At 28.1% G+C, this 72,089-nt stretch overlaps 1 protein-coding gene and 2 long non-coding RNA genes across 4 annotated transcripts; 1 reads left to right on the plus strand and 2 right to left on the minus strand.

Annotated features, from left to right (window-relative positions):
* Nucleotides 1–202: 202 nt before the first annotated feature.
* Nucleotides 203–1,881, plus strand: LOC136090797 (uncharacterized). Its single transcript, XR_010643728.1, has 3 exons — nt 203–403; nt 1,004–1,102; nt 1,755–1,881. It is a non-coding gene; the product is annotated as an uncharacterized LOC136090797 (long non-coding RNA).
* A 1,450-nt stretch (nt 1,882–3,331) lies between these two features.
* On the minus strand, nt 3,332–5,459 carry LOC136090673 (uncharacterized). 2 transcript variants are annotated; one of them, XR_010643625.1, is made up of 4 exons: nt 5,100–5,459; nt 4,303–4,447; nt 3,845–3,894; nt 3,336–3,759 (listed from the first exon to the last, which is right to left on the minus strand). It is a non-coding gene; the product is annotated as an uncharacterized LOC136090673 (long non-coding RNA). The 2 variants fall into 2 exon arrangements; XR_010643626.1 differs by lacking the exon at nt 3,845–3,894 and having other exon boundaries at nt 3,332–3,759.
* A 17,395-nt stretch (nt 5,460–22,854) lies between these two features.
* Nucleotides 22,855–51,996, minus strand: LOC105844099 (uncharacterized). Its single transcript, XM_065817302.1, has 3 exons — nt 51,875–51,996; nt 37,960–41,395; nt 22,855–23,145 (listed from the first exon to the last, which is right to left on the minus strand). The coding sequence occupies exons 2-3, from the start codon at nt 41,363–41,365 to the stop codon at nt 23,060–23,062; spliced, it is 3,492 nt and encodes a 1,163-aa protein (XP_065673374.1). The 5' UTR covers nt 41,366–41,395; nt 51,875–51,996; the 3' UTR covers nt 22,855–23,059.
* Between the last annotated feature and the right edge of the window lie 20,093 nt (nt 51,997–72,089).

Genomic DNA, 72,089 nt, shown 5'->3' on the forward strand with positions numbered 1-72,089 from the left:
AGATGATTATGATGCTATTGTATTTGAAACTGCATTATACTTATCTTTCAATGTTGACAACCTTCCAATATGTAAAGCAAGTTTCTCTCAAATATAGCATTGCTTTTTTAAAAAATTGTTTCATGATTTAGATCAAAAAATAGCAACACCAGAAAATCTTGTTGCCAAAACATTTGGCGACTCACCATGTAAGACTTTTGTTAAAAGTATGTGATTTAAGATAATTATTTAATAATCATATTATTATTTAAGTTTTTATTTGTTTCTTTTTAGCTAAATTTGGTGTCGCTAGCTATTATTGGGGAAAATATCGACTTATTCATTAGATAAAGTTTGATGCATGCTCTTACCCGGTTTCCTTCTTCACGTTTCAGTCATGAATATTTTAGGTGACCTCGTCCAGGTTACAATTTTACTTAATTGAAGCATGAAAGTTAAGTTGCCAAAATATTGTGTATTTTGGATCTTTTTTTATTCTCTATAAAAACCTATGATTAGAAACTTGGAAAGATATTCTTTATTTGATTTACTATTTTTTTATAATTGAGTTTCAGGGATTACTTTTTTTTGAGATATTCCCGGAATACCGGATATTTTTCTGAAATTTACCTTTTTCCAAATATCCGAAAAGTTTTCCATACATGCAAGTTAAAGTATATATTATTGTCATCAACTTGGCTGAATGCAAAATTAAGGCAAAAATTAGGTGGAAAATATTCTGAATTTTTTTAGGATATTTTCCGCAAACAATTTTCAAAATTTTTTAAATATAATGATTATATGAAATATGTAGTTTATATATTCATTATTGTAATTACTTTTTATTATACTTTTATAATAATATAATTATTTTGCATTGTAGTTTTATAATAATAAAAAAAGTATCAGGGTATAAGATATCTTATAACATCGCAATGCATTTTTGACAAAAATAAAATGTCACATATATAATATTTTATGTAAACATGTTATATTATTTTATATCTAAGTTTTATCAATTTAGGTTTAATAAATATATTACAAAGCTTAGTTCAAAATCGTGTAACGTTATGGCAGATAATTCTCATATTGCAACATGCAAAAGATCAAACCCTAATACAAGGTATACTTTTTTTTTCTACCCTATTATATAATATTTTAGACTGTCAAATTTGTTGATGTAATTAATTTAATAACAAATAAGTTATTATAACTTATTTAATATAAAATTTATTAAACTACATGACAAATGATAAGTTCTGTATAAAATATTATTGACTAGGAAGATCCAATGGTATTGTTATGTTATTGCCTAGGAATATCATTCTGTAGTAAGACACAATAACCTTTTAACTTTTAAAGTTTGAGAAAATTCACTTTTCCCTCTCTTCGTCTTTTTTTGTGATCGCACCCTGTAGCAAGAATTTAATTTAGTTCATATCTTGTTGGGGAATGCAACTTGATTCTGAGTTGAATTCTCAGCACTCGGTATTTATTGGTGACCTAATTTGACAATACTTTATTATACATACTTTTAGTTTTATACTTAACATATTATATATAATTAGGGGTAGATGAGGCTCCTTAGCCGTGGTGAATGTTTCCACGGCAAAAGGAGCCTCAAGATGAAAATCTCATCATGGGTAGGAAAATCATGATATAAAATCCCCACTATAATGATGTGTGGTTGTGTGGTAACTATTACATTTTTAAAAATTGTTATAATTTTTTCTGTGTGCACTCTAAAATTACATTTAATGTTCAAAAGTTTGTAGATTACTCATTTAAAGCAACTTTGTGGGCTGTCACCTTTGCATCTAGTGAGTTAATGTATATACAAGTTAATACAGAAACAAGTGCAAATATAAGAAGATGGAAAACAAAGAAAACAAATTATTTAATCAGATGTTATCACATAAGGTGAGTACCCAGCGGGCACACAACGTTGCAATAACGTTGAAATAACGTTGATCGACGTTGATCAACGTTATTTCAACGTTATTCCAACGTCGTGTGCCCGCTGGGTACAGGTCTTTTTCTAATCATGCGCATCAGTTATTAACTTTATATATAGATATATATTTATCTATAGACAGACATTAGGTATAGATATATAAAGATAAGCAATATTTTTTTAGACTTGTATTTATTATTTTGTACTTCGTTTTTTTATTTATCTGTCGACTTTTTTGTTATTTATTGTCTTTTTTTATTAAATCCTTATTTATTTTTTAGCAATAAGAGTATAAAATTAGAAGGCAAATGACTTTTTTTTATTTTTCTACATTGTATGTAGTATTGTTTTCTTAAAATTATTTAATGATTTAGATATTCACGTTTTTGTCACGTCGCTGTGCCTACTTGGCTATAAATAGTGGATTTCTTTTTTATTTTTAATCATTCCTATTTAGAAAACTTAACCTACAACAATTCCTTTAACAGATCAACATCACTTACATTTATTACGGTAAGCCCTTATTATATTATTTTGATTTAAAAGTTGAGAACATTTCAAACTCAGTTTTTGCGGGTTTTTTTTTTTTTATGTGGATCAAATTCTTTGGCGAATTAGCTTGCTTTGCGGATTCCTTCAATAAGTGGATTGGTCCGATAAATTTTATATTTTTATACTTCTTCTACTTAAATAGAAATAGAAAAAAAAAATAGAAATAGAGTTAAAAACTAGTTTGAAAAATTGTTACGATCATTTCAACAATTAAGGCAAATAATTAGTTCTTTTGTTGAAAACATTATGCATGCCTCTAAAATATCATTTATTGATAAGACAAATATTAAGGCAAATTTTCAAATAACTTTTAAATAATTAGTTCTTTTATGGAAACTGTTTGAATGCATCACGTTTTATTAAGGCAAATATTAAGGAAATAATATTTGCCTAATATTTTTATTGATACTCCCTTAACATTTCCGAAATATTGAGGCAGATATTTCAATAAAAAGTCCGTAAACCGAAAATGTAATTTGATCCGTGTTTTCGATATTTTAATCCGAAGAGTAATCCGTATTAATATTTAGGGTGCGTATTCACTTTCGTAACTTTTGCGCAGATTAACTAAGTTACGGAAATCGTAAGTTCATATTACAATTTGGTATTCACCAATGTTTCGCAGCATTTCCGTAAAGTTAGAGTTGCCGTAAAGTAACCGTAAACCCAGTAGAAACAGCGACGTGACAAAAACGTGAATTTCACGTTATTTTGGCACGTAAAATTTAGGTGACTTTTTGGTTCACATGAAATGACCAATTCACGTGATTTATGGACGTGTTTTTCACGTTACTTTTGGCACGTGATATTTAGGTGACTTTTTGGTCCCCATAAACTGTCTAAAAGACATGCTTTTTACGTTAATTTTGGCACGTAATATTTAAGCAATAACTATGCTTTATAAAAACGAAGTGTTTGGATTCGTGTAAAGAAAAAAAAACTCATCGTCGAGGAAATATTTAATACGTATTAAATTACATGGTTTTATTAGTCAGTATATTAGTTCTTGACATAAACATTTTGAATTTGTTATAAAAGCTGCACTTGTGTTGAAATATCCTCCTTATATCCAATAAGCAATAAGTACAAAGTCATAGATCTGCAACTTACGAAGAGCACGCTTCGATCCACAAAGAGCGCACTTCAAACTTAATCTAACGAACCAGTCGATATATTCTCCCATAAAAGCACACTTCAAATATAATCTAACGAATCAGTCGATATTTTCTCCTATAAGAGTACGCATCAAACTTTATCTAATGAATCAGATTTAGCTGAAAAGAAACGAATAAAATCTTAAATAATAATATGATTATTTAATAATTATCTCAAATCACAAACTTTTAAAACAAATCTTACTTGGTTGCCAATCATTTTGGCAACAAGATTTTCTAGTTGTTTTCTTTTATCTAAATCATTAAATAATTTTAAGAAAACAATACTACATACAATGTAGAAAAATAAAAAAAAGTCATTTGCCTTCTAATTTTATACTCTTATTGCTAAAAAATAAATAAGGATTTAATAAAAAAAGACAATAAATAACAAAAAAGTCGACAGATAAATAAAAAAACGAAGTACAAAATAATAAATACAAGTCTAAAAAAATATTGCTTATCTTTATATATCTATACCTAATGTCTGTCTATAGATAAATATATATCTATATATAAAGTTAATAACTGATGCGCATGATTAGAAAAAGACCTGTACCCAGCGGGCACACGACGTTGGAATAACGTTGAAATAACGTTGATCAACGTCGATCAACGTTATTTCAACGTTATTGCAACGTTGTGTGCCCGCTGGGTACTCACCTTATGTGATAACATCTGATTAAATAATTTGTTTTCTTTGTTTTCCATCTTCTTATATTTGCACTTGTTTCTGTATTAACTTGTATATACATTAACTCACTAGATGCAAAGGTGACAGCCCACAAAGTTGCTTTAAATGAGTAATCTACAAACTTTTGAACATTAAATGTAATTTTAGAGTGCACACAGAAAAAATTATAACAATTTTTAAAAATGTAATAGTTACCACACAACCACACATCATTATAGTGGGGATTTTATATCATGATTTTCCTACCCATGATGAGATTTTCATCTTGAGGCTCCTTTTGCCGTGGAAACATTCACCACGGCTAAGGAGCCTCATCTACCCCTAATTATATATAATATGTTAAGTATAAAACTAAAAGTATGTATAATAAAGTATTGTCAAATTAGGTCACCAATAAATACCGAGTGCTGAGAATTCAACTCAGAATCAAGTTGCATTCCCCAACAAGATATGAACTAAATTAAATTCTTGCTACAGGGTGCGATCACAAAAAAAGACGAAGAGAGGGAAAAGTGAATTTTCTCAAACTTTAAAAGTTAAAAGGTTATTGTGTCTTACTACAGAATGATATTCCTAGGCAATAACATAACAATACCATTGGATCTTCCTAGTCAATAATATTTTATACAGAACTTATCATTTGTCATGTAGTTTAATAAATTTTATATTAAATAAGTTATAATAACTTATTTGTTATTAAATTAATTACATCAACAAATTTGACAGTCTAAAATATTATATAATAGGGTAGAAAAAAAAAGTATACCTTGTATTAGGGTTTGATCTTTTGCATGTTGCAATATGAGAATTATCTGCCATAACGTTACACGATTTTGAACTAAGCTTTGTAATATATTTATTAAACCTAAATTGATAAAACTTAGATATAAAATAATATAACATGTTTACATAAAATATTATATATGTGACATTTTATTTTTGTCAAAAATGCATTGCGATGTTATAAGATATCTTATACCCTGATACTTTTTTTATTATTATAAAACTACAATGCAAAATAATTATATTATTATAAAAGTATAATAAAAAGTAATTACAATAATGAATATATAAACTACATATTTCATATAATCATTATATTTAAAAAATTTTGAAAATTGTTTGCGGAAAATATCCTAAAAAAATTCAGAATATTTTCCACCTAATTTTTGCCTTAATTTTGCATTCAGCCAAGTTGATGACAATAATATATACTTTAACTTGCATGTATGGAAAACTTTTCGGATATTTGGAAAAAGGTAAATTTCAGAAAAATATCCGGTATTCCGGGAATATCTCAAAAAAAAGTAATCCCTGAAACTCAATTATAAAAAAATAGTAAATCAAATAAAGAATATCTTTCCAAGTTTCTAATCATAGGTTTTTATAGAGAATAAAAAAAGATCCAAAATACACAATATTTTGGCAACTTAACTTTCATGCTTCAATTAAGTAAAATTGTAACCTGGACGAGGTCACCTAAAATATTCATGACTGAAACGTGAAGAAGGAAACCGGGTAAGAGCATGCATCAAACTTTATCTAATGAATAAGTCGATATTTTCCCCAATAATAGCTAGCGACACCAAATTTAGCTAAAAAGAAACAAATAAAAACTTAAATAATAATATGATTATTAAATAATTATCTTAAATCACATACTTTTAACAAAAGTCTTACATGGTGAGTCGCCAAATGTTTTGGCAACAAGATTTTCTGGTGTTGCTATTTTTTGATCTAAATCATGAAACAATTTTTTAAAAAAGCAATGCTATATTTGAGAGAAACTTGCTTTACATATTGGAAGGTTGTCAACATTGAAAGATAAGTATAATGCAGTTTCAAATACAATAGCATCATAATCATCTTTTTGTGGGGAAAACATTGAACAAATCCGCGTTAATAACTTGTTTTATATTGTACATAATTACAATAGCAATAAAAGTCATATAAAATATATACAATGATAATTTCATAAATACAATTCCAATATATATATTATTCATATAATATTTGAATAATATAAAAAAATGAAATAAATAAGTATTAACCTTTTTTAACAAGGAAAGCACAAGATCAAGATGTCATATATTACAAAAAGATAAAGCATATAATAATAATATATACATATATCAATAATAAATAACATAACACATTTGTTTATTGATATTATCTTGGATAAATTCTTTAACCTTGTTGATAAAAACCAAATAATAGAAGAAAATCTATTTTTGGTTTTTATCTAATCGACTCTTGAGCAATAACGATGCAGAAGTTCTACAGACATTATTATTGCTCAAGAATTAAGAATAAGTTCTGCTAGAACTTATAATTTGTCCATGTAGCTTACTTAATTTGATATTAAATTCGTAATAACATAACTTATTTTGTACTAAATTAAGTAAGCAAAATGGACAAATTCGCCAGTCTAAAATATTATATCATAAAGTAGAAAAAAAGCATACCTTGTATTTGAGTTTAATCTTATTTTTGTGGCAAATAGGGACGCTTGGTACTAATTTATTTAACTTAATTTGATGTAATTTGGATATTAGATATTACAACTTAAAATATATTGGACTATTTAGTTTTGTTTTAAATGTATTGCGTTATAAGATATTATATAGACCAATTTTTTTTTTTTAATTTTAATTAAACTACAATAAAAATTAATTATACCATCATAAAAGTAAAATAATTATAACTAATATAATGAATACAAAAACTATACTATAAAAAAATAAATAATATAATTAAAAAAACAATTTTATATCTCTTATCACAGGTTTTTATTAAGAATAAAAAAAGTTCCGTTAGACGCGATATTTCGGCACGTAACTTTCACGTAACTTTCACGTAAAATAGTAACCTGGACGAAGTCACTTAAAATACACGTGATTGAAACGTGAATAAAACGTTGCGTGCCTACTAGGAACTTTAGCATAACAAATCCATCTTTAATTGACATAGACTCTATAATATTCTTAGGCCATTAAAAACCAGTGACTTCTTCAATAATCGTAGAAACTAGAGGTTGATCCAGATCATCTAGTACGGGGAAAGATGGGGTGTGGGAGGCAAGTTTTAATATTTTTTTGATTCGATGGATCCAGAACATCCAGGAATAATGGGACTATTTTTTGATTTGGTCTTTCCAGACTCTAAATAAGTAGGGCGGGAAAGATTGGGGCGGATAGAGGGATAACTTTTTGGTTTAAATCATTAAAAATTTTTAGTTAGTTCGTTTTAAAACATTAGTCTTACACTATTTTAATTTATATAACTATGAAATTACGTAATATTGATAATAATTACGTAATATTGATAATCGATCCCCACCACGTCCCTGGTAATACCGCGCTCAATTTGTTTCTCCGCGCAGCGGGCTTGTTCGTCAAGGTTCGTGTTTCGGAGTTATAGAGTTGAAAGAGGGTTATACCACAATTAAGTAGCCTCCTCGTCTGTAATGGCCTTTTTGGCTTTGGGGAGCTGAATTAAAAAAAAAAAATCCAACTTTGATGAAGTAAAACAAGCTTTTCATCGCTTACTTCTATTCAATAATCTTTTACAAAATTACATTAACATAAATATAGTTTTTTTAAGATTACTATCGCGGAGCACAATCTTACATCTTACCCTTCTTCTTAAATGAAATGTTTTACTATTTAAGTTGGGGAATGTTTTAATATTTCCTCCATAATTCTATATAACGTCTTTCTCTGTTTAGATATATATTTCGGATTCGGTTCTTCATAATGGCTATGTTGCATCGGCATAGTAGTTGTTATTTCCTTTCCTGGTGAAACTGATTCTTTCTGAGAGTATTCCTCTTCTCCCTCTTATTTAATTGGTGTTGGATTAAATTGTATATCAATTGGTATTTTCCTCATGTGTGAAGCATTCCGAGTTTTTAGAAAGTTTTCAACGGGAGATTTGGCAGTAATCATTGAACCGTTCTTCGCCTAATTGTGTAGGGTTTAAACTCAAACGGTGCGGTAGTTTTGTTATATCTTTTTTGTTTTGTTAATACTGTATCTCCGGTATTTGAATTTGGATTTTTTGCGTGGTATTTTGAATTTTGGTATTTCTTTCTGTATAGCTTAGCATTTTCTTTTCTCTTCTTGGCTTGATCATTAATATTTGTATCAACCCTTGTCTGAAATGAGGGAATTGTGAAACCCGTGAGGCAGTTGAACATGAGTGTAGATGATGATATCCGAGTTGCGCAATGGGAAGTGGTACGGTAGGAGAACAGGAAGTTGTATTACTTCTTTTTCCAGTCTCTTCGTTCAATGTGTTCTGCTCGTATTGTTTTTATCAGTGGTTTCATAAATGATTCGGCTTGTGAGTTAGCTTGCGGCTATAGCGGCGTGATTCGTTTATGTTCAATCTACAGTCTGTTAAAAAACATCTTTATTTTGAATGGAGTAAAAGGTGGTCCATTATCGCTGATAATTTTTTTCGGTATTCCATAAACTGCGATCATTTTCTCTAGAAAATCAATAAGAAGGCCAGCGGATGTATTATTTATAATATCGACAATCAGAAATTTTGATTTTTGGTCTATAGAACTGCCAAATAAAATCCGTTAGGAAAAGGACCAAGGTAATCTACGTTAAGAGTGTCCTAAACTTCCGATGGTGTTGGTGTGAATAATAGTTCGGCTGGTGGATTTTTTTTACCAAGTGCTTGACAAATTGCACACTTTTTTATATATTGTTCTACTTTAGTGTCTAGGCCGGGATAGTAAACTTTCTGTCTAAGTAGTGCTTTGGTTTTCTCGAGTCCCATGTGACTATTATGCGCCAGTAGTATAACCGTAATCTCTGGTGATCTTGGAATTATAGTTCGATTTGCTTTTAGGATAATGTCTGATGTTTGATTTACTGTAAGTTCTTGGCTAATCTAACGGTAAGCAAGTAACTCTTTTTGAAACTTTCTTATTTCCGGAGGACAATTCGGATGTGTTAGTTTATACCAGGTATTAGTGGCGACTAGCTCTGTAAGTATTCGTAGAATAGGTTCAACTTTGGTTTCTCTTTGAATATCTAGTAGTGAAAGGGCTTTAGGACATGCGTATTCAGCAGAAAAGTTGACATATTTTTTTAGCTTTTCGTTATCACATGGGTCTACCGGGTGTCAACATGGTAATCAGATATATTATCTTTTCCTCGGACGTAGTGTAAATCAAAAGAATATCCCTGTAATCGTAAAGTCATACGGTCAATGCGAAGTGGTACTTTAGCATTTGGGTAGTTTAAAACCTTCACGATAACTTCATGATCGTTGTACATTTTAAAAGGGTGTCCAAACAGGTATGTCTTGTTGTATTCGCAGGCGTACAATATAGCTAAACATTCTCTTTCCAGCAAAGAGTAGCGATGTTGTACAGGTGCCAGCAATTTTGAATTATAAAATATGAGTTTAAAGTCTTGTTTATTTGGCGTGTTTTGTACAACGATTGCCGATATGCCTACAAGACTTACATTGGTGAAGACTGTTTCTTTCTTGGCATCGAAATACCCAACACACGAGTCTGAAGTCATAGCATTTTTCAGTTTATCAAACGCAACCTGGCACTCAAAGTTCCAGTTTCATGATGAATCTTTATAAAGACGGTTTCGTAAAGGATAAGTAATTGTACCTTAGTGTAGAATGAAACGCTTAAAATAGTTCATAAGCCCGATAAAGCTTTGGAGAGCATTGTTTTTTCTGGTATAGGCATGTTTTTGATATTATCAAGTTTTTCAGGATCTGGTTGCATTCCTTTTTTTGAAAACATAAATCCAAAAAACTTGACTTTTTTTTCTCCAAATAAGCCTTTTTCAAAGTTTAGAGTTAAACCTCTCTGTTTGAATCTTTCTAATACTTAGTGTAATATTGAATCGTGTGGTTTTGCATTTAAAGCGAATATTAAAACATCGATAGCAATATTAGGAGTTCCTTCTAGATAATTTAAAATTGCCAAAGTAACGGTAAAATTGCCTATGTAAACAAATTTTGATAATTGTTGCAAACAACTATCGAAATTATTAACATATATATATATATATATATAAATATATATAAATATAAATATATATATATATATATATATATATATATATATATATGTTAATAATTTCGATATAAATATATATATATATATATATATATATATATATATATATATATATATATATATATATATATATATATATGTATATATATATATATATATATGTATATATATATATATATATATATATATATATATATATATATATATATATATATATATATATATATATATATATATGTTAATAATTTTGATAGTTGTTTGCAACAACTATCAAAATTTGTTTACATAGGCAATTTTACCGTTACTTTGGCAATTTTGAATTATTCAGGGAAAACTCCTTGGCTAACGCAAGACGAAAAGATTTTAAATAGAATATTGTATGAATTTATATAAACATTTCCGTTGATACCGTCGAATCCTGTTGCTTTCTTTGGTTTAATCGTTTTGAAAGCAGCTTCAAATTCTTTATAGGATTATTCAATGCAATTAAGATTTGTTGTTTTTTGAGGTAAAAATTCTAAAGAATTACCAGTATATGGAATAGTTTTTGCTAAGTTAGGCCCTGCTAAAATAAAATGCTTATTTAATTCAACTGCAATATTGCTTGAAGCATATAAAATTATATCATTAACTTTAATACCGTTAGGCAAAGCGCCTGATTTAGTATTAGCCTTACAAGTGATTTCTTTTAAAACTTAGTATTTTTGTTTTGAGTTTTTTTTTTTTTTTCAAGTAAGTCCAGATTTTTTTGAAATTTTTTCTTTGTCTTTCGAACTCTCTGGCATAATTTTTGTAAATGGTTTTATTTTCAACTGATTCGGAGATTTCATGCACTTAATATATAATTTTTGTTTAATTGTGGAAGATTTTCTTAGTACATCGGTTATCCATCGGGATGTTATTTTTTTAAGCTTTTGGTTTATTTCAATTTTAGGAAAATTTGCGTCATAAATATCATAGAATGTTTTAAAAAAATTGCTATAAGCTAAGTTGGCGTCCTGAAAATGATCAATATGGTGTCAATGAAGCATTGATAATTGGTCATTAAATGATGCTAAATTTACTTTGCTACAAATGCGTTTAAATAAGCTATTTTTTTATCTAGTGTTAATTTAGTATCTGTGTTTATGAAGAAAAAAATTGGAAAATGATCTATGATATCGCATTTAATGATTCCTTTTTTAAGAGAAACGCTCCGTTTTTAAATAAGCCATTGTAAAACTCTTTAATGTTGTATTTGACGTGATACTGTAAACAATCAAAATTAAAATCACCAATTCAATAGTTTAATTTCTTTTCGTGGTTACTTTTTTTAAAAATAACTTTTTTTTGGTTTTGCTTACGGTTTCAATTATGGTTCTACTAAACCGAAATTAACTTGCTAATTGTAATAAAAACGTTTTTAAAAACTCTCTGGGAAAAAGCTTTTGAATACTCTTTAAATTACTTAGATATACATTATAAGGCTCTTAAAATAAATTTTTTTTAATAAGGAAAGATGTTAAAATTTTAGTTTGAATTTATTTTAAAATTGTAATTGAACAACATTTTGAAGAATTCCAAGCCCAAGGACCGATATTTGGAATCACTTTAATAAAGAGGTCAGTACTACACCTGATGAAGAGCGACTTGTTACTGCAAAATTCAAGTATTTTTTTTCAATTTGCAAGTTGACGGACAGAAACACATCTGGCATGAGATCACATTTAACAAGGAAGCATCCTGTTCAGTTTGCAGCCCTGGAGAAAAAGCGCCATGTTCCTTTTGATGAGTTAGAACAGGTGCAATAAAGTTCAGAAACGTTTTTACTTTTTTAATTTAAATATTAACTTTTATTTTCATATGTGTTTATTACTATTACAATACCAAGATTTAACAAGATGTAATAATAAATATCAATAACTTTCAATAAGTGCTAATGAATGTTTCAATATTAGATATTTTAACAGGTTTCATATTAATGTTTAGACCTACAATGAAGACGAGGCTTATGAGTAAGTCCGAGATGATAAGACGCCATTAGTGTTGGGCAGTAAAGTTAAACAAGGAAGACTTTCTAGACCATCAGCACAAAAGGTCCAAAATCTAAAGCATTGGGTCAAATACTAGCCACAAGACCGTGAACAGCTTAGAGGAGACATTGAAATTGTCAAGTTTTTGGTCCGTTTAAATTTGCCATTCTCTTTGGTTGAACATTAAGCTTTTAAAGATTTTGTTCACTACTGGAACCCAAAAATGAGTGTGAAGGCTGCAACAAAATACTCCCGGTTCAAGTATACAAAATTTTAATTGTTTTAAATAAATTTTATTTTGGGGTGAAAGTTTATTTAAAACAACTAAAATTTTATTTGGGAGTCAATCGAATGGGAGTTCCAAGAGAACTAAATTTTTTAAAAAGCTACTTTTTTAAGACCAATCCACACCAATTTTTTTTTGGTTTTCTTAGAAGGTAATTAAATTGATATGTAACGAGAAATACCAATAATAACTAATTTTTTATTTTAACTTTAGGTTGCCATTGTTGTACAAAAATGTGAAAATCTGTGTGGATGACATTCTAAAGGAGAAATTGCCAAAGACCACTGGATTCGCAATCTCAACTGACCTCTGGCAAAGCAGAAACAATGATGCATACCAAGCCAGTACATTGCACTATGTGAGTGAAGACTTTCCGTTAAAGATGTTTGAGATTGGAGTTTTTCCGTTTTCCGGACAACATACAGCTAAAGGCATTGCTCTTCGTCTGGATAAGTATGTTTTAGTATTTTATTTTTATTAGGTTAAAATTTCTCTAAATTAAGTTAACCGTTTGAATTATTAGGATAACTTTTTGTTACAAAAAAGCAAAACCCGCCATTCAGTTTAAAATTAATGGCACAATTTAATACTTTTATTTATATCTAAATTAACAACAAAAGTATTAGTTTGTATTTTAAAATATCAAAAAGCAAACAACTAATTTTACTTTGCTTTTCAGGAATGTCTCAGAGTTGGCCGGAAATAATGTAGTTTCGTCCGTTGTGTGTGTCCATGATTCAGCTGCTAATATAAAGGCGGCAATTAACAAATGCAATTTCGTAGATGCATCTTTTTTGTGTGCTGATCATCTTTTGAATTTGGCAGTTGAAGCAACTGTCATCTGTCATCTTTGTCTGTCATCTTTGTCTGAGCTGTCATCTGTCAACTGTCATCTTTGTCTGAGCAAAGAATTAAAAAAGAGGTAACTAGTTTTAAGTTTAACATCTTTTTTAGCTTTTATAGCTATTTAGTTTATAGTTTAATTTAGTCTATTGTATTACAATACAAGCGCAACTTAAACTTCTCAGTACACTTTGTGCGACAAAATTTTTCTAATGATAGCTATCAACTATAACTGATAAAATGTTAACACTAAAAAAGTAAAAACATGTAACATAGTTAATATCAGTTTTTAATATTAGAAAATAGTACTAATCACCTTTTATGTTATGTTTCTTATAATTCTATTTTAATTTTTAGCTAAAGCTGTTGCTTGATGACAGTGATGTTGTTGGCAAGGGTAAGTTGAAATTTGTGAAAATTATCACTCCCGTGAAAACACGCTGGAATTCAACTTTTATGATGTTGGAAAGCAATGTAAAAATGATTCGTATCCTCAGCTTCATAAGTGATATTCCTGGAAAAGATGTCACCAAACTAGCTCCAGTCATCTCCTATTCTGAGGAGAGTTGCTGAGATTTCAGAATGTTTCTCTGCTGACAAAGATGTAAGCATTCACCTCGTTATCTCAAACATTTACACGCTGAAGCACAGATGCCTAGATTTCATCAAGGCTTGTGAAGCATCTCCAACAGCACAAATGTTTCACCTAAAATTGGTGGAAAACTTGGATGTTCGTTTTCCGGACACTGGTTGTCAAAACATTTTTTACTCTGTTGCCAACTTGCTTAACCCTTGTACGAGGGAAGAGCTCTGGAAAAACTGGGTGGTTTTGGCGAAGCCTATGAGGCACTGATTACTCAATCCAATGCTTATCAGGAATGGATTGCTGCAACAAGATTATTTAATGAACGGTTACATGCTGAAATCCAAGGTCATGTTTCAGAAGATGATCCTTTCTATAACTTTGGAATGGAAGAAGCTCCTGCACTTATGACTTTCTATTCTGGTCCGGCCCCACCTGCAAAGTCGGAAATTGTCACTGAATAAGAAATATTTCAAAAACTCCCAGGGGTTGTTGGTGTGGATGTGCTAGAATTTTGGAGAGCAAATATGTACAAATTTACTCTCCTTGCTCAAGCTGCTAAAAATGGCTATGTGTACCTGCTTCCTCAGCATCTTCAGAAAGAACCTTTTTTTTTTTTTGTTATTTTTGACTCAAAATAACAAAAAAATGGTAATAAACCCCTCACAACTTTTCTCTAAATTAAGTGCCCTTTTTTAAATAATGTTAAATTGCAATAATTTTTTATTTCAAAAGTCTAAATAATTTTTTAATAAAACTTTTATTTTGTATTTTATAGTAAATAGAAGTGAAAAAATTTGTTATTATTTTCAAAAAAAATCTGAAAAATGTGAGATTTTAATTTAACTAAAAAAGAGTAGTTTTAATTTAAATAAAAGTTTATATTTATTTTGAAGATAATCTTTTGACTCTATATATTTCAAATTTACTAAAAAGAAATAAAAAGGTCTGATTTTTTTGTTTAAGTTGAAAGACTTTTTGAAAAAAAAGGCAGCAAGTATTTATATTTTTTTGGTTTATATATCAGCTAAAAAAATGTTCCACAGAGTTACAAAAATATATACATTTTTTCTAGTTAAATAACATTTCTACTTTTAAAATATAAAGGGATTACTGCGGTCTCCTACGGTATTGGAAGTTATAAAAGAAGTACAAATGTTGTTAAACACTTAAAAACCTTGTTTTCCGCCATTTTTGAAAGTATTTTGTTATAATCAAAACAAATGAAAATGGCGGAAAACTTAAATTTTAATTTTTTACTTGTATTACTTGCTCTAATATAGTTTTTAAATCATAAATATTAAATATAGTTTTAAAAAACTATATTTAATATTTATGATTATATACTATTTAAAAGTTTGTTAAAATATTTATTGACAATTTTAAAGAACGATTTATTATTCGATAAGTACAACATGTTTGAAAAAGCTTAACTGAACAACTTTATTATTTCCTGTAATATAAAGTTAACTTAGTAATATAGTGTTTTTACGGGATGTAAAAATATTGATGGTTCTTAAAAACAATAGCAATGAAAAGATAAGATCTTATCCCAAATATATGTGAATTAGGAGTGAATAAATTAAGATTATGGAAGGATTTACTTAATAAAATAAAAAATACTGAAAAAATTCGCAAAGAAAACTTAAATAAAGTAAAGATTGCTTTAGTTATATTTATTTCAAAGGTGAAGAAAAAACTAAAACAATGTGGGCGAAGTTATGATATATTTACACAAAAAATAATCGTTGGCTTCAAAAAAATCTCATGCAGTATAAAAGTCGCCATTTTGGCTCTGGAAGGCCCAATAAACAGTGGAGTGTTCTTGGAGAGCGAAGCAAAAGAAAAAAAAAGAAAAGAACTAGTCACCGAACATTTTTAAGCTCTACTTTTAGTTTCTGCAAAAAGTGCAAATGCTGCTGGAGAAAAAAAAAAGCCTCCATTATAAAAAACAATATTTCTAATGTTTTAGAGAAAAAGTTGATGAAGCTTTGGATAAAACCTTTCCCATTAATATGAGTGTAGAGGAAGCTCTTGCGTTAAAAATGAACACTGATCTCAGCGATAAACAATATCAAATGATCAAAAACTCAGCTCTTGTACACAATGTGCATCTTTATCCTACATTGCACGATATTTTTGAGGAAAAATTGAAATGCTATCCTGAGAATATACACTTTTCTAAAATTTCTGCAAAGTGTACTCTTCAAAGCATGCTAGATCACTCTGTGAGTAGAATAACTGAAATGATTGATATGCCTAATTGTGGTCAAGGTAACGAAATATTTGGAGTTTTATATAGAAAGATTGGTTTTGATGGAGCATTAAGTCAAAGTATTTATAAACAGAAATACGAGACAAGCAACACAAGTGTAGAACTTAAAAGTGAAGAAAATCTTTTTAGTACAGCTTTTGTGCCTCTATTGCTCAAAGTAGAAGATGTCGAAATTTGGAAAAATGGAAACCCTTCAAGTTGTCACTTTTGTTGACCTCTTCTCTACAATATAAAAAATAGAGTCCAATTTTATCAAGAGAAGAAGAATCAGATCTAAAAAACCAAATAAATACCTTAAAGACGTTTCGCAAAGTTTTTGATATTGCAGGAAGAAAGGTGACCTTTAATATCAGCTATAGAGTTGATCTTACAATGTTTGATAATAAAGTAGTTAACGCACTTACAGAGACAAATTTCCACTCAATCCTGCAATGTGTGCGATGCTAAACCCAACGAAATGAACAATGTTGATTTATTAAAAGCAAAAACTGAGAATGAGTCAGCCTCGGGGCTCAGAATTTCAGCTTTGAATTGCTGAATAATTTGCTTTGAATTTATTCTCCATTTGAGTTATAAAATTGACATTAAAAAATATAAGCCAAAAACAATTGAGGAAAAATTAACTGTAGGCAAAAAAAAAAAGAGATTCAGGTACTCTTCGGAGAACGGTTAAGCCTATATGTTGACATGCCTTAAACTGGGTCTGGATATACCAAAGACGGCAATACTGCCAGAAGAGCATTTAAAAATAGTGAAGTTTTTTCTGGGTGCATTTTTTACAAGCTGTGCATCGGTACATTTTTTCATTAAGACAATCAATAGTTTGAAATGTACTAAGTCTTTTCTTCAAATTCATTTAAAAAAAGCATATATGTTAAGTAAAAAGTTGCTTCTACCAATCATATTGCTTCTACCAATAAAATTTAAAAAAATTACCAAAAAAATTTAATCCTTTATATGACAGGGACGAATATAATTGCACATTTACTAAAAGAAGTGGTCAAATTCGGAGCGTTTATTTACTGACAATTTTTGACAGATGTCCGAACAATAAACCAAATATATAACAACAAGATGGTAGAGCCGAATTTTTACATTAATTTTCTAACAATAGGTCAACACTTGAGTGATTTCTTCACCTGCGGTGTCCTTAAAATCATACACAGAAAAAGAGTTTCTTGTACAGTTCGTGTTGATGCTCACAGCAATGATTTAACATGTCTCGTGAATTTTACTTTTCAAACTCGCAAAGTTTCTCGCGGATATTTTTTTAAAAATTGATGGTGGCATGGTTTTTTCAAGTCTTTTGCAAGCATTTTGAATACCGTAAAACTTTGATAATTTTACCTGTTAGTTACAAAAGTATTGAGTTGGAGATGTAATTACAAAATTAGAATTTTTTTTTTCTAGTACATTATTACATTCTGCTTATATTTTTAAAATTTTAAGGATTGTGAAGCGATTCTTACTTGTGCAAATGTATTGGGATTAACAAAACTTAAAAAACAAAATAACGATTTTTACATGTACCAAAAAAATGTCAAAAATTATATGGTTTTAATTTTTTGGAATAAATTTTTTTCTAAAAATATACTTTGATGTTCAAGTGGTATATTCCAGTTATAATACCACTGTAATTACTCACTTTTAGTTACTCCCAACTACATTTGCAGAAAATTCAAAACAATTTTGTGTTTTAATTTTTCAAATAATATTTAATATTTGATATTTCAATCTTATTGTGATTATCTAATATTTCAAACGATTATTTCTAGTTAAAAAAGATTTAAGACAAATATCACAAGAAAAGTTGCAGAAGAATTCATGAGAACTTATAAACGTAAACCAGGTAATCTATCCTATGGATTGTATCCAGTAGAAGCCATGCCAAATGCCTTGTTAGATATCTCAACTAACAGAATATCGATTTTTAAGGCATCCAAGTTATATGGTATACTATATGGTACTCTGCACAACAAGAGTAAACTAAGACATATGAAAAACTTCGGAGGGTAGATCAGATAACAGCCCTATACTAAAAAAAATATTCTACAAATTATTAGCATCCTGACAGCTTGGAAGTTACCTTTGGATAAGTTGGATATACGTCTGCTAGTAAATGACTATCGAGACAGAATGGGTGTTACTGATTTAAAATTTATAATAACTTGCCTGGCCCTGATTGGATAAAATCCTTCATTGTTCGCAATAATCTGATTGCTCGAATTGCTGACAATGTAAAACTAGCAAGAGCTGAAATTGATCGAAGTTCAGTATGTTTATATTTAGATGAGTTATCCATTACACTTCAAGACATTCCTAATATCAATATATTCAACTATGGTGAGACAAATGTGAGCAATAATCCAGACTCTAAAACAATAGTTTGTAAACGTGGCCTTAAACGCGTAGAAAGAAAAATGCAGCATTTTAAAGGAGCTATGGTTATTATGTACTGTGGAAGTGCAACTGGTCAGTTTCTTTCTCCCATGGTTGTTTATAAAGCTGAAACTGCTATATAGAGCGGAAAAATAGTGGCCCACCTGGAACTATATTCGACCGTTCAAAATCTGGTTGGTTCGATTCTAGAACATTTGAACATTGGTTCAGGGAAATTTTTATTCCTGAAACAGCATCTCTTACAGGAACTAAAGTCGTTATTGGGGATAATTTAACTTCACATTTCTTATCTGATATCATCAAAGCATGCTTGGAAAATAATATCCGGTGTACATGTTTAATCCCAAATGCCACACATCTGCTACAACCGCTTGATATTGCTGTTTTCAGATCCTTGAAAGTTGAATGGAAGAAGATTTTACAAACATGGAGAAGAGAATCACAAATCAAGGGTTCAATTCCAAAAAAAAATTTCTCAACGCTCTTGACAAAGTTGCAAAATATTCTGAAAGCAGACAACTTAAAAGCGGGATTCGAAACTTCAGGCATATATCTATTGAATAGAGAAAAAGAATTAAAACGGCTTCCAGATGTCAACAAAGACTATGGTGAAACCATAAAAGAAATATTAAATAAGGGTGTAATAGATATTCTCACGAAGTACTGTGACAATGATGCAGCAGGAAAAACCAATAGAAAAAGAGGGGAAAAAATTGACACCAAAACATCAAAACAGAAAAAATCCAAAAACCAACAAATTAAAGGCAAAAAATCAAAAGTAGCTTTAAAGAATGTTGAATCTTTGTCTTAATTAAAAGACATTGAAATTGGTAGTAATGGTTATCCCAAAGAAAGTAATGACAAGAAAGATATTGATTTAAGTGAGTCTAATCAGGAAGAACCTGATGTCAACAATTTTCTAACTACAGGGAGTTGGTATGTTGTATTCTACCCAGATAAAACTAAAAACTGTGTGAAATTGAATCACATTCGACAGATTGTTGAGGTTTTACCAACAATCTGTCCAATATCTTTTATATGAGGTTCCTAGGGAAAGTAGAAGGATCCAAAAATCTGTTCAATTATCCTGTTGCAGAAGACATCGTTTTTGTTGTACATTTCTCAAGTATATTGCAACATCTTCAACCACCGAAGACAAATAATAGTTATCAACTAGAGTTTGCAAATGTAAAAATACTGATAAAATCTGTTAAGAGAATTGGATACACTATCAGAAGATTTCAGAAATATTCACTAAATGATTGAACTCAGAACATTTTATTTAAGAAAGTTAACACTTTATCTTTCAAAATATTAATTTACTAATTAGTACCCTGAAGCAGTTTAGAGGTACTACACAGAACAACTAATTCCTAGTCCGGTTGTAATTAGCAACCAGACAATCTCTAATGGACTTATTATAAAAGGACAAAAATAGACTTCGACAAAGCACTAATTGCAACAATTTTAATAACAACTATCAAAAATGAATTGTCTATAAAAAATGTTTGTCTTTCTTGACAATCATTTTAAAAACGGACACTAAATGAACAATCTCGATTTTTTAATGAGGTATAGAAGATCTATTTAATATATAATTTGGACTTATAACGAGTAATTAAATTTTCACTGCAGCATCGTTTCAAAAACTGAAAACGAGCACAAAATTAAAAATACAATTTTTCTAACAAAAGTTCATTTTTTAATTTTTTGTCCAGCGTGTGCTGTTGATTAAAAAATTAATGTCTATTTAAAAACCTCAAAATGGACTATTTTGTGCTCAATTGAAGTTCATTAATTACTCAGTTCAGTTGTTTTTCAATTCTCAGTGAATGTGCGTGAAAATTTATTTTTAAAATGCCCTCTCCAGTTTGGGATTACTTCAAAAAAGTTGAAGGTAAGTTTATCATTTAAAAAATTTTCCTTAGTCACTAAAATCTTTATCACCTTTAATAAAATTATTTTAAAAATATGTGATCAAGGAGTTTTTTTGTTTCTAAGGGATTTTTTGGGTAATTTAGATTTTATTGGCAAAAATCAGTATTTCTGGTTTTATGAAATCAAGTAAATTTAGACAAAATCATAGACACCAAATAGACAAAAAATTATGCTTTGTAGACTTATGAAGTGAAAATTATTTTTTAACTGAGCAATCTTAGGACACCATCAAAAATTTGATAGACACAACAAGGACAAAAAATTAAACATTTGTTGTGTCCATTACAACATACAGAATTGTCTATGTCTGTGTTGTAAGTCTATCCATAGACTAGTCTGGTTACTAGTTGTAATATCAGTTGTTGTAAAACCTTCAGAAAATGTAATTTTTAGGTTATTTTGTTTGGTATCTTTTTTTGATTTTAAATGAGTTAAGTAAAGTACATTAGTACTTAATATTTATATACAATTAGTACTTTTTTTTGTTAGTATTGCTTTATAACTGCTAATTACAATTACTCTAATGATGCTATTGATATATTATATTGTAATGTTAAGCATACTAACACCAAATTGTTTTTTGTTTTTTTGTCCGTTTTGTGGATATATTTAATAACCAATCTTGTTGTCTAAATTTATAATTTTACCGGTAAAACCTTAAAAATATATTTGTAAATTGTGTTGTAATTTAGTAAAACTCCACAAAAAGTATTAATGGCACTTGAAGATGGCTTAATTAATAAGCTTTTAAGAAATAATAAACTATCAAAGTCACCCCCAACGAAGAATTGAGATAAAATTTTTGACTTATATTAATATATATTAGAACTAAAAAAAATTATATTTAATAGAATCCTAAAACGAAGAATTGAGATAAAATTTTTGACTTATATTAATATATATTAGAACTAAAAAAAAATTATATTTAATAGAATCCTATAAAGGAAAGGTATAATGTTATATCAATAAAATTTAAAAAAAAATTTATACCAAAGAGTTTATTTGCAAAAATGCTCAAAAACCTAACAAAGTCGACCCGTATATGTATATATATATATACATATATGATATATTTTTACTATGCTTAAACCAATTCAAACTTTAAATAGAAAATCAATATTTCGATCAATAAAATGGTACATGTACTAATATTGTACATTAAAAACTGTTGGAACTATATATTCAAACACACATATAACCATTATTTTGAAAACACTCATATAACCATTATTTTGAAAACACATATAACCATTATTTTGAAAACACTCATATAACCATTATTTTGAAAACACATATAACCATTATTTTGAAAGCACTCATATAACCATTATTTTGAAAACACTCATATAACCATTATTTTGAAAACACTCATATAACCATTATTATGAAAACACTCATATAACCATTATTTTGAAAACAGTGACCAAATATCATAGAAACCAATAACGTTTTGATGTACAAGTAACAAAAAAATAAGAAAATTGAAATAAAAACTGCATAAATCATTAATCCGTTAACTAATCAGACTGGAATTTTATCCAAAATATGGTGGGGCCATAGACCAGTTTTATCATTCTCATTTAAAATACTTTTTAATTATTAGAAAAAATTATGTCCTGGAAACCTCCGTGGGCCCCCTTCAACTCTGTGTCTTTCCGTCTTGTAGGGGTGTATATATGCTACTTTTCAGAATAATGTCACTGTATTGAAACCTAATTCATAAGTAAAAAGGTTGCTGGAAAACAAATGCAATTTTTTTTTATATTACCTTCTTTCAATTATTGTTTTTTGAGTTGAAGACTCAAATTTTGTAATTTGAGTCTTCACTCAAAAATGCGAAGAGCACTATAATACTAATCTCGCGAAATATTATGTAAACTAATCTCACAAAACCTTATGTAATCTGGAAATGCATTAAATATTTAATGCATTTCCAGATTAGTTTACATAAGGTTTATTTAAATGATTAAATAATTTATTTAAATGATTAAAGATTTTTCATATATATATATATATATATATATATATATATATATATATATATATATATATATATATAAAAATATATATATATTATTTTTATAGTTATATTTAGTTAGGGTTTAAAAAAATTTCTACTAGTATCAATAATAATGAGTCTTTCAAGTTTTAAATTTAATTTTTAATGTCGTTTTTATTAGTTACTATTTCTTCTTCCATTTCAATAGTTACTTTTTCATCTTGCTACTCATTAGTTACATATTCTTCTTGCATTTCATTAGACACAATTTCTTCTTCCATTTCATTAGTTACTATTTCTTTTTGCGTTTCACAAGGTACTATTTCTACTTACATTTCATTAGGTATTAATTGTTCATGTATTTCATTAGATGCTATATCTTCTTGAATATGATTGCAACGTGAACAACGCTTATCTAAAAAACAAAAGAAATGATTTGAATGAAAAGAATAATGAAAAGAAAAGATTCATTATTTTTACTATACAAACATCCCAAGTCCCAATAAACCACCGGCTAAGTTTTAATGAATCACAAGCTGAGAATATTGCTTAATTTTCTAAAACTTGCTTAGCAGAACAGAAAAAATTTAAATGATGCAACTGCAAAATACTAAGCAAAAGAAGAACAAAGTTATTGTTTAACAAAATTGCATCACTTATCATGGTAATATACGCAAATCTGATAATATATGCGCTGTATTTATTTTGTTAAATCTCTTTTTTATTTTTATTATTTTTTTGCTTACATTTTTCGTTAAATACATAATGCATTTTACAAACCAACAAGGTGTACAAAACAAGATCATAACGACCTTATTACGAGAAACTTTACCATTAAAAAAAGAAAAAAAGTACAAAACCAAAAAGTAGGCAAGCAGACATATTTACATGCTTTTCTGCGGTGCTCTTCCAGCACAAAAAGTTCTATGGAGCTACAATTAAATTATTTTCTATTTGTAAAAGTTGAATAGAAATATTTAAAATATAATATAAAATATTTAAGAAATATCTATAAAATTTTTATATATTATGCTTCTAAAAATCAATAGATAACTTTTAAAAGTGTAAAGTTTCTAAATGTCCTTATTGAATACTAAAATTTTTTCTTCTAGAGAATTCATTCTAAAATTAGAAGTCTATACAGATAGGTATGCGAAAATTGCGTTTTACGAAACCAATATATGAGCTAAAATTCTGTAAAAGTTTGCTTTTGGAGTTCGCAAAAAGTTGACGTTAACAATGTTAGGGTAGGGCGGGGCTAGTTGGGCAAATTTTACTAAATCTAACAGATCTCTTGAACGGTACATCGGATTAATGTATTTTTTTCAATATTAGAAAGATAACTTGATCTATTAAAAAATGATTGAGACAAAAAACTTTTTTCGATTTGTTTTAGAAAATATAGCCTCTAAAGTTTATCAGGCTGCTCAACCTACCCCAGCAGGGTAAGTTGAGCAATTGTGTGGGGTTGGTTGAGCAATAAAAAAATGAATTCATTTCTATGACAACCATTATAACTGTTATAAAACCAAAACTTAGCTTCCTTATAAATCAAATATATACTTTTAGTTTTAACAAATTATTTAAGATATGAATATAAAAACTAATAATTCTGAGACTAAAATAAAAACAAAACAAAACTTTTTAATCTTAAAAGTAAGCACAACTTTTTTATCACATTTTTAAACAAAACTTGTTTATATTATGATAAATCAATTTCCATTTTGCACTTATTATAAATATAGTTTTGACCAGAATGTGAATCACATTTTTAATGAGACAATTGATTGCAACCTTGACACCGCATCCAACTTTCTTCTGGTAGACTTTTAAAATAAGTTTCCCAACATACAAGACAAGCGTAATCGTCTTCTTTACCAGTCTTTAGTTTTTTTGTCTTCTTGGTTTTTTTGTTTGATTGTTTTTTAACTTTTTTTAATATGCTAAGCAGCAGAGTCTCCTTAATACCATGATCTGCAAAGGATTGATAGGCAGAACATTTTTTTGGTTTCTTTAAAATTTCTTTCTTCTCAGTTTTTTTGTTTGTTTCTTAACTTTTTTTAATATACTATGTAACTGAGTCTCTTTATTACCACGCTCTTTATTATTATTTGAAAGACATTGAGAGGTAGATAATTTTTTTCGTTTCTCTTCTTTTTTATGTTTCTTAGTTTCTGTTAGAATAAAAGCTTTCCTTTTTCGTCTTCTGTCAAATGTATCTTTCTTGGTGCTGCTTTTGGATAAGGTTGTAAAAATGCTTTAGGAGTTTCAGGAATAAGTAACGTTGTCTCTTTATTAATACGGTTTTTGACAGATTGATCTGAAGATGATTTTAAACGTACTTCAGAATGAGAATGTGATAGCTCAGATATAAGATTTGCCGGTTCTATACGGTCTGTGACAAATGATGGTAAAAAATCATCAGCAGCAAAAACGGGTAAACACCAGTTTTTTGAAAACCTTTTGCAATGTTAGCACACGTTATAGCTAATCGCAATGAATCAGATACAATTTTAGGCATATCATAAACTTTTATGGCTTTTCCAGGATTGTTTCTCAGCCATGCATCTTGTGCAACTGATAGGTAATTTTTAAAAGGTCCAAAAACTGATACATCTAGTGGCTGCAGTTTATGGCTGCAGTGTGGTAGGAAAGACAACCTGAATATTCCATTCTCTGAATATTCTTTTTTGCTAAATTTAGTGATTCAAAATGTAGGTAAGGAGAGTGATTGTCCAAAATCAACAGAATTTTATATTCATTTGAAAGCTTCACATGCCTAATGAAATGCTGCATAAAATTTTTGAATTCAATATCTGTTACCCAGCCACTTCCATTACCTACCCCAATACAGTCCGGTGGACCATTATTAACAAAATAATCTTCTTGCGAGGGAACACAAAGATTGGAGTCACTGTATTTCCTGAGGCAGATACAGCGGTTGGTATTGTGACATTAGTACTTCTTTACGCAGAGGTCAAAGCACCAACATTTCTCTTGCTATTTGCAGCCACAATCTTACTAGGTGATACAACTGTAGTTACACCAGTTTCGTCCACGTTCCATATTTTTGAAGCACTGAATTTGCATATATCTATAACTTCACCTAGCTTATCAAAAACAACTTTTACATTTGCAGCGTTACATGATGTTGCCCTACCAAGGCTAGTTGCTTCAGGTTTCCTTATAAATAATTAAGGATTTTATTTTTAAAAAACTAGTCATCCACTCTTTACTAGCCAACTTATTTATTGTCCAAGAATCTGGTATTTTGATTTTGTATTGAAGAGCACACTCATAGGCGAGAGAACTAACTTCTTTAGAAGTATAGCCAAAAAATATAGATGTCATTTGCAATAATTAATTTTTTAAGGCGCTTTCTTGCTCTTGGGAAAAAATTAATCTAGGTTTTGAATAACCCATGGATGGGTAACCACGAGAGTTTAGTTTTAAAATGTATCTTGATAATGTCATTCTCTTGATATCGAATTCTTTAACAGCTGCACTAACACTTTTTTTTCCTTTCAAAACAGAACTTGCTGCATCACTAAGCTGCTAGATTGTGAAAGAACTATTTGAAGTTTTTCTTTTATAATTACACATCCTATTATATATATATATATATATATATATATATATATATATATATATATATATATATATATATATATATATATATATATATATATATATATATGTATATATATATATATATATACACTGCGACCATTTTCTATAGACGCATGTGGATTATGTCTTAAAAACGAACTTAACTTTATTTTTATTGTGTATTTCATTAAATTATAAATAAAGTATCAAAAAATAACGAAAATTATCAAAAAATAATATCAAAATTGAAAAGAGGTCAATCATAAATGAATTAAGTTCAAAAGATAGCTGACTATTTTCTATAGACGCAGTTCACATTTTTTAACAAAACTATCCAAAAAAATGTTTTATCACATTTTTAGTACTCGATTGGACCTCCTTTTCGCTCAATTACTTGATAAATTCCTTTTGGCATACTTTCCACCAAGTTTTCTAGCACTTTTGGCTCCATATCCTCCCAGCATTCTGATACCACTACTTTTAGCTCTGCCACAGAGTTATATTGCTTCTGGTCAGCATAGATACGTCTTACAATGATTCCCCAGATGTTTTCAACAACATTCAAATCTGAACTGCGAGCAGGCCACCACATTCGCTCAATTTTTTTAGCTTCAAACCAAGCTTTAGTCTTGTTACTAGTGTGAATGCTGGCGTTGTCCTGTTGAAAAACAAACTTTTTGCGTCGATATTTGTTTTTAAATGGAATCAAACATAATTTTAGCACATCAATGTATTCAGAACATTTCATTTTGCAAGATGTAGATGTTAAATTTAAAGCCAAACCATCAAAGATCCACAACCGAAATTCCTTGTCGAAAAATATTTGGGTTCTTTCCTCAAATCACGCCAGTAGCCACTAAAACCATCAGGCCCATCAAGATTAATCTTATTCTCGTACGAAAAAATCACCTGGTATTGAAAACAAAAATATTCAGCTATTTAGACATCTTAAGTATTCATGAGATATAATCTAAAATTTCTTACTTGTTCCCAAACGCGTGTCATGTTTTCACGGGCGAATTCCATCCGTTTCTGTTTGTGAACGAGCTTTAAATTTGGTGCTTTATTCATTTTTGATCGTACTATGCGTGGGATGTCTTTAAGAACTTTTCTATTTGTCTCCTTGCAAACATTTAAACCCAAATCTGACTTAACTGTTTTCAAACTTCTTGATGAATTTGATGCGAGTCGAACAATTCTGCGTTTTTCACGGTCTGAAACCCTAGATTTCTTTGGCTTCCTCTTGATTGTTGCATAATCTGTTGGATTTTTCAAGAAATTATGGATAACGTGATCTGATCTCTTCAATCTTCTAGCAATTTCTCGATTTAAAACTTTTTCTCGATGATAAGCCAATATTTGACTTTTTTTATTATTGGTAAGGACCTTTCCCTCCGGTATTTGGTTAAGTTCAACTTAATTTCGACTCACAAGATAAAAAATACTACAGAATATAAGAAATTTGCGACAAAACTCGTAAAAACGTTAGTGCGTCTATAGAAAATTGCCACGTGAATATTAAAAATTTAATTATGTTAATACAATCAAGACAATTAATAATCAGATGCATAATGAATCATTGTTTTCTTACATACACTTATTCAAAAGTACCTTTAGAACAATTTTATTACCACTGCAACACTGTAAATTCGCCAAATTCTACGTGCGTCTATAGAAAATGGTCGCAGTGTATATATATTTATATATATATATATATATATATATATATATATATATATATATATATATATATATATATATATATATATATTATAGATCTATAGTTTGTTGTCTTTGGGAGGAGCGGAAGGAAAAAAGTGATTCTTAAGCCAACACATACGTCACTTTTAATTACTTTTGACTTTCGTCCAACATTTGCGTGTTGGACGACAGTAAAAACCATTAATTTAATTACAAATAAATCGTTTTTTAAAAAAACCACAAAAACGCAAATTTAATTGACCAGAATGTTTTAAAAATATTCTGAATGTTTTTAACAATATAAACAATGTTTTTATTTTTATTTTTTTTAATAAAATGTTTTTATTTTTAATTTTTTTAATAAAATGTTTTTATTTTTATTTTTTTTTACTGTAAATCATGCGCGGAGTGTTGCTACATCGACTATCTTATAGCCTGACTCGCAAGGGAGTGCTGCTACATCGACTGACAAATAGCCTGACTCGCAAGGGAGTGCTGCTACATCTTCTATCTTTTAGCCTGACCCGCAAGGGAGTGTTGCTACATCGACTGAGGGTTTGGTTGGGGCAGGCAGTCTATCAATTAATTAAAAATAATAATTCCGATCTTGCATTTTAATTTTTACTTTTTATCAACAAAATATGGAAAAAACTTTCGGACAACATCTACGGGTTGTATATATATATATATATATTTATATATATATATATATATATATATATATATATATATATATATATATATATATATATATATATATATATATATATATATATATATATATATATATATATATATATATATATATATATATATATATATATATATATATATATATATATATATATATATATATATACAGTGTCTCAAAAAATTATCCGACCAAACACTTTTTTAAATATTTTTCCTAAAAAAAGTGCTGTATTTTTGTAAATTTAAACTTTTTTGGTAAACTCAAGATTAATAAAAATAAAAGAACATGTTTTTAAATAGATTTTCTTTATTTCAATGTAAAATATGAATCACAAAGTTTTCAGTCTTTAAATAAATGAACTTAGGTCGTTTTTTATTGTCAAAAAAATTTTCGACCAAAACGCATTATTTGTTCCATAATAAATTATTATATAACAAAACAATTATTTTAATACTTTGTTGGGCCTCCCTTTGCTTGGATTACAGCTTCTAGACGTCTAGGCATTGATTCGGCTAAAGATTTTGTTTCTTCTGATTGAATATTTTCCCAGGCTTCTTCAATTGCCACTTTGAGGTTTTCTTTTTTGGAAAATGACCGATCTCCAATTTTTCGGTCTACAATTTCCCACAAATGTTCAATGGGATTAAGGTCCGGTGATTGTGCAGGCCATTCCAAGACCTCAACATTATTTTCAGCAAACCACTCCTTTGTTTTAGTGGCACAATGCTTGGGATCGTTATCTTGCTGAAATGTAAAATCAGATCCTAGCCGAAGTTTTCGAGCAGATGACTTCAAATTTTGCTTTAATATGTTTCTGTATTGCACCTGATCCATTATAGTATCAATAAATTGGAGTTTTCCAACACCCTTCCAAGCCATTGAACCCCATACCATCACGTTACCGCCACCATACTTGACAGTTCCTCTCACGCAGCTTAATTTGTAGGCTTCTCCGGCTTTTCTCCAAACTTTTTGGGCTCCATCAGATGACTTTAAGTTGAATTTCGATTCGTCGCTCCACAGGATCTTTTTCCAGAAACTTAACGGCATGTTTTTGAACTTCTTAGCAAACTCCAATCTTCTTTTCATGTGTTTCTTACTCAAATATGGTTTATTACGCACAAGTCGTCCTTGAAATCCCTGGTCTCGGATACGATTCCTGATTGTCTGATGGGATAATTTGATTCCATAATTCTCTTCAGCTTGCTCAGCCAGTTTTCGAGCAGAAATGAAGCGATTTTTCTTGACTTGTATAATTAAGTTTCTATCAAAACTCTTAGAATTCTTTTTTTTGCGACCCTGGCCTTCTTTGTGGCTGTTGTTCCGATCAAATTATACTTCTTCATTATGTCGGATACTGTATTATGAGGAATTCCAGTCTCTTGCTGCACCTGACGATAGGTTTTACCCTGATTGACTAGATCGACAGCTAAATTTCTCTAAGAAACAGTCCAGTGACGTTTACCTCCAACCATTTTACTTAAAAAAACATTAAACCTTTTTTTTTATACAAAACTTTTTTTTTACTACAAAAAAACAGTTTTTTGTTGTCAATTTCATTAATTGTATAAAAATTTGCTAAAATATTTCAACAAATTTCACATAAAATTAATTAAACTTACATAAATATGGCTTGGTCGGATAATTTTTTTACAAGCTTATTCAGTACTAAGTTTCTTTTAGGTCAAATAATAAACCAACTGAAGCATGAATCAAATATAATGAACGCTTAATAACATACTATTCCCAATAGAATTAAAATGACAGACATAATAAGTATCGCTATTCATTGTTTGTAGTATAATTTAGAGCGTAAACATTTTTTATTGGGAAAAACTTTTTTGGTCGGATAATTTTTATCACTGTACATATATATACATATATATGTAAATTATGTTAGTGTTTAAAAATAGAGTGCTCAATGTTCTTAAAGAACAGAGCAATAATAAATTAAATTAAATTATTTTGATAAGGAAACGTGGAAGAAAAAAACCACACACGAATGCTTTGATGTAACGATGGGAAGTTACGACGGAGCAGAAATTTGCGAATTTGTAGGTTTATATATTTTAAATACCCTAGCTTAAATAATCCAAATTAATCAATTAGGTCTTTATCGCGACGACGGTTTAATAATAATGCATAAAAAATCAGGGCCACAACTCGATAAAATTAGAAAAGATATTATTAAAGTTTTTAAAATTATTGGCTTCCAAATTGAAATAAATATAAATTTAAAAATAGTGAATTTTCTTGATGTCACATTTAACCTCTCAGAAAGTTCCTATAAGCCCTACAAAAACCTAATGACGAATTATTGTATATTAATGTGAATTCGAACCATCCCCCTCAAATTCTAAAACAAATTCCAATTTCAATTAACAATAGGCTAAACCAAAACTCCTCTAATGAAAATATTTTTAAATCCTCTAAACGCGTTAATGAAGATGCCCTTAAAAGAAGTGGCTTTCAAAATTTCAAGCTAAAATTTGAAAAGAAAATTGCAAAAAAGCGTAATAGAAATAGAAACATAATTTGGTTCAACCCCCCAAACAGCAAAAATGTTTCAACAAATATAGGTACAATTTTTCTAAAATTACTAGACAAACATTTTCCTCACTCTAATAAATTACAAAAGACTTTTAACAGAAATACCATTAAAGTAATTTATAGTTGTACAAAAAATTTAGAAAGAATTATAAAAGGCCACAACTACGCGTTAATTAATAAAAATGAACATATAAAAGAAAAAAACACTCATTATTGTAATTGTAAACAAAAAATAGATTGCCCTCTAAATGGAAAATGCCTTTCGAAAAATGTAATTTACAAGTGCATTGTTTCCTCACAAAATAACCCTGATAAACAATATATTGGCTTAACCGAGTGGGAATGGAAAAAACGTTATGCCAACCACAAACAATCGTTTAAACACAAAAAATATTCAAAAAAGACTATACTGTCAAAATATATTTGGGATTTATAAGAAAAAAATAAAAATTTTAATTTACAATGGTCTATTCTAAAACCTGCCCCTGCCTTTAATAACATTTCCAAAAAATGTAAGCTACGTTTGCAAGAAAAATTTGAAATAATTACTCATTTAAATCAAAAAAATTTATTAAATAAAAAATCTGAATTAATTTCTAGATGAAGGCACGAAAATAAATACCTCTTAAAAAATCATAAAAACAAATGACCAAATTAAACTATCCCCATTCCAAAGAAAATTATTTAATAATAATTACTTTCTGTAACTTCCCGTTAACAAAAAAATATAGAAATTAAAAATTTTTTTATAATAATTTATAACTTCCTGTAATATATTTTTTTCTATAAATTGAATTTTTTTTGAGATTTAGTAACTCTTCCTGATGATCCTGCAATGGTGAAACTTAAAGTTGAAGATAAAAGTTAGATAAGTGTTTTTTACTAATTTATATGTATATATATGTGTGTGTATATATATATATATATATATATATATATATATATATATATATATATATATATATATACATATATATATATATATATATATATATATATATATATATATATATGTATGTATATATATATGTATATATATATATATATATATATATACATATATATATGTATGTATATATATATATGTATATATGTATATATATATATATTATATATATATATATATATATATATATATGTATGTATATATATATGTATATATATATATATATATATATATATATATATATATATATATATATATATATATATGTATGTATATATATATGTATATATATATATATATATATATATATATATATATATATATATATATATATATACATATATATATATATACATACATACATATATATGTGTGTGTGAGTGCGTGCGTGTGTGTGTTAGTATTTGTGTATACACACTATCTAACTGTTATATACCAGTATTTAAGGTTTTCTATTTAAATATAGTATTATTAAATAATATATATAAACCATTTATTTATGTTTTGATTATATACACTTTAAATTGGTTATATAATTTTTTTAAATATACACACTCATTATATTATTATTATAATAACCACAGTAAACAAGATTAATTTAAAAAAATTATTCAAGAACTTTATAACTTAAAGATTTTATTGACCAAGTAATATTTAAGTAAAAATATTTTAAAAACATTAAAAATTAAATAATTTTAAACCATAACATATTTAAAAAATAAGTGTTTAAAATATTACTTTATAATTGTTAAGAGTATTTTATAATGATTAATTTAAAACTGTGAATGGACCTTAAAATGTTCACCAAACGAAATTTCTTTCTTCGCGTCAGATAGTGCCGTTTTATTAATCGTTGACAAATCTGCTCAACTTACCCCAACTAGACAAGGCGACACATCAGTTAGGTTATAAAAAAGAACTATAAGACTTTGGGGAAAAAAAAAATCATAATCAATAGCCAAATAATTGTGTAAAATATAAACACTTAAGTGATTCCAGATAAATATTTTTTTAAGCATCTAATAGAAAAATAGCAAAAATATTTTTTTTTACTTTTTTGGTCCAAAGTCGAAAAAGTGTCCGTGCGTGTTACTGAATTGCGGTCCAACAACCATTTGATGCGCATTTTAGTACCATTCGAAATACCTATGTTTTATCCATTAGATATTTTGCCTTGTGATGAGTAATTTTTGAGATACTTTAGTTGGCCAACTTGCCCCTATGCTCAACTAGTCCTGCTATACCCTACTTTTTTCTATGTATTTCAAAAAAATTTTTAATAAAATTAAAAAAAAAAAAAAATGCTCGTTTCGTTTTTGTTTAGGGGAAAGGAGATAAGTGAGAAAGGAGATAAGTGAGAAAGAAGGGAAAGTTTCATAAGTAGTCATAATCTATTCAATAGCTTTTTCATCCCTGATGAAAAAGCTATTGAATAGATTAAATCTATATTGAATAGATTAAATCAAATTAAATCTATATTGAATAAATCTAAATAAATAAATCTATATTGAATAGATTAAATCAAATTTATAGAATGATCTTAAAAATTAAATCAAATTTATAGAATGATCTTAAAAAGATCATTCTATAAATTTGATTAAATTACGTTTTATTTAGTTCTTTTTACTACTCAAAATAGCTGAGAAAAAACTTGGAATTTTGAGTATTCTATTTACAAATTTTTTCCTAATAATTTCATGGAGTTATGGTTTTAATTTCTTCATTTTTTTTGTTTAAATGAAAAAGTAAAAAAAAAAAGGTCAAAATCTTCTTTGAAAATAAATAAAATTTATTGACTAACATTACTTAGGTATGGTCGAATTAACCAAATTGAAGGTCCTGTTTATTTAAAGAAAACATTTTTGTACATTAGCCTTCAAGTCATTTCTATTTACTGTAGTGAAGGAATGTGATGAAGGCTGGTTCTTCAACTAGAAAAATTATGAGGCAAAGATCTTAAAATAAAAGGTGAGCAGAATTTAGGATCTATATAAATGTATATGCACTTTTAAACTTGATGAAATTGATGAGTTAAACAATCGAGCATGTGTCTTTTTGAAAGTTGTTCTGCTATTATTAAATCAGGAATCCTAATGTGTTTGTGTGTGTGGGATAAGCATTTTTAAATAACCTATTTAAAGTTGTTTTAAACCTTTTTAAAGTTGTTAAAGTTATTAGAAAAATTAAAGAATCTAATACTGTTTCTCTTTATGTTCGAAAAGGTTCAAAAAACATTTCGCTCCAACAGCATCACTATATGGAATAAGTTTAACTGCACATATTGCAAATCATGATTTACTTATAACAGTTCTGGAAACACAGATATATATTCTAAATAAAGTATTTTGAGGCAGAAAAATTTAAGTGGGAATAAAACTGTAATTTTGAAGACATCTTTAATTTAAAAAGGTAAAAATTTAAAGGTAAAAGACTTACCGCGCATTTTTACTCAAAAATTATAGTAGAAATAAAAGAACTTGGTAAAGAAAAAGTTGAAAGAGTAGCTGTGCTAATCAGTTTACCATATCTTTCAGAATCCAAACTTTTGGGTATTGTAAGATGGTACTGTGTAGTGGCAGTATAGGCATCTGTGCCTATGCTGCCACTACATGTCTCTTGGAAAAAAAATCAAAAAAACTTTATAAGACTGAGAGCTTTTTGACTTTGTTGGTTGTCTTTTTTATGACACCACAGTTGAAATAGCACACTTAAAAGTAAAGGGGTCGTATTTGGTAAACTGAAAATATTATCCCGTCTATTTAATGTTATATATATAAAGATTTATAAAAAGGTGGTGTAATAAATAAATAAATATGTATATATATATATATATATATATATATATATATATATATATATATATATATATATATATATATATATACAGTATTGGCCAATAATAACTATCCATCATGTTAATTTAGTATGAAGTTTGAAATTAAATATATTTTAAACTAAAAGTGATTAGTTCCTCAGTTTTTTTTTATTGAAATAGATTAAATAATCACAATATAAATTTGTTATAAAGTCATAAAAATTAAAAGAATTAAAAACTAAAATAATGAAATTAAAGTAGGTGTTCATTTTTATCAAAAAAAAAATGTGGCCATAATAAACTAACCATAAAAACAAAATTAACAAAGCTTAATAAAAAAATACTGACCAAACATAAAAAAAAAGAATTAACATTTTGTTGACGATCCTTTTGCTTAGAAGCATTCATTTGATTCGTATGATTCAGCATGGAGTTCACTAAATTCTGAATAATCACTTTCGGATCACTATTTAATAATTTTGTTACTAATTCTTTCAGCTGGTCCAGGTCGTATTTATATTATTTCAATTCTACCAAGATTGTGGTTTAACGCAGACCACAAGGTCTTTGTGTAATTGAGATCTGGACTATTGGCAGGCCAAGACATGGTTTTAATGTTGTTTTCCTCAAACAATTGCTTGCAAATTTTAGCAGCATGTAGCATTATCTTGTGGAAAGATTCTCATGCCTTTTGGGAAAATGTCAATAGCAGGCATCAAATAATTATCCAATGTCTAAATATCTTAGAGAATCAAGCTTCTCATTAAATATTTTGAAACAACCAACACCTTCATAGTTCATGCAGGCCACTACCATGTTTTGTTCTATTCGTAGAACAATTTAGGTCCATTTTGTAATGTGGCATTCTTCTCAGCATTAATTGGTTTTTTTCTTTAATCAATTTCAAAGTTTATTTCATCTCTGAAAAGATCATTGTGCCACATGCTCACAGACCAAACTTTGTGAGTAAACACAAGGTTTTTCTTGATTCTGATTTTTTTTTGTTTGTTTTAATAATATTGAAACAAAGATGATTTTTTCAAAATTTTAAAATTAAAATTTATTTAAAATTGATTTTAGAAAATGTTATGTAATAATTTATAACAAGAATTTTTCAAATTATTTTAAAAATAGTTTAAAACTTTATTCGAAAAAAACTACAAAAAAATCAAACTTAAACCTATATGTATTGATTTATTTTAAATTAAATTTATTTTATTTAAAATTACGAATGGGAAGTGCGATTAAGAAGGCTGAAGAATGGGAGGAAGTAACTGAAGTTGAAAGCAGTACAAAAGTTTCTAAATAAAAATTGTTATGATTTGCTTAGCATCAAGATAAACGAGAAAATAAACGAGTAAAGCCCTATTTAAAATATTGCTAAAAGAAAAATAAGTTTTTACACCAACATACAGAAGGTGATGATCTCAATCTGTCAAAATATTGTATAAAAATTGTGATAATGAATTTTCAAATAATGATTTTAGATATTAGTACACCTGCTCTCTTTGCCGGACCATCGTTACAAGTTGAAACAAGTACATTGGCATCTGTTAATCCAACAGGTTTACCAGCACTTTGTAAGAAGCAACGGTTGATGTCATCATGCACAATATCAACTAATATGGAACAGAAAGAATATATTGTAATAAAAATCGCAATATTTTTCTTCGGTTCAAGTAAATTATTCTAAACTTCTGAAAATCAAGAGTCTATAGACATGATCTATTCGTTAATACCAGAATATAATCAACCTAACCGTAAAATGCTTGGAAAAGATCTCTTAGAAAAAGTTTACAATTAAGTAAACAATAAATTGATGGACCAACTTACCCAAAAAGAAAAAAAAGAAATTATGCAAGATGGATAAAGTAGTGCTACTTATGATCTGATTATTACTTACAGTATACATGACGGACTTAATTTTAAATTCTATGCACAACTGATTTTGCATTAAATGAAAAAACAGCCCTGTATTGTTTCAAACTCCGTTGTAATGTCATTAAAAATTTTATAGGAACATATTATAAAGAAGTAATTAATGTGGTAACATATAATAAAAAAAAAGTAACACACTCACATGTCATCAAACACGCGACCACATTTTTGAAAAGTACTTTATAAACATTTTCCGAAAAATCATATTTATTTGGATTACTTCAAAAATATTTGTTTTCGGCATAATTTATTACAAATATACCTCAATTAAAAAAAACATTGCAGCACAAATATAAAATTAAAGTTTTTTGTTTAGCAAGAAAAAATTTCTTTATATGAAATAAATTTGTATTTAAATTCTTAAAAATGTTTTTTTAAGCATTAAATTAGTCACTTTTAAATATTTGAAATTAAATTTTTGTTCTTTTAAATTATTTTATTTTTATTATTTTTTTAATTACAACTTTAAAAATTTTTTGTTTTTAATACTATTGATTTTATATCATGCTCATTTTCACTTTTGTTTTTAACACCGTTGTAAAAAATTTAATATTGTAAAAACATGAATAATAGACAGCAGTTCTGATAAGACCCGGTCTTATACTTGTTTCTGCGAGTTTCCCGCGTTCTCTTAACTATAATGCTGTTATTTTATAAAGATTTGTAACATTAAACATTTATACGTTATATTTCCCTTGCTCATACACATATAATTTGTTTATTTTTGAATGTGTAAGAGTGTTTTATAATACGAACTTTATTTGTAAAAGATTAAAAAATTATTATCAAAAAATTAAAAAATAGTAATAATAATTGCACTATTTATAAAGTTTTATTACTTTCGATAAACATTAAGCAAATAAAACGTTAATAATATGTGGGAAAACAAAAAGAATACCAACTTGTTTTACTGCTTTGGAAACATTTATCTGAAAAGTAAAACTCATTCTAAATATCAATATTAAGTTACACTTACTTGTCCAAAATCCTGATTTGTAAACAAGATACGAGCATCTAAAAACAACCATAATTGCCGGTGATAATGAAAGTACAAAAGTAGCATTTTCAAGCTTTTCTCCAAATAAATGATAAAAGCTGCTGTTAAATGGGAAGCCGAGTTTTCCAACCTTTATAGTCCCCAACAATGCAAGTAAAAATAAGACAAATGAATCAAAATAATTTAATATATTTTTTTCGAATGGAAATGTAAATGTAAAAACAACCAGAAAAGTAACTAAAAACAAAGTAATTGCAGTAAACTTATCTAACTGGTTTGTTAAAAATGTGCCTAGGCCAATAATTATAATTCGGGAAAAAAAGTAAAATGATGCAAACCCTTGGTGAAATGGATTACCTTTAAACTCGCCAGTAAATGCGTTAATTAAATCAGGTGGAAATATACGATTTATTCCTAACTGAGGGATTAATATCAGTGGGCATACAGCCAACATTATTAAAAATATTGCTGCAATAAATAAATACCGAAAGTGGCTTTCTTCTCCGTAGAAAACAGATGCATACAAAAATGGACTTTTACGATGATTTACTGAGGAATCTACAGGTTGCAAAAGTAAAAAAGAGATTCTCAACAGGTCGGCGTAGGTTAATATTAAAATTAATGGTAGTACTTTTAAAAAATTTTCAGGTTTGTTCTTGTGAAAATAGCTACTACACTCCAGTATAGGTTTTTTACAACAGCTTCTTTGTATAAATAAAGATAAAAACATTGAAACTGGAAATAAATATTCAAGTGCCAACTTATCAAGATTATTCCAATTCTCTATAAGACATACTTCAAAAAGATCTTTTTTAATTTTACTTATACTTAATAATCCAACTAAAAATGTTAAGAAACTACTTTTGTCAACTATTTCACTGTCAATGTACTGCAAAACCTGATAGAAATAGATAGTTGAATTAAACCAGCTTTCATAAATACAAACATTCAGGAAAATAGCACAACATAGCACCACAAAAAACGGACCTAATATAAAAAATATTATCACCCATGTAACAAACTTTTCACATTTCTTACAATTTTCACTTCCAAATAATAGTGACGTCATTGCCTTGCATTTTGAGCATAAATAACCTGTTCTATTGTCATTACATTGATCGTCTATATTGCTAGGATTTGTGTCTAACAGTCGAACGTTTTGTTCAAAATTGCATGACTTGCAATACCCATACGGGCATTTCTGAGTAGTCTCTTTACCAGTCCCAACTGATCTATTAGTGTTAGTGTAAAATCCGCAAGATATTGATATACTTCCGTCGGAGTTGCAAAACAATCCTTTCGGAGCGTTTTGTTTTTGGCTACAAAAACAAACGTCATTTTCTCTGGAGTAAGCAAATGGACAGTGAATCAGCTTTACATTAGTATATATGGTAGCGTTTCCCGATTGTATTGAAACATTATATAGTTGGCTAATGTTTCCTTTAACAGAAAAAACAATATTAGAGTTAAGACCCCAATATACTATTTCGTTATTAAAGATGATTTTGATATAACCAGTTACACTATTGTTAAGCTCATCAAAAAGGTAAATATTAGGCTCAAGTAACTTTCCTGTATACACATTATTCCATTCTTCAATTTTTATTTCTATTCGTTTGGGTTTGCTTGCTAACCATTTTGTGTTAAAATAATGTGATAATACTTTTTCATTATGATTTTTATTGCATTCAGTGAAAGAAGATGTGGAAATATCATTTTTACCTTCCAATTGAGACGTATTGTTATTAAAATTCACTAATGTGCTTGGGCTGATTTTCATAAAACATGTATTTTTTAAATCATTTTCAAATTCAGAATTATACTGTGGTTCGGATTTTACATAAATAGCTCCTCCAAAAGATAATGCCCAATTGTTTAAGAAAGAGATAGTACTGTCTTTGCAAATATCTAGAGATGAATACTGGTATATAGCTATTGCCCCACCTTGAAAGCCAGAGTTATTCGAAATTTCCATGTTTCCTTCAACAATAGTTTTTGAAATATCCAATATTATAGCTGTAATATTATTTGAGGTAAAAATATTTTGATCTCTAAGTTCCACTTTGCTATGGTAAGAAAATAAAGCACCTTGGCCAGTAACAAGTGGGTTATTCCACGGAATGGAACTTTTGGAAAGAAATATAGAAGAGAGCTGAAGAAAAACATCTTCAGCATAAATACCTACCCCTATCTCTCCATAGTTTTCTGAAATAGTGCAGTTATTGATAATAATTCTCATTATTTTTGTCTCACTAAAAATGCTAAAAGATTCTGCAGGCTTGTTCTTGCTGTATTGAGTAAAGGAGTCAGCAACTTTCTTTTCACTGTAATGACTCAAAGCGCCCCCAAACGTAGCAGCATTTTCAAAAAAACTACAACCAGAAATTTTAACAAAGTTTGTAAACACAGTCTGAGAGTATGTTAGTAGACCTCCTCCTTGTAATTTTGCTTTGTTTTTAATAAAGGTTGACTTTAAAATACGCACTTTATTATTTTTTGAATTTTTTAAAAAGCATAACAGCAAACCTCCTCCATATAACCCTTCATTTTTTATAAACTCAGAGTTGCTTATTAAAAGTGTATTATTTTGTACAGATTCTCCAAAGAATACAATCAGTCCAGCTCCAACACTATATAACATATCTTCATTTAAAAACCCGTAACGTTGACGCTCATTTTTGTTTAAATTAAAACTGCATTTTTTTATATGAATGAACGCTTTCAATTGTGTCTCCGAAGATTTCTGGTAAACTAAAACGCCACCTCCTGAATAAAAACTTGTTTCTGAGTTAAATACTCTAGTATTGTTTTGAGCCGTAAATCGATAAAGAGATACCTTTCCAGAAATATTGATTAGTACCATTGCAAAACCAACACTGTTAAAAATCGTAACATTAACAATATTTATGTTACGTATACTTAACAAAAATATTGTTGACAACACAGTTTGGTTAGTGTTTTTTCCCCCTTCTAATAATAAGTTATGAGCACGGCACCCACATTTTTTTAAAATTAAATTTTGGAAAGAAATATTTTCAGACTTATAAAAATAAAGTCCTGCGTCTTCAAGACATGAAATTGAAATATTACTCTTAGCCCCAATGATTGAGAACCCATAAAGAAATGTTAAAGTATGGTTTGATAATAATAATTGATCTTCCTGTAATAAGATACACGTTCCGTTGTTTTTAAACAGAGATACATCTTTAAGTGCTGATGTAATGTTCTGATAAGTTTTCCAGTAGCTTGCATTGTTGTAATTCCTATTTGTCACTGTGACAATGCTGTTTACTTCATATATATAATTGCAGTTATTCAAAAACTTTGCATGATACACGTAAAAGAATGATATTAGAAATTGTATAAATAGAATTATGGTTACCATATCACAAAGCAAATCCACACTAAACAAACTCTGAAAAAAAAAGAAGATTTTTTTAATTAATAATAATTGCAAGATCATTGTTATTTTCACTAGTTATGAAACTTTGCAAAATTATTAAAAAAAAAATATTTGACTGAAAAGCAAAGTTTACATTAACAACAAACTAAAAATAAGAAAAAAATTCAAATAAAAATAAAAGTTAAAAACAATAAATAATAAAAAACAGGATATATTGAGCTGGACTATACCAGTTGTTATAATGATCTAACATTTGGGTAGGGTACATGACAAAAATATTTTGGAACGTGTAAATCCTAAGGTCGTTTGATGCCCTGAACACGTTTATGGGGAATTTTTGGCCTATTCACGCTCCTTATATCGGATCGTGGCCATTTTTGATAATTTTCAAAGTGCATTGTCTTTTTTTTCTCCGAAACAGACCTAATAATATGTTAATTGTAATGTTTTTCGAGCTGGTAAGTTTAAAAAGTACACTAAGATTACCGTATCTGTCAAGGTGTTTGAGTAATCTAAAAAAACTTTTTTTCCCCCCGTTTATCGTGCTATCGCACCGCTTTCTCCTTTATGTATCTTCTCACCAAACGATCCGTGCGGCAAGTCACGTAGGTACATATGGTACAAATAATAGTCGACTCGTTTGCACTAGTATAAAATAATGAAGAAGCCATCATATTAAAAACATACGCTACAATTGATTCAACAAACACAGTAAATTAAGGAAACGACAGTGTTGTGAAATGCCTCTTCGATGAAGTTTACAGAAACCAGGAAAATTTCATCGCCCAATCTAAACTCCAGATTGGAGCACAGATATTGGGTAGAATTTTTTATCTGTACACCACGAAACCAGGTCAGAAGACTGTGTGTCATGTGGCTGCCTGTAAAACTGTAGCAGCTGAATACATTAAAGATTGGATTGCAAAGTACGTTTATTCTTTAAGCCAACAATGTTGCAAAGAAATTTTGCATTGACTATTAGAGATTCATCGATTTCAGCAAACAAGAAATAAATAAAAGTTATAACAAATTGGACAAATGGTACTTAGAAGTAAATGAGTTCAATGATAGCATTACTAAAGACGCGTACGACATACCTACTGAAGACAAGTTGTACCAAAAGAAACTGGAACAACATTTTTGGCGTGATAAAGACAGAAGAAGATGAACTATTCTATCAAAATAACTGTTTTGGGTTGTAAACTTTTACGTGTCTCGGCACCGTGTCTAGGAAGCGGATCAAGCAGAAGAACGAGTACACCGGAGACTTTCATAAGTTGAGAAAAAAACACAATGGTTTGATGACCATTAAACTGCACAAAAATGACGTATCCTGCATGAGCAGAACATATTAACAGCAGCCCTCCCAATGACTCTGTTCCTGAATTCGAACTTCTTACCATGAATCTGGATGAATCCAATCTATTATTTACAGTGACAAGGCAAAAATCAATTTTCAGTTGCATTCTACCTAAACGGCGGTTAAATAAAAAAATGAAAATAGCGATTTAAGTTCAATAAAAAACACTGCCTAAAAGTACATAAGATCTCCTACATACATTTTTTAAATAAATATAGCGTTGCGTAATTTATGAACGATCCCAAAACCCTAGTCTTTTTGTGCTGTTCTTTTATATCAAAAGCAATAACCCTTATTTTACTACACCGTTATGGTAGCTTCCTTTTAAAATTAGCAGCAAACAAATAATCGGTATTTACACCAAGTAAAAATATTTTACTTGTATAAATACAGATAAATGTAAAATGTAACCTGTAAGACTTTTAACTTTTATCTCATCAGTTTATATATACTGAGGGGCGTCATAATATAACATTGTATTACTGCTGCTGTTTCTCGAGCTTATTTTCGCTGTCTTTGAAACTTTAACTCTTTTTTTTTAAACATATACTTAGTCCGTGGTTGTTGGCAATGAAGCTTTATTTGGACTTGAACCTGTTTTTTAAAGATATTATTACTTGGTTTTTGTTTGGCAATTAACTTAAGTGAATAGCTGTGAATAAATGGTGAACCACAACACCAAAGAATAAGTTGTTTGCTAGAGATATCAGGAAAAATCAAACAATTTGAGTCGAGGGAAGTAAATTTGGAAAAAAAATTTTTTTGTCGATTCTTTGGTTTATATATAATATATTGTAATTTAAGTTGCTTTTGATAACACAGAACAGAAATTAATTAATTAGGTTTGAATTTGGAACACACCGAAAATACTTAACAGATTCTTTTTAAGAATCCATTGGATTTACAAAATTGTAGTTAAAGATTTCGTTAAAGAAATTAAAAAAATATTACACAAATGCTGTATTTTTTCCCCTCATTTGGGTCTAAATTAATGGTATAAAAATTAGGCTGAACTATGCCTTACTTTGAAAAAAAAAAGGCTGTACCTGATTAAAGCTGGAAAATATTTTCCATCATCAGTTAAACAAAAACGGAGCATAGAATCTTTATGTAATTTTTACGGCATAGGAGCTGTAAAAAGTGCAAAATTTGCAAATTGGCAACTTGTGAAATCTTAGGTTCTTTGTATTGCGTAAGATTTTTTAAAGTTAATTTAAATTAAGTTAATTGTGAGTAATTCTTGTAATAATAAGAACATAAATTTCAAATTGAAATAACTTTAGGTGAGATAGGTATTTGCAAAAGTTCAAATGCTGCTACCTTAAAGGTGTGTTAAAAATATTTCAAGTTATTGGTAAAAATGTTCGTCATTAATGCTTCCGTGGTAAAGAAAATCAAAGAATATGGCAACTTATCTCTTAAAAAAAGATAATAAAATGTTTTGTTAAACGTGAATTTGAATTCCAATGAAGAGCTAGTTTATACAAGACCTAACATTTGAGCAACTTTTTTTCATTCAGAATATTATGAAGCCTTGTCTTAGAAAAGAAGATTAGTCTGAAAAGCTAGTATTAAGCATAGTACCTTTACTAGAGATCCATCTTCTCATTGATTTGGTAAATCACATTTGCCATTATATCATAGCTCTCCGACAGGCTTAAAACAATGTTTTAATAGACTTATTAAAACACCGTGATAACCCTTCCAAAATAACACTTTAATATTGTTATTTTGGAAAGGTTTTCACGGAGGTTTATGTAATGATAATGTTTAAAGAGTGACATTATAGATTGTAGATATTCCTGCATCAGTAATTCTAATAAAGCTATTTCCTTTAATTGATACATTATAGCAGTTTGACAGATCAAGTGAGGACAGGATCTAAAAGGATCATTTGCAATGAAAGCCATAAAACCATACAATCAAATTGTACACAATCTTATGATTATGCAAAGACAATTTGTCTCAAAACATGGCTTCAAATAAGGGGAAAATAAGCTTTGGTTATTTTTTTGTAATTTTTCATACCAAATCAAAATATATTGATAAATTTCAAGTTTTATATAATTAAATTCATAATAAAATTTTTTTTATGCGCTTTAAAAAATATGGTCAATTTTTTTGCGGAAACATGGAGGTATAAGCGGTTTTCGGTCATAACTTATGAACTGTAATATTGAATTTTAAAAATATTTACTAGAATTTTAAATTAACTTTAATTTTGTTTAGAATACAGTTATTATAGTCTTGGATTTAAGAAAAGTTACTCAAAATTAAAAAAATGTAAAGTAAAAAAAATTCTTCCTTTTTAAGTTAGAAAAGAAACGTTAAAATTAAATTCACCATTACTTAATTAAAATATCGAAGAGAATTTTTAAAATAATAAAAAGCATTTTTTTTAGTATCGCGAAAAAATATATATAAAAATAATAACTGAGATTTTTTTTACATTTATTTTTTTAGGTGTTATATGAATTTCAATTTCTGAAAATTAAGACTTTTTAAATTGTCACGATGCACCGAGGGGGTTTGTTTTATTTACTTTTACAGTTCAATAAAAATCCAACAAATTTTAATAATAATTTTAATAAAATACAATATTGGATAAATAATGCATCCTCAACCATCACTGGTCAATTACCTATTTGGCTAAATTTTATAATTACTTGATTATTTAAAGTTATGCATTCTTAACCTTACAATAAGATAGGCGGATTTTAAAATAATTAATCTAAACTACCTTTTGAAAACTAATTTAAAACGTCAGAGTTTTGGACTCAGGTATTTAAAAAATAAAAAAAAAATAAAAAATAGAAAAAGCTTTTATCTTTTTATTTATAATTTTCATTCTTTTTTCTGAAATTACTTTTAATTAAATTGCTAAAGACTAAATTATTTTACTCTATTATGTTGTCTTTATTTAAAATAAAATTTGTTTACTTTTAAAAAAAAATTATTGTTAATTATATATTTTAATAAAAAATCAAGCAACAAAACTTACAGGTTTAAAATTATTGTCATAGCTATCATGAATTGTAAAACTTATATCAAAGTAAAAATTTAGAACTGTACTTGATATTTTTAACAGATGATTGATATGACAGTTGATGATGGATGACACAACTTAATGAGAATAAAAAAATGTAAATGAGAACTCTTATTACTTTATTGGTAAAACAGGGTTTTTATTTATAATCAAATATTTTTTTAATCATTATAATTTTATTTATTTATAATGAATATTTGTATATATATGTATATATATATATACATATATATATATATATATATATATATATATATATACTATATATATATATATATATATATATATATATATATATATACTTCAAAGTTATAAATATATTAAGATCGACACCATTAAAATACTAAAGCAAAAATTACTAGCGCCTATTAACTGGCTTACGTCAACCACTCTTAAGTTTTTGGATTACAAAACGACTCTACTATAATTAAACTCTATTCAACTATAGTTAAACTCTACTCTACTGTAATTAAACTCTGCTACACTACAATTAAACTCTACTCTACAATAATTAAACTCTATTCTACTGTGAGTGAACTCTTCTCTACTATAATTAGTCCAGAGTAATAAATTAATAAAGTAATACCATCAACTTTTCACTTAAAAAAATGAAATTGTTATTGACTAACATGAAATGAAAAACACGTATTATTTTAGGATACAATATATTCAAAGGTAAAGTTGATTGGTTAGACTAGGTTTTCTGATGGTACTTAAGTTAATGAAAAAGTAATTGAACGTCTTATATAATGTTTGTTATTTATTGATTATTACTTTGATTTTATTTTTTTCAATTCTTACACTTTATAAAAATGAAGAAAAACGATCAAACTTTCAACAAGTTTTTGTTGAAAGCCCATAAATTACTTAAAAAATGCATAAAATTCTGCATAAAAAACTAGATAATTCTTTTGACTAATTAAAAAGTCATCCTTAAGTTGCCATTTTTTTTTCCTTTTAAGTTGCCATTTTTTTCTTGTCCTTTTAAGTTTCCATTTTTTTTGTACTTTTAAGTTAAAGATGTTGATGATTTTATAAACAAATATAACTTGAAATTTATTTAGCTTTCAAGTATCGAATGTTTTTTAAATTAACTTTTAAATTATAGGTCTTTAAAATACCGAAATACATTAGGTTTTGACATTTCATATTTAATTGTAAACTTTAATTTTACTGTTTAACAATTACTCATCCATTTGTGAGTTTGAATTAGTATCTGGTCGTGAATAGTAAAGTAATGATAGATAACTACAACTTAATTTATTAAAAATGTTGTTTTGTGATAAATTAAACAATGGCTGGAAATAAAAAGCAAAAGCCTGATTTGAAAAACAATAAACAATGAAATGATTGAAAAAAAGATAAACAATGTGAAGGAACGAAAAATGAGTCTAAGAACCGAAATCTTTTTTTAAATTAAATATTTGCCTATCATATGCGACCGTTTCTATGCGACCCGTTCATATGCGACACGTTCAGCATTAGCAAACCAATATACATTAATTGAGTAATAATATTTGAATATAGTTCATATAGTTAATTACTAAAAAAAATTAAAGATCAAATTGTTCAAGAAACAAAAATTAATAAATACTATTCAATATTAAGAGAAAAACCTCAGATCGGAGCCATTAAAATGTCACTTATAATAAAATTTGTATAACAAGAAAAAAACAAGTTATAAATTCAAAAGCACTTTTGGGATTCATTCCTGTTGTAAATTCTTCTGGTAAAAGTTTAACAGGAAAACTTCTAAAATAATATGACAATCAAATTGCTATTGACGATATTATAGAAAAGGGGAACAATAATTGTTTGAGTGAAAAAAGAAGAAGTAAAAAATTGATTTTAAAAGCAAAACTTTATCACTAAATTAAGATACAATTTCATTTCTTATGTTTACCGATCAACAATGTTGCATTTTTTTATTTTTCATCATTTTATAGTTATTAGGATGTTTTAATGCAGAATGCAAACACTACCTTTATATTTACATTTTTCTCTATTAGACGGAAAGTAGAATGTCCGCTATAATTTCTTTAAGATTTTAACTCAAACAAATTTATAAAGCTTTATCCAACACTCAATTAGATGAAAAGCACATCTATCAAACAAAATAAGAATTCCCATTATTAACAATAAAGTGTATTTGAAGCCCTGATTTCGTGATAGAACAATTTTACTAAATATATTTGTAGACCCGCAACATAATCTTATTGTGGTCTACATCATCAGGAGACTCCTCTTTATTCCAAAACTGTAAAAAACTAATTTTTTCACTGGTGGCCTGCGGAAAAATCAATTATTATAGGCAAGTGCCCAGTAACTTTGTTTTTAAAGATAGGTATAAATAAAGCCACATGACGTTCTCAAATTTCTGGTATGTTGACACTGGTATAAAATGAGGATGACTTACAAAAATATTAGGTGATTATAGCTAAACCCACCTCCTCCCGACCCTTAGTTTTCCCTTTCCTTTAACTACGTCTCCTGAGATTATTATAAATTTTAATGATCTTACCATCTTTGTCAAAATTTTGATCAATCATGAATTAGATCATAAATAATCAACTGGTTTTAAATTTCATCAATAAATCTTTTGTTCAAAATTTATGATCAAAAGAAGTTTAAAATTTGCCTCATTAACCCCATGAAATGAGCCGAATTCAATGGTCGTAATTTTTAAACAAGAAGTTTTATTTTGATGAAATTTAACCCTGTTGATTAAATTCAATCTAGTTTAATATAACACAAAAAACACTTCTGAAAAAATTTATTCAAAAACTATTCCCTAGTGACGGGCTATTAGGAGTCCAACAGGAATAGCTACAACTACTTTATGATTGTAAAAAGTTTTTTTCTGGTATATGTGGTTAAATTATCATTTCTATTTTGCATGTCATATACCATCATATTGAATATCAGAAAATTTTTTAAATTTTTCATTGGAGATTAAAATTGTATTTTTTACAAGCTACCTGTAAATTCACAGCTACTTAAAAAGTGTTTGCAAACAACAACTGCAAACAAACAAGTTGCAAGCAACAACTACTTTTTTATGCCCTTCAATATAATTTGAACTGTGCTCTCCTTTTTTTTCATTCGCCCAAACTGACTGAAATCCTAGTGAATGGGTTTCAATAGGTAGGTAGTTTTCACACATGATAAGCAAGACTGGACCCTGTTGTTGCTTATTTAATGATCTTGAAGTTTATGCAAGTTTTAAATTTTATAAACTGTTGTAATATTTCTATTGAAATCAAGTTTTTAATAAAGGTTATTATTATTAAATAGTATTAGTATGATCTTTTATCAAATTTAAGATTTATTTATTATTTAAAAGACTCGAAATTTCATGTTAATGAATCCAATAATATGTTGCTCAACTACGAGTACCTTTAAAGGAATCGTAGCCCCTAGATTTCTATAACTCGTAAAGAATAAAGCTCTATATCTTTGACATAAGTAGAGCCTAATAATTTTTCAAAAACAGCCATGAACATTTTTATCAAAATTTCTAAGTACCTTAAGTTTTTTGGCAGTTGGATCTCTAGGATTAGACCCAGCTATCCAAGATTGGACTCCTAAAAAAAAATGTCAAAGCTATCTATCTTTTTAAGCAACTTAGTTCTCAGCCTTCGAAACATTGCTGCCCTTGGTAAGATACTCTTCAGATGCATATTGTAGACAGATATTGGCTGACAAACTGTAACCAACACTCGTTGTTTTCAAACAAATTTTTTTCAATCTAATTTAAATTTTGTCTGCAACACCTAACAGTAGATAGAAGTCAGTAATAGTCTAACAGTATTTGTAGACAAGGAATATTTAAAATCTCTATAATTTTTTTTAGTCTGTTAATAAAAAGGGTTGAAGAAATTATGTGTTTATTTTTGCATTTTAAAATTTTGCATCATCAGATATACATTGGTGGTATAATTTGCACAAAGATTCTAAAGAATAATGATCAGCTTTTTGAAAGTAAGGAATTACGGTCATCCGTATTTATGGACAAAGGTTCTTTAATGTTGCCGTTTATTTTCCAACCATTTGAAGCAAAACCTTTAGATCTTCAGATACTGTGTAACCTAAAAAAGAAATGTTCCATTTCTCTAAAATTATCCGCAAATCTTTGTTTTATTTATTTATTTATTTTGTTCATTTATTTTTGTTCATTGAAGACAAAAAGGTTAGTTTAATAGTTTTGTGAATCTTTGAAATCTTTTTTGTTTTTTTTGCAATTTTGTGTTGTTAGATTATAATAAAATGTTTTGTATTATATTAAACTAGATCAAAATTCATAGATAGATATCAAATTTCATAAAAAAAACAATCTATTTTGAAAGTTACAAGCATTCAAAGTTATTGCAGGGCTAAATGAGGCAACTTTTAAATTTTTTATGGTCATAAATCTTAAAGAAAGGAGATTTTCAGATGAAATTTGAAATCTGTCGATAAATTTTGATCTAATTTATTGATGTATCGACATTTTGGTTGTAAAATCAACTACACCTAAATCTTACTTAGTTGATATGTACACTTTGTTAACGGAGTAGTTACAGCCTGTTAACGGACTGTTACGGGTGTAACAGTCTATAAACAGTGCACATTTTGCGCTTTGAATCTATATGGTAAGAACTTTATTTAGTTATTGCACAAAAGTGTGCAGCAATAAAAAAGCAACCTTTGTGCACTAACTAAAAAAAAAAAGAATTTTTGATACCGAGCCTCGAACCCTCAGTTTACTAGCCTGTAGCGGAATCCACTAGGCCACGCTTTGAAAGTGAAAAGAAAATTATATTCATAAAACAACATTTTTGCATGTATAATATATTATATTGTATCATATATTATGTATATAAAATTTTGAATGTCTTATATATAAGAAGAATAAATTTTTAAAACTTGTATTGTGTTTAGGATAGCGATGTTAATTTATACAATTTTAAACGGAACTATTGGGGTAAAAAAAATATTAAACAGATTGAAAAGTACTAACTAGTTAAATCAAAGAAGCTCAGAAAATAATAGATATCACAAGCCCGTAGGAACAAAAATTATATTAAAGGAGGGGGGGGGGGGAGCAGTAAAGTGCTACAAATGCGTTACGAGGGAGGGGGGTGACGGGGAGGTGTTCAAAAAATGTCAAAAACTGCATAGCGTAATTTATGAATGACCCCAAGAACTTAGAAAAAATTTTTAATGCTTTTAAGAGACCTAGTTTAAGAAAAGGGACAATTAAGAATTAGGACAGGGTTGGTTAAGCTCCAATTAACTAACCTTTTTCAAGTCATCCTCATTTGATACTAGTACAAATATACTAAAAACTTGAGTATACCACATGACGCTTAGTTACCTATCTCGAAAAATAAATTAACTGGACACTTGCCTAAACTACGTAATTTCTACCCGGGCCCCAGTAAAAAAAAGTTGTTTTTTTTCTTTTTTGTATCAAGTAACAGTATTCTGGTGTTGAAAAAAAAGTTTCTGAGGATTTGTTGCAAAATCTTAGAGCATGTTCTTATACACAGCGATGGTTACATGGTTAGTTTTTTTAATGACTACCTCAGACAAACCAATCAATTCATTTAGCAAAAGATTTAAACAAATAAAATAAACCGAAGAAAAAGTTTCAAATAATGTATAATATTTATAAACAAAAATCCAAAAAAAGATCAGAAATATACAACAACAATACAGAGCCGACTACACGTTTTCGAAGTGGTGGTGGTGGTGGAGGGGGGCGGCAAGAAGCAGATGCCCAATTTTTAATTTAAAAAAAAGTTTTATATATCTAGAATTTTCTGGAAAAATAAGTCTTTTAGAAAAAAAGTAGAGTGAGGGACGAGTCCGTCTCCTCCCCCGGCGTTGTCGGTTCTTATGTAACCATATTTAATAGATAGAGATAATAGAGGTATAGATGTTCTACGTATCTACGTAAAGAAGCTATAAATTTATCTGTAGTGCATCCAAAAAATTATAGTTCAACTCTATTTTCAAATTTGTAAAAATATTGTTTACCCGAATAAGTTGCTTCTGGGAAACGCAGCTGCTTCAAAGTAAAAATAACAATAATAAAAAATACCTAAGATTATCAATGAATGAAGTTATTTAGTAGGTCTTGCAATGTGTCAATTGAATGCAATTAAATAAGTTGTACTTTCAAAAATAAATGTTATCAAAAACAAAGAATTTAAAGTTCTGCTTACAAACTTTAAATTAGACAACTGATAATCTGATAATACAAATATTCGCTAGTTCTTATTTGCTTTTAAAACATTGTCATAAGGCATGTGACAATATTTTAAAAGCAAATAAGAAGTGTGAGTTTTAACCACGTGGGTGGATTAATTTAACTGAGATTGTTTTTAAATTGCGTCCACGCATTTAGAGAGAAAGGAGGCCGTGGGTTTAGTAACACCCAGTGATAAAGTGGGAATTGGGAGTGAGGAGGAGAAAGAGTTAGTAGAAAATGTTTGGAGTTAGAGATTAATTTTTTTTTTTTTTTTTTTTTTTTTTTTAGTTTACAACGTTAGTCGTATTACATAATACATAAGTCGTAATACAGTTGATGCATAAACATAAAGGCCGTTTTCCACAATACGAAATATTCCTGCGAAGCGAATTTTTTCGTCGAAAGCATAAGTAAGTTTCGCTGGAGCGAAAAACATTCGGATTCATTTTGACTTATTGCGAATCGCCATAAGCAAAAACCAATGAAGTTTTAAATTTTATATCACGTGATATTAACGGTAAAAAAAGCGAAAGCGCGTTGGTTTTAAAATGGCAAAGAAACGAAATTCTATACCTGGCATTCTCATTGATTTTCTATGAACTCATTCTGAACATTGGCAAGCATTAGTAAATTCATCAAATAAAGCGAAGACTTAAATCAAGAGTTTACAAATATAAATTTGCACACTGCCAATTCCGAAAGTTACACTTTACAAGAAGGTTTATTTTCGAGTGACCACACGAAGATAAACCTTTTCGTGAAAAACCCCACATGGAACCTTTTAAACCTGCTTTTTGTTCTTGCAGTAACAGTTTTTTTAACAGAAATGTTCATATTTGAGTTTAGGACATATTTTCTTATAATTTCGTACAAAAAACCTTATATTAAATTATTATTCTACAAAATGATTTCACATCTTACATATAACGACAGAAATGTTAAAACTAATGAATGGAAAGAAATTTTCACATGTTTCAAAGTAGAAAGTATGCAAAAAAAGTAATAATTGCTTTTAGTTAAACATATAGCGTAAACCAATGACGTATTAATATAACTAGATGCGTGACTTAAATTAAAAAGTGAGGCCAGCCTCCGCCATCTTGCGGTACGGCAAAAATCTTAAATTCTGAAAGCTTTACATAGGGATATATGACTAATTTAAACTGGACGTAAGTTTTCAAAGAAGTTTTATCTATTAAATTTTTAAGAGCAACTAATTCTTTTTAAAAAATTGCAGAGTTATGGTTATTTCGCGCTGTGTATATGGATGCACAAATCACCAAAAACAAAAACAAGGCGTGTCGTTTCACAGGTATGATGAAGCACTTATAATAAGTAAAAGTGTTTCACCATACCTGTGAAGCGACACGCCTTGTTTTTGTATTAGTGTAAGCATAATACTAATACAAAGTAGTGTGATACTAATACTAACTGTCGTTAATATTAGGATCATACTAATACTATAAATACTAATAGTACACTTATAATTAAAATGTAATACTATTATCAACTGTATAAGTTATTACAAGGTATACTAAAAATTGTTTATTAATATAATAATATGCAATATGTAATATGCCTTGAATTAACTTAAACTAATAATACACCTATAATTAAAGTGTAATATTATTATCAATTGTAATACAATTGGTAATAATGTTACACTTTAATTATAGATGTATTATTAGTATTGTTAGTAATTATATACAATTATAATTGTATATTATTTAATATTTTATTTTACTTTGTGAATTGCGCAGTCATTATTTTGCGTAATAATAAGATTTTTATAAAAATCTTATTATTACGCAAAAAAACATCAAAATATTTTAACTTTTTGAACAATATAATATTACTTACTGTGCGTACTTCTGTGGATGTGAAAAACGTAATTTTTTGAGGCGCGGCCAACGGCGTTGAAGGTTCAAATCTACATGTGGGAAATTTTCTTTTTAATTTTAATATCTTATTAATTTTATTTAGTTTTAATTTTTATGTAGTTTTGTGTTTTTTAAATATAATTGTTATTTATATATAGTTATGCTTTATTATTTATTTTTATTTCTCAAAGTTTCATTGAATAAGTGCATCAATCCGTACATATATCGACTGACTTAGATGTATTCGCATTATTTTTATGACGACTTACATATTGATCATTTTTAGGAAGACTTTCTTGTTGATCATTTTTGTGAGGACTTAAATGTTGATCATTTTTATGAGGACTTAACTGTTGATCATATTTATGAGAACTTTTACGTTGTTCAATTGATCAAAAAATTGCTGCTAGATTTTTAACCATAAGACTCAAAACGTCAAAAATATTACCTTGAACTTATTCAAGGAATAAAAGCAGGTCTTCGACTTGGTTAAACAAACGCCTTTTTGTTTAAAGGCTTTGGAAATTTACAGGTTTTAATTCATATCTACGTTTAATTGAATATTATTAAATCTACCTTTTATTACTATACTAATACTTCTACTGTTTTATTTTAGGTTTTCTGCTGTTAAAATATGATTTTAATTTTGTAAATTTTCATGATTTGAAATTTGCTTTACTAATCATTATAGGTGCCTCAAGAACCTTGAACATTTAACGGATCCCTAATATCATTAATATTTCAAATATCATGTCTGGTCTCAAATAAAATAAAAACTATATTACTTATTACGTATATATATATATATATATATATATATATATATATATATATATATATATATATATATATATATATATATATATATATATATATATAAATATATATATATATATATATGTATATATATGTATATATATATTATATTATACATATATATATTAATTGTTATAAATATATATATACACATAAATATATATATACATATAAATATATATATACATATAAATATATATATACATATAAATATATATATACATATAAATATATATATATATATATATATATATATATATATATATATATATATATATATATATATATATATATATATATATATATATTAATTGTTATAAATGCATATAAGTTTATATATTTGTGCATAAGGATAAACAAGTATAAATATATGATGATATTAAGACAGGCCATGGTGGATTTGGCTGATTCTTTGATCACCAATTAATTAATCTTGTTTAACCAGTTAATTGGAAAAGGATAATAATCAAAGTTTGATTGATCATTTATTTCTTTTGGCTAATTCTAATAGTTTTGATATTTTTCATTGTGATTCTATATGTTATCTTTAACAAAACTCTCTTTAAAAAGTGCTAATTTTAGTAAACCCTTTTTTCACTCTGATGATTGTCATGATTTTTAATTCTTGATCTTGTTCAGTGGCCATGATTTGCTTGTCTTAATGCGGCAACATGGGCATAGAAAATAAATGTTACTAAAAACACCTAATTATGTGAATACCATGTTGTTTTTCCCAATAAAATCCCACAAGTTAGACATCTAATTTATATAGTGTATAATTGGTTTTAACAATGACAAATATATAATAGTAAACGTATATGGTCTGCCCTTTTTTAAATCTAGCAATACCCAGCTTAATCTTTACACTGCTTGTTTATTTCTAAACCTCTGTTTCTTGTTACTTTTTTTTGTGGAAAACAAAAACTCAACTTGTTTATAAAGTTTCTTAGAGTTTTTTGGAAAGTTCCAAATGCTTTCGAAAAATGGTCGTGTTGGCAAAGACTTTTTTTAGAAGTATGATGTTAAATAATTTACATATGATATTTCAGTATTCACATATGATACTTCAGTGCTAGAAAAATATCAAATATATAAAAAAGAAAGTAGTTTTCAATCAAATTTTTTTTACTTTTAGATTTTATAATCTTTATAAATCAACTTAGCAAACACACAGTTTGTTAAGATGAGTTGTATAGAACTATAGTTGCATAGTATTTAAAAGTCTTTTGATTGACTTACTTTGCATTTCTAGATTCGTTTTGGACTATATGCACTTAGCTTGGTTAGGGGTTGTCCGTTGATTATTGGTACTTTAAAAAAAAGGAGACAAAGATATGTCATTTGTCATATGTTCAAATTAATCATACGTCTGAATAGTCAAGTGACTTATCTGGTAAAAAATTAACTGATTTTGTCAGAAAGTCTAGATCACTGGAAGTGTTTTAAAACATATTTTTAAATTGGTTTGGATGACTGGATTATTAAAATTGGATTATTAAAGCTATGGACTATTATAGTCCAACATTCATAACATACAATTTATACAACCTGGTTTGTTTGTTATAACTTTTTGAATGACAGCTTTTTGATATGTCAGCCTTTTCAAGTAAAAATAGTTAAGTCTGAAATTATTGGTTTTTTGTAAGAAGGTTTTTTTAAAAAGACTTGCACAGTTCGTCAAGCATTTAAGTGAAATATAAGTTCGGATTGTAAAAAAATTTAACAAAGTAATCACTGCTGTTAAAGAAAAAGCATTTAACAAAGTAATCACTGCTGTTAAAGAAAAAGCATTTAACAAAGTAATCACTGCTGTTAAAGAAAAAGCATTTAACAAAGTAATCACTGCTGTTAAAGAAAAAGCATTTAACAAAGTAATCACTGCTGTTAAAGAAAAAGCATTTAACAAAGTAATCACTGCTGTTAAAGAAAAAGCATTTAACAAAGTAATCACTGCTGTTAAAGAAAAAGCATTTAACAAAGTAATCACTGCTGTTAAAGAAAAAGCATTTAACAAAGTAATCACTGCTGTTAAAGAAAAAGCATTTAACAAAGTAATCACTGCTGTTAAAGAAAAAGCATTTAACAAAGTAATCACTGCTGTTAAAGAAAAAGCATTTAACAAAGTAATCACTGCTGTTAAAGAAAAAGCATTTAACAAAGTAATCACTGCTGTTAAAGAAAAAGCATTTAACAAAGTAATCACTGCTGTTAAAGAAAAAGCATTTAACAAAGTAATCACTGCTGTTAAAAAGAGCTATTTACGAAAACAACTTTTGATTCTACATTTTGTGAAAATGTACTATTTTAGTTTCTTTATAGTACCATACAATTCAAGTTTATTCAATACTAGCTGGAGTTACCCGGCGTTGCCCGGGCCAATATTTAAACTGGCTTACCTGATATCTGTACACAAAGATGGGTCTTAAAATGGGCCCCCTTGACCCCGGGGGTCAGGGTATGGGGTCAAAACCCAGCTAAGAACCTTCTCCCCCTCGAGGACTACCCCTATGCCAAATTTCATCGAGATCGGTGGATTTCTATAGAGAACAAACAAACAAACACACACACAAACACACATTGCCCTTTATATATATTAGGATTAAGATAAGATAAGAAGATAAGATAGCTGGAGTTACCCGGCGTTGCCCGGGCCATTATTTAAACTGGCTTACCTGATATCTGTACACAAAAATGGGCCCAAAAATGGGCCCAAAAAATGGCCCCACCTGACCCCGGGGGTCGGGGTGCGGGGTCAAAACCCAGCTAAGAACCTTCTCCCCCTCGAGGACTACCCCATGCCAAATTTCATCGAGATAGGTCCGGCGGTTTGGATTTCTATAGAGTAAAAACAAACAAACAAACACACACACATTGCCCTTTATATATATAGAAGATAATGCTCCTAAACGATTTGCAGTCCATGGTCGGTTTCAAAGTGGAGGATCATAATCGTCAATTTCTAATACAAATCCTATATATTTAGAATTTCTTAAAAAAAAAAAAATTCCTTAGAAAAATAGTGGGGTGCACTTCCCCCCCTGGTTCCCCGTTGTCGGCTCTGCAGTCAATAAAATCTTTCGAAAACAGACAAGCTCAGGTGAGCATTAATTAGAAAGTTTGTCCATTTTCTGGTATTTTTGTTATTTCTATTTGTTAATTATGAATGTTTTTTTATTTTGTTCTTAGAAATGCTTTTAATTGGATTTGTTTGTCCTTTTATGTTTCTTCATATATTTTCCTCTTTTAAGTCAAACAAAGAATACGCAAATTGTTTGAGATATGGTTGAAATTTGCAAAGAAAGTAAAAATCGAACTAGTTTTACTCTAAGTTATTGTATATAATTTTAAAATTTTGAAATAAAAGTATTGCAATGTTTATTTATTTTAAGTCTTAATTTCCGTATTCAATTATTTGCATAATAACATAATTGTGTAAGACCTTAATAAATAGAAGCAAAATGAACTTCACAGCGTGATGTTATACAGTGTAACATTGTGCTTTATTGTTAACTGCAGTGTAGAACTAACATTAAATTTTTTAGAAAAACGTTGACGGACGTTTTTCTTACAACTATTGGCCGACGTAGCCAATGTAACGTTGACGTATGCTTCATTTACTCCATTATTCCAACGTCTAAACAATGATAGAAAAGACATTGGCTAAACGTCATTTCAATCAAAATATAACGTTTGCCTAACATTTTTATAACTTCTTTGCTCTTAAAATTTAACGTTGCCCTAACGCCTTTTCGACGTCATTTAGCTCAAATGTAACGTAGTTACAACATCATTTTTACACAGTTGCAATAACGTTAGCAAAATGACATTTTTTCGCTGTTTCATTTATAACTCTCGAAACGAGCTTTGGATATATTTTCGCGTCACGGTAAGGAAGGAGGCGTGAACTTCCTGGTTAAATGCACTTCCGCGGTGCTCTGTAACAAGACCGTTAGGTCTTCTTGGGGCACCTAAATAACAAGGAAAAAAAAAAAAAAATTAAGACAATAAAAGTTGAACTTTTTTTTTAGATTAAACTTTGAGTTTTCTTTCTTAAACTTATCTAAAATACAGTGTAAGCATATAAAACAGAGCATAATATAATAATTTAACTATATTCTACTCTACTATTAATCATGTTTAAATAAGATGTTTCAAAATAATTGTGTTATGTGCAATGTGTGAAAATAACATATTTCTATCAAGAGCTTAAACTAAAGTTATAAATAAATTAATATAATTTTTTTAACTGAGTAATGTTATTAATTTAAGGTAGTTCTTGTTAACTATTGACAAAATATTATAAGTATTTAATAAAAAAAAAAAACAATATAAAAGAATTTAAAAAGTTTTTCACTTATAAAAACTCATAAATAAAGCAAATTGAGAAAGTTATAAGGTCTGTCTGCTCAGTAAGTGCTACTAGTACTAATTGAACAGTGAAATGTAATCCTACTTCTTACAATAAATAACATTAAAATATTATGGAGAAAACATTCTCTATACAAAAAATCCTGAAACTTAAATGAAAGTTACTAAAACTTATGTTAACACTTGTATAATTACCATTACAAAAAAGTAAACAATAAATTTAAGTTAAACACATTTCATGAGGGAAATAGAAACTGCTAAATTTTTACATGGGCAGAAGCTATTGAGAAATAGGAAGCCCTTTTTTTAACAAAATTTATTTATCATCAAAAGCATAAGTTGTTAACAAAAAAGAACAGAGTATACATCTTTTAAACAATTTTTTTATAAATTAACAAAATGCAAGTTGTTAACGAAACAGTACCAGAGTATATATCTTTTCAACAAAATTTACTTAAAAAGCAAGAGTATATAAATATTTAATGAAGTATATACCTTTTCAATAAAATTTACTTAAAATTATAAATGTTAAAAAAATTATAGATATTAAAAAACTATATATCTTTTTAAAATTTCTTTGAAGCACATTCTTTCAACAACATTTTTCAACACATTTTATGATTACACTAACTACAAACAAATTTAATTTATGTGTTTCATCATGACAGTAAATCGCTTTACTGGCACGGACAACACTCTTGCTCTCAATAAAGCCAAGTCACATTATAGCAAAATACATCACTTGGCTAGCAAGGTCAACAATCTTGCAGTAAACTAAGCCAAGTCAAACCAATTTGTAACCATGCATACAACATAATAAGCACTTAAAATCTATAAACACATAACATTAAAATACATCACAATCACAGAAACACTTCATATATAAAAGATATTTATACATTTACAAAATGTAAACCCATAAAACCTTAACACGTATAAACACATAATAAATAATACATAGATATAACTAAATATAAATATTAAGAAAAATATACTATTTAGAAACATTTATAAAATACAACCTTACTTTTGTTTGTTTAATGTTTAATGACTCCCCTCGTAATAAATGTTTAACAACTTTAAATAAAAAGTTTAAAAAACTTTTATGATATAAAAAAACGACCTGGTTTTTTATATTATAAAAGCAAACAGGTCTTCATCAATTTCTTTAAAATTAGGTATAAAAAGATTTTGTTCTTTAACATGCAACATAGAGTTGACCGTGTGAGATGCATGGTTTTTGGAGATAAACACTAAATTTATCAAGAGTTTGACATTTTGACCTTTAAAACAAGGATCGTCCTCATTTGACCTTTGAAAAGAGGATTTTAAAAATAAAAATTACAGATTAATATACTTTAAATACAATTGACAAAGGAATTGAATTGTGTTATTATTAAAATATATGAATTAAATAAAATTATCGTCAATTTAAAAAATTTTCGAACTTATTACTAATTAAGCTGATAAAGCAAAGTTTTCGATCTTATTACTGATTAAGTAGATATTAATAGATTATAAAGATTTAAGAATACCTCATCGTGTGGTCAAAATATAAAGAAAAATATTAAAAGGCCAAGTATGGTAAAAAACTCCGTGTCAAAGGAACACGAGTGGGTAAAAGCGGCAGCAGCAGAAGCGTTAAATTAAGTATTTATTATAAGCGATAATGGAAAATGTAGTTATTACTGAGTATTCATATTGATTAGTTAAATTTAAGATATTAATATTATACATAGTCCTCCTTGATTTTATTTTAAAATTAAATTCGATATGGGTTTTATTATAAACAAAAAATATCAGCCGCACGCACTTAATTGTGACTTATCATATATTGAACACAACGGCATAAACGCCAAATATCGGGCATACTATCAAGCCAAAGATGAGTATGAAAACGGTTCTGCGTCCTTCAAAAATCAGGCTGAAATTAGTAAAATAAATATGCTCTTAAAAACGTGCATATATTTTTGTAGCAAAATGCATGTGCATGTGCTAAGAGTGATTTAAATAACTAACTAAATATCGTTATAACAAAAAAGTAAAAAACGTGGGATTAACAAGAATGTCTTGCAGTCGCAAACCTAGACCAATAAAGAATACAAAAAAACCTCATGTAATAAACGGTTTTTATTACTGCTTGATCAGGTTTTCACGATAATCTTGAATTTGACAACTCCTGTCTTAATAATATTATTTTATTATATATGAGTACATTTCATTAATTAGGTTCACCACACCCTTTCTAAAATAATTTTAACTCTAGGGTAAGATTGCGTAAGATGAGCAGGTTCCTAAGACGGTATAGCCTTATTTACGGGTAGACTGATGATTTATTCGCGGTATTTTTTGGTTAAGGATATTCATACAAATTCGACGGTATTGTTTATTTTAATTTCTTGGTTGTATAGTTATTATTCTTTAATTGTTTTACTGTTAAAAAAATTTACCGTCCCCGTTATAATTTTTTATTATTTAATATTTTGTAATACCGTCAGAACGAAACATGATCATCAAAAATTTATTATATCCTCAATATTTTATGCTTTTCTGCAGCTAATTCCATAGGTTATATGAGATAATACATAAACTGTGTCATGGTATTTAAATTATGAAAGTACTTGATAAAGTTTCTTAAGATGATACGTTTTTAGACGCTCAAGATGAGATGCGGCTTTTTATTAAGAAAAGTGCGTTTTTCTTAAGTTATTCTCCGCACAGATTTAATTTTGTATTTCAAGAGCGAAAATTTTTTCAAAAAAATAGTATCGTTAACTTTTTTAGAGATTGGAAAGATTTATGATTATGATGTTTTTTTTTAAGTTTTTGTTCTTTTTTTTTTTGAAGTATATTCCGTTAAGATACAATTTTAATTAGTTTTTTTTTTGATTATTTTTTCGTTATTTTGAGTTTTTTTGAATTCCTTTAAAAAATGCTTATCTTAGGAAACTGGTTTCCTAAGATGAGATGAGGGTGTGTTGAAAATAACGCAATTTTTTGTGTAAAGATTCTTTTTAAAATGAGCTATGCATTTTTATTCATTAAGAGAAAATATTAAATTTTGATAATCTGCAAAAATAAATATAAATATTATAATATTTCAGCTGCAAATAAACATGCGCAACCTTTCCCTATAAACTATTTTCAATTTATTCAAATTATAATTTCAAAAGGTTGTATTACTTAGAAAGTATAATATTCCAGAAATTAAAAAAACATTCGACTATGAAATGAAATAACTGAATTTAACTGAAACTACAAGTACCTATTTGGTAGGGTACCAAGGTCTTTTAATTGTTAAAAAGGGCCTACCGATATATATATATATATATATATATATATATATATATATATATATATATATATATATATATATATATATATATGTAAATTATGTTATTGTATTTTACAAAGAGAGTGCTCAATGTTCTTAAAGAACAGAGCAATAATAAATTAGTAAAAAACACTTATCTAAATTTTATCTGCTACTTGAATTTTCACCATTGCTGGATCATCAGGAAGAGTTCTTCCTGATGATTAAGCAGTGATGAAACTTCAAGTAGAAGATAAAAGTTAGATAAGTGTTTTTTACTAATTTATATATATATATATATATATATATATATATATATATATATTATATATATATATATTTATATATAAATATATATATATATACAAATATATATATAAATATATATATATATATATATATATACATATATATATATATATATATATATATATATATATATATATATATATATATATATATATATATATATATATATATATATACCTATATATATATATATATATATTTATATATATATATATATTTATAGGTATATATATATATATATATATATATATATATATATATTTATAGGTATATATATATATATATATATATATTATATATGCACATATATATACTGACATTTTATTTTTTAAAGTTGGCTTAAATAATATTTAGTGGCGCAATTTAGGAAACATTGTCAGAAGTTTTTAGGCAAATCATTTTTTAATTATAAAACATCATATTTTTTGAACTTCGCCCATTTTATTGTGGTTTTGAGTCATTCACAAGTATTCTATACACTGTAGAGAGCGTGATTTTAGATCATTCTTTTTTCATCATAGATAAAAAAAATATTGTTTCTTTTTATACTCAAAACAATTGTTTTATTGTTATTTTTCTTTATTCATGTGCCCAATTCAATATGCATTATGCAATGCATTATGTGAATTTTGAAAGTAACCAATGCTCACAATGTAAACAAAAAAAACCGTTTTACATAAAACATTGAAATCTGACCAATATCACCAGACTGGCATGAATTAATAACGCCCCTTTTTTTTTTTAATTTTCTATATTGAGATTTTGTGTGTATGTGTTATAATTGCACTCGAAGCTTGTAACTTAATGTTTTTGCTCTCAAATTTACTTTAAACTACTGTTATTTAATCTTAATTTTTTGATTAATTTGAAAAAATATGTTCAACAATTTGTCAAATATTACTTTTGTACTTTTTAGAATGGCTAAACGTAAAAAATTAACTATTAGGGCAAAATGGAAAACAGAGGATTTAAAAAAGGCACTATATTCTGTTATAACAGAAAAACCAGTAGCGGTAGCATCGCGATATTATAACATTCCTTAAAAAAATCTCAGTGCCTGCCTCCAATAGCTTCTGCCTCCCAGCTGGCTGTGGCCGCCAAATTGGAGGCGAATATTTGCTTAATGAAAAATAATTATTAAAACAAAAGTTAAAAGTTGCTAATTTTACTTCTAAGCCATTGACGAATAAATCTTTTAGACAAAAAAAAATTATAATAAATAATAAAACTTACTGATTTTGGTCAAAATAGTTTAGATCAAGTCCTAAAATCCTAAAACGATATGTTAAACTTCTATTTATTTTATCTTTCATCACAACGTTAAATACTTTTTTTAAATAATTGGATATTGTAAAAGTTATTGAAAAAATATCTGCTGATGTTTATTAAAAATTTGCGACCATGCTATATTAAGTTAATAGTTTTGCCAAATTACAACAAAAAGAAAAAATTTATAAACCTTTACTTAACTCTATACTTTTAAAACGTTAAAAAATATAAACTTACTACTTTTACACGTTTTGAGTTTTAAGCAAATAAAGGTTTAAAACGTTTAAAAGTTAAAATGGTTTAAAAGTTTAAAAAGGCAGATCTAAAAATTAAATTTAAAAAAGTTTAAAATATTTATATTTAATTTATTAAATATTTGAATCGCTTCAGCAATCTTTCTTTTTGTACGTTCAAAACTATAAAATGTCTGCTAGTATTATTTGAATATTTGTGCGTTGGAATAATTTTTTTTTTAATCATTTTAATAGTCAATAAGTCATATAAAACAAAACTTTGATGTCAAATATTTAACATTTCCTCTCAGTTAATAATTTAATTGGTCGTTAACTTAAAGATAAACGTGCAATTATTCTTCATTACATCCGCTGGCGGGATGCAAAAATTTCTGCCTCCAGTTTGAAGGCCACAGTCAGCTGGGAGGCAGAAGCTATTTGAGGCGGCCTCCAAATAGTTTTGCCTCTAAAATTTTTCCTTTAGGTGGGCACCATTGGCTTCCACCTCCCTATTTGCGTCAGCCTCCAAAATATTTTGCTTCCGAAAAAGAACTCTGGCTGCAAACCACAATAGAAGGGCGGAAGCTACTGGATGCAAAAATAGGTCATCATGTTCTAAGTTTTAATTTTAATTGTCAAACACACAAAAATTGTTAAAATTAAAATATCACGATAAAATAAGTATACACAAAAGGAAACTATGATAAATGTTCAAATGCACGAGTTTACTGAAATGATGTTTATCAGGGTTATTAAAGATTTATTAAAATTTAAGAAAATGGATGTAATGATATTATAACTTTTTTAAATTAAAAACCAACTAAAAGCAGAAGATCTCTATCGATGAATAAAGAATTGAAATACAGAATTCAACTCAACCGTAATCTTTGGTATCAGTACAAAGTTTCTCATTTCAAAAATTTAGATCTAAAGGAAAAATATAAACTAAAAAATTAGGTAGTCAAAAAACTTGTAAATATTACAATAACAAAAACAAAAACAAAAAAAAAAAGTAGAAAACAGAATCGAAAAAATGATCCAAAACAAGTCTATCCTTATATTAATAGTAAACTAATCTAAAAAAAATTACATACTAGTATGCCAACATGTTAAAGTATAACGTAAAAAATTTGTCCAACTCCATTTTTTAATGAGAAAAAAATAATAAAGTGATTATCAAATTTAAATCTTCAAGAGTCTCTGGGTATTGATAAAATTTATTAAATGTTTATAAGTAAATATGCTGACACTTTACTTAGACCACTCTTTACTTTTAACCACTCTTGTTTGCCTACAAGCTGGTTAAAAGTAAATATTACAAATTTTTTTTTAAAAAAGTGATAGTTTGCATGCATGTAACTACCGTCTTATCATTGACCTCTGTTGTTTTTAAGTAATAAAAGGTACTGTTTAGTAAACAATGAACCATTTAACTAAAAAAAAATGAATAATACAAGATTCGTTTTATTATTTTTATTAAAAAATTAAAATTGATAATACCAAACAAAACAGATTCGTTGAATCAAAAACTTGCGACAAATCTACTTGAGAATTCATTTCATTTTCATTTCAGTTCATTTTGGGGTACCACAAGGATTGGTTTTAGGAACTTTGCTTTCTATAATATATATATAAATGATTTACAAAAAAATTGAACAATAAACCAAAGCAAAATCCTCTTGATTAAAAAATAACTGCATTTATAGAAACAAAATAAAATAAATCACTCTCTACAGTTTAACCTTAACATCTTAATTAACTGTACAAAAAAATGGCTAATCAGTTTTAATAAAGATAAATGTGAAATCATGCGTTTTGTTTTTGCTTCCTTCTTTTTTTCTTCCTTCTTCCAATGGGATAATTTTATTGATAGTTTGAAAAGCTGTTTGATAGATCAATTCTCTTCATTAATACACCTAATAGATCAGTAGACATTGAAGATATTGAAGTTTGTATAAAAAATGTAACATTATTATGAATAGTAAAAAAACATACTAAGTACTCAACAAAAAGAATCAGCAGGCGTTTCAATTAAAGGCCTTAAACAGTCCGGATCAAGAGAAAATAAGTCACTTTTTATACTAAAGACAAGTTTATACATGTTTTAAACAATATTAAAATTACAGTTCCTAAACAACAGCAATAAGTGCAAAAATTTGTAATTTATTTATTTATTTTTAAACATCTTTGCTTCCAATAAGGCTGCAAGCAACCACTAATTAAAGTTGGAAGTTACTAGAAGAGAAAAGATGAAGATTGTAGTGCAAGATAACGATTGACGGACGACTTAAAGGATGGCAAATTATATGAATCAAGAAAGCAAGATGAAGGAAGCGAATTCCAAACAACTGATGTTTGATGAAAAAACTAGACGAATAAGCGTTTTTGGAGCACTTAGGAACAGTAGCAGAAAAAGGATCAGACTTAATTGAATGACGAGTTTTAAGAGAATGAATTTTAATAAATGGCACAAGAGATGCTAGCTCAATAGAGCAGTGTCCATTATAGTATTTACAGAAAAGAGAAAGAGAATCAACAAAAGTGAGATCCTTTTCAAGCTCGAATGCCCCCTCCAAGCAATCAGAGAGTGTTAGTTTCTTATTACGACAAGAATAAATTGTAGTGCTGTCAGCAAACAATGTCTCCTTAGATTTGAGAATATCTGGAAGATTGGTAATGTAAATTGAAAAGAGTATAGGGCCTAGGATAGAACCTTGAAGAATCCTCGAAGTTATAGAATAAGAAGAAGAGCGCTGTCCATCGAGGACAACTTTAACACTACAATTGGAAAGAAAGGATTCAATAATCTTGAAGATGTTGCCAGATACACAATAAGAAGAAAGCTTATGGAGAAGACAAGCATGCCAAACTTTATCAAAAGCCTTTGAAATGTCAAGAGCAATGGCCTTAACCTCTCCACCTTTATCTAATGCACGATAAAACCTATTGGTTATTACTGTTAACAAATCAGCTGAAGAATGACAAGATTGAAATCCATATTAGTGGTCAGAAAGTAAGTTATTAGATTTAAGATGAGAAATTAAGTGTTTCTTATTTAAAGATTAAAAACCTTGCTTATAATAGGAAGAAGACTAATGGGACGGTAGTTAGACGGATCAGATTGCTCTCCAGAATTTTTTAAAATAGGGATAACAGATACCACTTTCCAGCAGGCTGGAAAACAAGACTCTAATAAGTACTTGTTAAATAGTTTTGAGAGTATAGACGACAGCTCCAGAGAACACTTCTGGTAGACAATAACAGGTATCTTGTTCAGGCCACAAGCTTTAGAAGAATCTAGGCAGGAAATAAATTTAGATACAGAAGCTGGAGAGATACGAATGTCAAGCAATGGATCAACCTGTTTGTTGTCAATATCAGGTAGAACGCAACTAGTGGAATTAAGAGATGATATTGATGAAAAGTTTTTAGCAAACAATACAGTTCTGTCTTTAGGTGAGGTGACAAAGACTGAACCATACAAGAGAGGTGGAACTAAATATTTGTCCTTACTATTAATACAATTAAAGATTCTCCAGAAGTCACGAGAGCCTAATTTTTGAGATGAGATACAAAATTTCATGACCAAACAAAAGCGGGCTTTGGCGTTAGACAAAACCTTTTTACAATGGTTTCTAGCAATAGTAAACAGGCGTCTGTTTTCTGGAGAATTTTTTTGCTGATAGATAAGGAAGTAACGGTTTCGATTGACAATCGCAGCAGGACAATGTGAGGAAAACCATGGAGGAGAGTGAGGCTTGACCAGAAATTGTCGAGAGGGAACAAAAGATTTCATGCCAGCCTGAATCTACAAAGTTATGTAAGAAGCAAAAAATTTCTATCCAAGGGCCATCGCAAAGAAAATCACGAAACGAATCCCAGTCAGCTTTACGGAAGTTGTAAGAGGTACGATAGTATGGAGATTCAGGTGATGAAGAAGAATGAGATATTATTTTTAGAGAAATTGAACTGTGATCAGAAGCACCTAAGGGTGAATGGGGAGAAACTGAGCACTGACTAGGATCAGAAACAAGACATAAGCCGAGTAGAGAAGGTAAATGATTCGGGTTGTCTGGAAAGCGAGTTGGAAAGTTGACTATTTGAGTTAGGGATTGAGAAAGGCAAAAGTTGTGGCCTTTAATGCCTGAAGTATAAACGACTCTAGATCCAAGCCATTCAGAGTGGTAAGCATAAAAGTCAATAATAACAACTACATTAGCTAATGGATAAAGAGAGAGGGCTTGGTCAATATGATCAGAAATAACATCAAAAAGTGTGCAGTCTTGAGATGAAGGAGAGCAATATAGAACAAAGAGAAAGACGATAGAGTGAAGTGGTGCTAAACAAAAGCACATAAAATAATAGTCTGTGGATTCAAACCTAGTTTCATGACAAATGGGTGAATTCTTACGAATGTGAATGCCCATGTCAAGCATGTGACTATTGGAGTCTCTATGAATTAAAGGAAGATAACCATTAACACTTAGATCGCAAAATGAGACAGCTGAACTTAAATTTGTCTCACAAAGAGCAAGTAGGTCTGGTGAACTTTGCAAGAGATAAGAATCAACAGAAGCAAAGTTACTTCAAAGACCACGAATATTAGTAAATGGTAGGTTTAGAGAACTTAGTGATGATGATGGTTTTTTTTGTGTTATAGTTTTTGGTACTTTATTAAATTTGTTGAAGAACTTGACTCAAAGCATAGATAGTACTCAGAACACTGTTTAATAGCCCAAGCAACTACCTCATTACTATTAATAAGCCCTTAGCGGAAATAAAGGGCTCCAAATAGCTCTGAAACCATTCGCTTTTTGCTTTTCTAAGTTTCGAACCGAATCTATAAATTGTCCAACTCTATCTAAGGATGTATCAACTAATTTAATGTTTATAGAGGTATAAGGATCATTTATCAGTAACTTAATCGGATTTCTAAAGCCAATATCGTTTACCCATTTCCCACTAAAAATTACTTTCTCAGCAACGTTATTTTTTCAATAAAACGAGGACCTCTTGTATTAGCCACATTTGCATACCGAGTATCAACAAGTTTTCCACTTTTAAAAACAAAGAATTTTCAAGTAATTGCATAGACGATAAAGGTGCTGGTAGTTTATCATTAGATTGAAGTTTTAAATTAAATATCTTAGTCCAATCACTAACATTAGCCAATGGATAAATTGGATCAGCTATAAGTTAGTCATCCTGAACAACAAATAAACGTAAACTAATATAAGACATTTCTAAAGGTACAGTGGAATTGACTCTAGTTTTTAACTGATTTTCTACACGGACATCATACATTTCCCATTCTATACTTTTTTTCCAAATAATGCGTTCCCCAGAAGAATAAAAATATTGATCAGGATCCATACATAAATTAGGATAAGCTAACGGAACATAGTATAAATTTTGAACAGTATTGGCAGTAGATTCAACAGTAAAATTAAAGGACTTTTCAACGCATGTTTCATCATAAAAGCCTTTGCTCATATCAAATCCTCTTTCAATAGCGAAGTCTACTGCAGCATTTGGTTCATGATTGGGAGGTTGTTTTGTCATAGTTTAAATTATATCCTCTTTGATACCAACCTTTTCTTCCTTTTGGATGAATAAACTTTCTTTTTAAGGTCAGTACAATTCGCAATCACTGATTCAAATGAATCACACTCAAATAACTTTTCTATATAAGGCAGTACCTCTTTCCCAAAGTCCCATTGCGCTGCAACTTTAGGTAACTCATTATAAATTTGAGGTACCGATATTTTATCTCTTACAGAATATTTTTGCAACGTATTAATAGTATTCGTAAAAGTTAGCATAAGGTAATGCTTTAGGAATATAAGTATCTTGGTTTAGTTTAGGTATTAATCTCATATAATCAGGTAAATCGGAGAAAGGCATCTTTTCATAATCGGAATGATATTTCCAGTTTTAATCCAATGATTGCTTACTTGATGTATAGGTACTCATAGTAGTATCGCTTTTTATTGATGATAAACTCTCTACCAAAGAAGTGCTACTTAAATCACTTTTACCGAAAATTGTATCTAATAAATCAGGAGGTTTTCTACGACCTAGTTCTTTCATAGCTATACGCTCGTAACGGGTGGAAGGTTCTTTAGGTAAATAGGGCCTTAATGTTTCTTTAACATTGGGTAATTTAAGTTCTGGTACTTTAATATCTTTAACTATATTTTTAGCAGTTATTCCTAAATCTTTTATAGTGTTTCATTAAGATAGTGCACTCTCTAGTTCTATAGCACCAAAAATCTAATTCTATAGCACCAAATATCTAAAAATATATAAAAATTCTGTAGCACCAAATATCTGAAAATCTAGTTCTATAGCACCAAATATACCAATGACAACGGCTTTTGCAGTCTTTTCTTCGGCTTTATTTTGGAAGTTTTTTTCATAAACGCCGAAAATGTTTTTATCTCACCCAGGAGCTACTTGCAATGATTTTTCATGATTTACTTTGTTTTGTAAGAATTGTTTTACATAAGGTCCTTGTGGTGTTTGAGAAATTTGAAAAACCCAATCCCTGTCTGCATCCTGGAAACTCTCTTGTGTCATAAAAAGAGCATATGTTCCACATATCGCAGGTAAACAAATTATGATCAAGGCGTTCATTGTACAGGCTTATATACGCTGTTTTTCCTCACCAATCACATGACATAATATGAATGACCACTAACAACAATAAAAACATTATAAATTAACATAATCCGCTTAATTTGCCGCTTATAATACAAAATCTTTATAAATTTATCTACTAACACACACACCGCCTATCTAACGTCATTGACAAACCTCCAGCAATACCCCAAAATCTGTGAAATATCTTATAGCACTTAAATATAGCGTTATATATAGCAATAACCAAAGATTATGAAAAAAATAATACTTAAATAATATAACTACAAATAAAATTATAAAAAAAATAATTAAAAATAAAATTGTTAGAAAAATCAAAAAATACTTAAATTTTTAATTTTAATATATTAAGTTTTACATTACTTAATTGCATTACATTAAATAATACATTAATTTTAATATATGAAGCAAAAGTACATTAAAATAAAAATTAAATATATATATATATATATATATATATATATATATATATACACACTCAAAATTTTTATTTAACATTGTATTACAAACTTTAAACATAATATGCATATACATAACTCTATATGGTAACATAAAAAAAAATTTTTAAACCTTTTTTTTTATACCTATCTTTGTACAAACTTTGTCTTCTTCTTACTAATAATTCAATAGCTCATCATACCTTTGATTTTATAATTATTGCTGCTTTTATTTTATAATTATTAATATTATTATTACTAATTAATCACTAATTAATAATTTAGTTTACCACTTTGTTATGATTGCTTATTATATTAACCATTATCATTACTATTAGTAATAATATATTTATATATGTTATTATTACTATTTTACAATAATTGTTTTATACTATCGTAGGTCTTTACGCATCATCAGTTGTAACTGTTTGTAAATGTCCCTCACTATTGTATATATATATGTTTGTAAATGTCCCTCACTATTGTATATATATATATATATATATATATATATATATATATATATATATATATATATATATATATATATATATATATATATATATATATATATATATATGCAGATTGATTGATATACCTATTCCTTATTTACTTTAATATTTTTTAATAAAATAATTTGTAGTTTAAGAGCAAAAATATTACAATTCGCACTTTTTTTAACGTGACCTGATAAGAGATTTATAATTAGGTTTGTTTTTCTTCTAAATGCATCATTGATAGCTCAGTAGTTTAGTACGCTGTCATCAGTGTCGGTTGGGG

The sequence above is a fragment of the Hydra vulgaris genome, chromosome 14, assembly GCF_038396675.1.
Source record: "Hydra vulgaris chromosome 14, alternate assembly HydraT2T_AEP".
In the NCBI taxonomy this organism is placed as follows: domain Eukaryota; kingdom Metazoa; phylum Cnidaria; class Hydrozoa; order Anthoathecata; family Hydridae; genus Hydra; species Hydra vulgaris.

Coding starts and splice junctions, on each gene's coding strand:
- LOC105844099 (XM_065817302.1), bottom strand. CDS start 41,365: ATGGTAACCATAATTCTATTTATACAATTTCTAATATCATTCTTTTAC. Junction 23,146..37,959: donor CAAATCAGGATTTTGGACAA/GTAAGTGTAACT, acceptor TTTGTTTTTTAG/ATAAGCGTTGTTCACGTTGC.